This window comes from Patiria miniata, unplaced genomic scaffold (assembly GCF_015706575.1).
Source record: "Patiria miniata isolate m_02_andy unplaced genomic scaffold, ASM1570657v1 HiC_scaffold_20, whole genome shotgun sequence".
NCBI lineage: Eukaryota > Metazoa > Echinodermata > Asteroidea > Valvatida > Asterinidae > Patiria > Patiria miniata.
This window is the reverse complement of record NW_024037059.1, coordinates 37,448,900-37,503,913: the sequence shown is the minus strand read 5'-3', so window position 1 is coordinate 37,503,913 and position 55,014 is coordinate 37,448,900. Positions and strand designations below refer to the sequence as shown.

Genomic DNA, 55,014 nt, shown 5'->3' with positions numbered 1-55,014 from the left:
GGCCATGGCCCCCCCCCCCAAAACGAAACCATTTTTTAATTTTTTTTTATGTGACATCGCAATAAAGGCAGGCAATGAGTACACCACCATCTTTTCCTCAAAAAACATTGGTTAAAGTGGTCAGAAATTGCCTCAGATCGCACCACAGAGCGTCTAGAATCCACTTTTTTGGGGGACCAATTTTTTTTTTGGCCCCCCCCCCCAAAAAAATTGTGTTCTGGATCCGCCCTTGGTAGTGACCTCAACAATATTCGTCTGTATTGAGAGAATATATAGCCTACACAACTTAATTAGTACACATCGCTTTTAGTTCAGTTGTGGTGGGCTGAATTTTGATCAAGTCAAGATTATGCACAATTCTGTTTGTTTGAAACATGGGTACTATACCGATCAGTGACACTATGATTGAGACAAAAACCAACATCATGGCTGAGAAAATGAATAAGTAATGTCCAATTCCCATTTCAAGAGATTTTGAAGGCGAAACCGTTATCCTATAAATATTTCGCCACGGAACAAAAAAAATATTACTACAATTGCACGAACGCCCCTAGAAACTTAGATATAGAGCCACCAGTGAGAGATATGGCTCAAAAAGAAAAGAAAAAGGAGGGAAAATTTACAGGGCAGTTCACGTTAGACCATAGCCTGCTATAGGATTATTTGCAAATAAGACAACAATATTATTATTGAGGGTCTGTCATACATGTACTTTTACTAAAATTAAATAGCGACGGGACCAAGAACTGCGCCGACTCGGATGCGACGAAAGACACTAGACAGTGACTGACGGGACTGAGACACTGATATTGTCTTAATTATTTTAAAGGAATTTTATATGCAATGAGTAATGTGTACAGAAACGGAGTGTATTTTTAGCACTGCCGCACTTGAAAGCGATATAGAAATAGGCATGACTTTTGAAATCGTTGATCTGTGACCATAACAGTACGGCGCATTGCGCCGAACCCGTCCCAACTGGCCGAACAAAGGATCCGGCATTTCAATTGGTTTAGTCACTGAAGAGCAGGTTGTTTGTGTTCATGGTAGCCTTTGTTAGCGAGGCCTGGGAATATGAACCACAAATTTAATCTGAATACGCACGGTATTCAAACCAAAGGCTATTGGATGTTATGAAAAAAACATAATAAAATCTGATCACATGGTGGTTTGGAAGGGAAGATCCAGTCCGAACCGGTTCCATCCACTTTACTATGCAGCGTGCGCGTCTATTTATTTTTCATCGAATCACGTACACGTACGGGCAGCCCCTGGTGATAAGGCTTAGGTCGGGGAAGCCCTCGCCCTGACGTCACGCCAATCCAAAGTCCTGATTGGCCGAGACGCGCTGTCATCGCCGCAACGGGATTCCCGTTGCCAATCAGCTGATTCAAGAAGCCGCTTGCAACTTTGCACAGTGACATGATGCAATAGCGCAAGAGAATATTTGCTCCATATCTGGTAGATTCAGCGATCGCTCGCAATTTTCCGTTAGCTTCGCTACCCATACGATTTAGAGCTCTTGGTGCTTGTATTCTGAGCTGAAATTTGCCGAGAAAAATATCAACAAACATCATGGACACCCAGCAGAGAGTAACTGAAAAGCTGAAGACGCTGATGGGGCTGATCAGCGCGAAGTGGGGGTGTGTGGTGACGCTGGCCGCCGCCTTCATCTTCCTAACCTGCTTCGGGACGCTGTACTCCTTCGGCATCTTGCTAATCGAGCTTCAAGAGGAATTCGGCAGCGGTGCCTCCGAGACATGTAAGTTAAAACATTTAGGCACATTTGCAGAATATCCCGCCTCTCGATCAGTAATAGCTCTTAAATTCACGGATTCCTGATAATTTCAAGTTCTACGAGTAATCGAGGAATAAACCTTTCGGGTAAAAATTTACTATCAGAGCAGATTTTAGACAATACTGGTAATGGAGGTATACTATCATGACTATAGCCTATATTTGCCTCATCTCTACCTGCAATTTTGAGCTTTTTCATCCCCAATTATTTTCTGATCATAATTATCACTGTACACCTGTTTTCGAGAAGTAAAGTAAGACTAGAAGACTAAGATATTTCGCCGTTACTAGCTCAATTCAAATTAAAGCCTATAACTTTACCTCCTGACGTGCATAACTATACATTATAATATCAATGATATCACTTTATAATACTGCATATGTTCCGTCTTGAATTTTTGCCATCCGCCACTGACAATTTTAAATGGGACGAAGACAGATGGAAACTGTTAATTCTGCTGGCATTATGCGTAATATCCTGTGCAAAATTGGGCCTTCCTTCGAGGCAATTTATGCAGTTTACTAAATCATGACGCATATTACGCAACTACCCGCAACATATCACTCGTTACATTTTGTGCGGCTTTGGATAATTTGTAAAGACATGTCCTTGACAAAATATGCCATTAATATTTTCTGTACCATCAACTTGCATCTCTCAAAAGCATTATAAGCGAGTACATGTTAATTTAGTGATGATTCCTCCATGATATTACAACATCCGTGTCCGTACATGCATTGACCAATTCGTTATGAAACTGCTGCTCGCGATAGGTGTGCTGGAAGATCGATACTTTCAGTTTCGCAATACTTTCGTCAGACGAGATCTTGTGATCTGGCCTAACAATAGCCCTAACAATGAGCTATGTTTATACACGGTTTAAAGCATATAGCGGTTTACTGTAATACCGTGGGCTGATCGTTCAGGCGGGGCATATGGTTTTGTACCGTTGCCTGTCTGCGGTTTTTGCGGTTTTGGATCCCGTGACTTTTTTTGGGCCTCACTGCCGCCGCACCCTGCCGCCAGGATCGGCCAAGGTTTGTTGACAGAGCACGGTACCCCCTACCTGTCAGATCACGGTCGTGTCAGACCGCCTCTGGGAATCTCTGTGGTTTTATGTCCAAAAACTCCAGGTTGTAATTACAGAGCATCATTAAAATGTTTTCGGCACAATATTGTTTTGAACATAAATTCATTCCACGGCGGTGAATTTTGATCGAATTCAAAGTCAAAACCCTAAAGAGTAATGTGAGTCTATCATATTGAGTAAGGAAATTTATTCATGTTCTCAACTATACAAAACAAAATTTTGAACTTCAAAAACTTCAGTGCATGTGTGATTTCTAAAAAAAAAACATTCGCTGGGTAAAGGAAAACGACAGAAGGCTAGAACTTATTAACAGGAAATTAAAGATCCATGGATTTTATTGATAGGCCTACACATCTTTTTTACACTCTTGTTGGATGAGAAATGTATATGACGGGCAAACAAATATAGTGGCAAATAATGTTTCTTCAAAGTTTGTTTACAAATGTACCAAAACATCCACGTTTGTAAATACTTAAATATAAATAATCAAAAACCACGGGGATCAAAATGCAAGTCCAAATATAATACTTTTCCGACAACAAAGCACTAAGGCTCCATTTTTATCTTTCACGAGTTGGGTACGTGCCGTCCGCACTCACTCCGCAGTAGTTCGCCCGATAACGCGATTGGACCCCGGCTGATGAATAATTCATGTATATCGCATTGTCGCTGGGGAGGTTAGGATCCTAATTTGCATACAAAGCCTCGTCCGCACAATACATACATTATTCCAAATTCACCATTGTTCGTGTTCCACACCCATAAGGCTGGTTATCCAGGGTACCTTACCTTCACGAACATTAAACCGAAGCAAATCAGCCGTCACAATGTTTAGTCATCTCCTTGTTCCTGATATCCTGGAAAATAATCCTTCACAGATGCTATTTCCTTAAAAAAAAATCCCCCGAAATATTTATGGGCAGCAAGGGGAAAAACCATGTACATTCCTCGGACAATGCGTGTTTAAAAAATATAACAGGGTTTAAAAAAATTCTGCACAAGCTAGAGGTAAACTTGAATACTTTTACACAGAAGTTCGAAAATTGTTATCTATTCAATGTTTTTATAAAACTTTGTGATAATTTTTTCGCAGTTCCTAGCGGAACGGAATTTGTTCAGACTTATGTACCATATTAATGATTTAACTGGCTGAAATCGAATTCGAAGTAGGCCTATACGTTTGAATTTGAATTTGTTGCATTTGAACATTGAATTTGACAATTTAGAGGTAAAGATAAGTTACTTGAATTTATGAAGGCAAAGATTTGCTTAGTTCAGTAAATTATTTTATCGGTGATGAAAATGGATCAAGTACTGAGTGATCGATTACTTCATTTATTGATTGATGTTGCTTAATTCAATAATTGGCTGACTTATACTATAGATCAATCGATCAATTTATTTGCTTCCTTGATTGAATCAATTTGGTATGTATCAAATCTGTTCCAGGATAAATGAAGACTCGGTTTGCTTTATTGATTGATCGATTTCCTTACCTTGATCAACTTACTGATCGATTGGTTAATTCGCTCCAGTGGTTGAAAACTTATTTCATTATACGAGTTTCTTGATCGGTGCTTGCGGGTTGATTGCTTCATTTATTGAAAATTTTACCTTATAGATTAATTGACCAACTGATTGATTTTCTCGTATGATCGATTTGCAGCCTGGATCGGCTCCATCGCCATCGGCCTGCACGCCCTGGGGACGTTCGTGTCGAGCGCCCTCGTGCGGCGCTTCGACAACCGCCCCGTGGCCGTCGCCGGCATCTTCCTGTGCTTCGGCAGCGTCATCGTGACGTCACTCATGCCCCTCCTGGAGGTCCTGTACTTCACCTTCGGGGTCGTCTACGGAGTGGGCATCAACTTCATCGTCATCTCTTCCATCAACCTCATTCTCCGGTACTTCCCGACTAAGAACTGCTCGCGAGCAACTGGGGTCGCCCTCACAGGCTCGACAGTAGGTGGGTTGCACACTTTTCGGATATCTTTCGTGCTTACCTTAAAAAAAAATCCAATCTTAAGGTTTTCTGTGTAAGCGTAGCTTTGGTCTACTTAAATTAAAGGTAACATTAAAATGTATCCGTTCACGTCCCTTGTCATTCAAGTCATTCGCATTAGTTCATGGGGATTCTATACATACGGCCATTTTCACCATTTTCATGCACCGACAGATTTGGTAATGGTGTCATCACAAACCATCGCAAATCAATTTCAAGCCGTCCGTCTCAAGTCAAAAGAGCAGCTTTAAAAAAAAAGAAGTACTTTCGTCATTTCCATTAAAAAAAAATCTAGTTGCGACTTGTGACTCAATTTTTGATTAAACTTTTTAGTGACTTCCGACAGTTGATTCGTGATCGTCTCTTTAACTCGTCTGCGCCTGCACTCTAAAAACTACCCGGAAAAAAATGTGTTCAAAAGTTGTTTGGAAGAAAACTCAGGACTGTTCGGATAAAATAACAAAATCTAAAATGAAATTCCACTGCCTGAGATTAAAGTTAAAGTTCGGCCGACAGACCATGCAACAGATGTGAGGTTACTTTGTGGCAAAAGGAAAGATTTCCCTACGTGAAAAATCTTTCTTTTTCCCACGTCCAACTCACAGAGCTTGCCAAAATCCATTTGCAAAAATCCATTTCCCACAATACCGGTGGCCTACAACACCATGGGCATAAAGTACGAGGTGGCGGTCATTGTTTTGGTCCATTTTGCTTCGAGTGAATAACCAATCAAATACCGAAACAACTTTTTCACAGGCAAGGGACGCAGCCAATCAAATGTTTGGCTCTCGGTCACGTGAACCATACGGCGCACAAATCAACCAATCGGCACTTCCGGAATAATTCCGGAGTATAGAAAAAAATTGTAGTTTGGCACAACGGGTAGCTATATGAACGTCAAAAGTATAGCTGACTAAACTGCAACAGTTATATTTGGATCTTCTTATTTTGTGTTAAAACCTCGAGTTCGAAAATCCCCAATGAAGAAACTCCTGAACGTGGGATATCAAATGCAATTAGTGTTAACCGATAACTATAATGACCTTGTACTTTCGAACCACTGTCTGAGTCGGGTTAAATGTCTGTAGACACAAGGGTAGATTTGCCTTGCAGAAATTTATCATCTGTATTTACTCTTGACCACCCTTTATTTGATCTACGAATAAAATGTGTAGACCTAGTCCTTGGACTGTGATATAACGTAAAAGTACACTCAAAACCCGGGGTTGAAAGACAAACAAAGTTTTAAAAGGGACAGAAAATACGTATTACAAATAGTTTATATTGTCGGGGTCAAAAAGTGACAGAGATGTTGCGATAAAGGTCAAGTCTTTTTTTTGTCCTTTACTATTTTTAAACGTGTCTGGACCTAGTTCAGTTATAAAGGTTTTGAAAACCACGAATTGGGTGTCCGTTTGGAGATAAGTTTACTATTTAGTGCACTCAGTGTAATTAAGTTACAAAAAATATAGAAAATATAGAATATTAATTAGTTCTTGGCAAACTTAGTGATAATCCTCATTTTGATAGCGAGTGAGAAGCCTTAAGTGCGTTATACATGTAGTTAAATAAGTTTCGTTCTGTTTCTGTAAATTTCATTTTATATAAGTTATTCAGTTACCTTGTTTTATGAATTTAATTTCATGACACCTAACTTATCTTTGTGAAAACAACTGAACACGTTTTATGAATGTAATTTCTGTTTGACGTGATAAATAAATAATTCCCCGTGTGTACCCTGTCCCCTTTAAGTTCTTTTCTTTACATTTTCTTCGTTGTACGGTCATTATTCTGAGAGAAACCCAAAGCCTTTGCGACGAGAGTTTGCATGTCAATTCTTAAAATTGCAAAATCTCGGTCGTGTTTCTGGCAAAGGGTTTTCTTTACTACGCAAACCGTACAATACCATGACCTGCCCGCATACCAGTGGATGTTTCAAAGCCAAAACTTTATTAGCCCAATATCTAATCTCTCTCTTTTATATCGTTCAATTTCTGCATTCCTGCTAGAGCCCCATTGCTTCTTTACAGCATGGGTGTCTCCTGCAGCCTAGGTTTCACACCTGGAGACGGAGACTACGACACGGTAAGAAATGCAGGCTACCGCCTGAAGAAGAACGTTTGATGGGTTGTCAAGTCTAGACGCGTGTCCAGCCTGGACCTGCCTCACAATGCAAGTTGACGAAATCTAGAAACTCGCGGAAGAGGAGTGTCTGTCTTCATTCAAAAGAGCCGCAAGACGTCGGGGAACCCGACCTGACGTATGACAGTCGCCGAGTTGACTTGCCTCGTCAAATGGCGCAGCAAAACTTCGAAGAGGTTTTGCGGCTATACCAAAAGGAGTAACCAACAAACTCTGGGCAGATACTGGCTTCAGATCCCGCCAGAAAGTACGCTGAAAGAAAGTCCCGACGCTCAACTCGGAGTTCATCCCATCACTCCACCATCCAAATCCATTTCCATGAATCCCAACTGTAACCTGAGAACTTTTCCCTACTCGACAGGAATAAACCACACACTGAATGACAACACCTGTTTGTTTTAAAAGAGAAGTATAATACACGGTATGTATCAAAGTATAACCGTAGCACCAACATATGTATCTCACTGTGTTGAACTAACCCATTGTTGCCTTTTCCCTCTATCGCAGCTTAGCGGTATCGCCTCGATATCGCACCCAAATGCCGCGTGGTAGTGGCATAACAGGTGCGCTTACACCTGCGCATCCAGCATTGTTCCCGGAGCTACAGGGGACAGAAACAGGCACCAGTTGATCGAAACTCATTTTCTTCTCCTTTCTTTTACCTTTCCGGTATACAGGTATGCTGATCATGAACCAAGTGGTGCACCACTTGATCATCGCCTGGGGTTGGCGCAACATGCTCCGCGTGGTGGGCGGGATTCTTCTGATTGTCTGCGTGCCCTGCGTCAGCACCTACTCACAGCCGTCCTCCAAGAACCTCGTGCTTGCCGACTCGGTAGCTCCCCCGGAAGATGAGGAGGGAGAAAGCACGGAGAAGGCAGACCAGGAGAAAACGATCGTTGATGAGGAGAAGCAGAGATTGAAGGAGAAAGAAGCCGAGGCGGTTGGGGAGGAGGATGGCGTCGCAAAGACCGGGAGGTGCGAGCGGCTCCGTAACATCGCCTACCCCGAGCTTTGGTTTCTGTCTATCGGCATCATGGGATGCTGCATGACACTGACGTTCTACTACGTCAGCATGGTAAGATTTTGGCAGTACATGTATGATTCTGCAACACAGAGCGCAGTTGAAAAATGTAACACTACTATAAGTGAGTGATATCACGCGATTTCGTAAGCACCGAGCCTTAGTGAGGGCATTTTAAACGGTACTGATATGACACGCACGCTTCGATTCCATAAACTTCGGGCCTACCTTATACGTTTTCGCAAAAAAGGTACAGTTTCGATGCAAGATGCCGGAAAATGTTGCGTTTCTTTTTCCATTGACCTTGCATAGGCGTACTAGAAATTCACGGATCGTAGAGTAGGCCTATGCAGCACAAATGACGAACATTTAAAAAGTGCTTTATTCGATTGAGTTTGAAGATGTGCAAGGCATGAAATTCTTTACCAGTTAAAAATCGAACATTTCACGGCTGTGACAAGCATAGAAAATATTTGAAAATTTATGATCTTCAACTCACCTCGGTGGATATTTTTTTGATCCTACCTTTACAGGTCAGCTTCATGACAACTAAAGGATTCGACAGATCGGAATGCAGCCTTTTTATGATGGTGCTGGCCGTATCAGAGGTCGTGGGCAAGGTCATCATCTCGGCCGTGGCCGACAGCCTGCCTTTCCCTAAGATCTACCTGTTTGTCATGGCTAGTCTCCTCGGCGTCGTCGTCATGGTCGTGCTCCTGTTTGCCACAACGCTTGGAATGATGCTCGGGCTTGCAGTCGGTGAGTGAACGATTGGAGTTGGAGTCTGGTGAAAATAAAAATGGCGCTTTAACAGCGCCCTCAAGTGATCAAATATTTAGCCAGCTGTTCTTTGTAACAATGGACTCATTTCCATTTTTTTCCCCTTTTTGTCTTCCTCCTTTTTTTATTTGCAGCTTCTCTTAAAACTAACCCTCTTTTTCCCCACAGTTGCCGGTCTGCTCGTCATGGCAGTCTTTGACACCTTGCCTTACTCCATTTGCGTCGAGATCTTCGGCTCCGCTAGAGGGCTGGACACCAGTTCGGTTGTCATCATCATGAACGGCGTGGGGCTCATCCTGGGCTCGCTGCTCGGTAAGGCCTAATTCCCTGGGGAGGATCTCGTTGGTCCTTGATATTATAGTTAAGACTTAGCTCACACTTGTTCCCATTATTGTATCAAAGAGCAATGGTGGCAGCTAATTTATCTTTGGCCCTCATTGGATGGATCCCACGCCAAAATAAATGTCGTACTAATAATGAGAATTCACAAAATAACGGTTTTGTTTAACGCTTTTTTCCCCTCCCAGGTATGAGCGTGGACCACACGGGTAACTACGACTCCGCCATCTTGGCCAGCATAGGCATTTACTGCCTGTCCGTTCTGCTCTATCTCGCCGTACCGGTCTACCAGCGACTCTTCGCCAAAGACCGGTACGTCATGGTCCGCAACCGGCGCAAGGCGCTGCTGCTCGTGGCCGACGGTCCCGAGCGAACCTTCGCCCCTTCGCCTCTACCTTCACCCGAGTACATCTACTTGGACATTGTCAGTGTCGTATGACACGCCACGGGAAAAAAAGACCAAATTAAATTGAAGGGATATACTTAAACATTGCCAGTTTTATATATTTTGAAAGAATTTTATATACATGTGTATATATAGAATGTGGGATAAAGGAAGTGTTTATTAATAATTGGTGTTCAATCGGTGAAATGGTGTGCGTGGTGGTGTGAGATTTGGAGAAACTGTGCCAATAAAAGTTTGTGAACACGTGGAAATGGGGTGAGAGTTAAACCAAAACAAATCAGATAGAGCCACCCTACAAAAAACCCCACTAAATTCGAATTCGCCGTACCCAAAATAACACTCAGTTTCTAACCAAAATAACGACAAGAGGACTTGAAATAAATGACAAAATGGGGCACACTGAGGCAAAATGTAATGGAAAATGGAATAAGCTACTTAAGACCATTTTTTAAACTACAGCTCATTACGATTTTACCGTTGCTGTAACACCGAAGGATATTAGTTTTTGGGTAAGTTTTACCTCTGTACAACTCAACATAGAAAAGAGTGATATGCCGAGAAGGGGATGTTAAATCACACAGAGTTAAAACTTAAGTTCTACGATGGTATTATGTCTATTGCGTGTACGTCTTATGAGTTTTAATTCTGGGTGGTATTAAAAGGGGCGGGGCTAAAGACAAAAAAATGAGCTGACGTAATAGGCCTATGTCTTTAATGTACAGTTTTGAAAGATAAAACCTGTGAAGTTTTTGGATATTTCTTAATGGAATGCCCCCAAAATAAATTATTTGCAGCTGCAAGAATAATATTTATGATTATATTTATCGTTCGAGTTTAAAATGTTTTGACATAATTTTCAATTCTGAAAGAGTTCTTCAGTTTTGAGAAGTTATCGACAAGTTGTGCCAGATGCGCAGTACAGGCGTGTGGTTCTAGGTGATTTATCTACTTTTGTATTTCACATGAGTTAATGTTTTAGCAGATAACATTTTTCATTACAAGTGTTTGGGGCTGATATAGTATTGTGTTAATGTTAAACTTAAAAACAAATATCACCTTAGTGCGTAAAACTTGGAAAAAATGTTAAATACAACATAGGCATTCAAGTAAACCACTAGCTACGAAGCTTATTTTCAAAATCAGTCCAAAATTTGTTTACATTAAATAAGGACTGTAACCCTAATTCAATTTGTTTTTGAGGTAAAATTTAACAATGCAGGGGCGGATCAAGGATTTTTTTGCAGGGGGGGGGGTCAGGCCCGTCAGATTTTTTTTATGTTCGATTGTTGCGGACAGGCGGACATATAGGTCATTATTATTACAATAATGTCTTAATTTTCGTTTCGTTTTTGGTGTCGGAGCAGGGGGGAGGGGGTTCGACGACTGGATCCGCCCCTGCAATGTAAAACCGAGTTCCACATAACATACCACAGGCAAAAACGGAAACAGAATGCAAAGTTTGTATTATATATTTATTTTTCGCTAAAAATGCATTCTTCAGACGCCAATTCTCCATGCTGTTCTAAGTATATGCAAACCGTTGTTCTCTTGCATCCGATTCGAAGGTACATGTATGTTCAACTGATCTTATTGTATTAAAATGCCATGGGGTATTTTGTGTGGTGCTCGACGAAAGTATTGATGTATTAAGTTGATGTTGCATCAACATGAATGTTTGTAAATAAAAGAAGATATTTATTTAAATTTAGGCGTGTGTATATTTCCGGTTTGTCGCCTTTATCTATCCTTGTAAAAATGAGAGTCAGTAGTATGCAAAGGCCAAAAAGGAAGGACCAGATTTGCGATCCGCGGTGGCTGGCGGTGCCGATAGTAAATAAATTCCCAAAGACACACACACACGAACAAATTCTGCATAAAAATTATGATACCCCCCCCCCCCCTTAAATAAAATCAAGAAAAATATTCTCAAAACGGCCCAAGGTACTCTAGACAAATATCACTTATTAAAGCTTGATTATTCCTCTTTGACTTTCCGTTCATTGGGCTGACCCGTGACTTGGGGTGATTTTTCGATAGAAAGATGACTCCGCCCCTAAAAAGCAGCCTTGAAGTCCATCGCCATTTTGAAAATGATCTAGCAGTGTATTTACCATCCATTGCAAGATAGGGCGACTTTTCAGTCCAAATAATTTCCAATTAAGTGCATGGGCCAAAAAATGTAGACATGTATTCAACGGCGGGTCCGGGGGGGGGGGGGGGAGGGGGCAGATGAAGGGTGCCATCCCCCCTCCCCCCCCCGCACCCACAACGAAGCCAAACATTTTTTAAGTGACGTCGCAAAAAAAGAAGCCACTGCGTACACCACCATCTTTTGCTCAAAAACATTTGGTTGAAGTGGTCAGAAATTGCCTCAGATCGCACCACAGAGCGTCTACAATCCAACAATTTTTAGCGGCCCTTAAGCGGGCCCCGAGCCCCACGCAGTCAATTATTGGCCCCACTTTTTTGGGAACAATTTCTTTCTGGCCCACTCCCCCAAAATATCTGTTCTGGATCCGCCCTTGCATGCATGTATTATAACTTTTTGAAGGTAGCGATCATGGTTGGCGTTGGCAAGTTCTTGCATATTTACTGTGTATTTACCTTAATATGGGAGCAGGGACGGGTTCTTTTGGGGGGGGGGGGGGGGGGCGGGGCAAAAAAAGGGAAATTGACAGAAAAAAATATCGTATTTATGCTAAACACACAGCTATCCCGAGTGAGTCCCACCTGGATCCGTCCCTGGGGAGTTTCCATACTAGGCGATGAGTGCAAGAAAATTGTAAACAAAATATTTTTTTCATCTGGATCCGTCCCTGGGGAGTTTCCATACTAGGCGATGAGTGCAAGAAAATTGTAAACAAAATATTTTTTTCATTAATATTGACTTGTATTTATAGGCCTGCGATTGATTTTTGTTCGCGATTAATACACTGTATTTTCTTTAAATCATATAAAATTGATTCCTCATTAGTTCTCGTCAACTTTTAGACCTCTAATGTTACAAAACACGACCAATCTGTAGACGAGATTTCAAATCCATGCATAATGTTTGTTATGAGTTACGGTCTCCACAAAGAGTATGGCGTGTCAAACGTTGCAATATTCAATATTTTGCAATATATATGTTGGATGTTCAATATGTGTTTGTTATCTTTTACATTTATGTGCGATGTTAAATATAAGTGTGCGATGTTTTTCATTATTTGCGCGATGTTTAATATTTGTGCGATGTTTTACAATATATGGGCGATGTTCAATATATGTGTGCGATGCTTTACATTTATATGCGATTTTCAATTTATATGTGCGATGTTTTTGACGATATATATGTGCGATGTTTTCAATATTATGTTCGATTTTTTGCATTAAATGTGCGATGTTTTTCGATACAATTGTGTGTGTTGTTTTACAATATATTTGCGATATTTTCAAATATGTGAGCAATGTTTTACACATATGTTTGACATTTCGAGCTATTTGTATTCGATGTTTCATCGGTATGTTTGCATTCGATCTTTTGCAATATGCATTTGATGTTTCACTTTTCATTCGATGTTTCGCCTCAGTCCATCAATTGTAATTTGTGCATTTTGTTCGTTTGAAGCAACAAAAGAGTTCAAAATCTAATGAAGGATACTGAGCAACTAACCTGATGAAGTTTCAGCTAAGCTTCAGCTGTACATTCCGAGAAAAACAGCATTCTAAGATCTCAATTTCAAATCAAAAGTTACTGAATCATGTTTTGAATTGTTTTGAATTGCAGCTATACGCGACGTCGCGCACTGATCCGTAGAATTACAACAACCGCGCGCGCGTGTGCGTCGTTCCAATACTTGTGCGCGCTGCGCTGAATAACAAAACGAACTACTAATTTAAATTTTCCAACGGTGCTTCTTAAGAATCACCGTTGGAAATGCCTTCTTTCGTTGATTACTTCAAAATGACAGCTTCCCAGAAAGAATAATTTCACAGGGAGTTTAGTTCCCTTTCTATCTTTCAACCAAGTTTGTTTTTCAACAATAATTACGCCAGTTGCTTTTCGGATGGCTGCAAATGATGGACTATAGCTTTAAGAGTCAAAGTCTGGTTACTAGTCTGGTTACTAGACTATTTTGCCTAAAGTCATTGTATGAGACGTCAGGGGATCGCGTAAAGTGATTAGAGGCAGACCTAAACGGTAAAAACCGGAATTGTGGGTAATTCTTTAAGCATACGCAATGCGTTCATCATTGTTTGGGCAGTACCCCCAGCTGTGCCTGTACTACCCATAGTGTTATGTGCATCATCTATGCATTGAGGAGTGCATGACACATGGTCTGAGCTCCAAGGCCGATGTGCACCTGTCCCGTTTAATGATCCAGTTACCTGATAATTTGTTTGAAAAATTCCAGATGTAAAATTGGGCAAAATTAGATGCTTATGAAAAAAATCAAATTGTAAGGGGTTAACCTTGCATTTTTTTAGCAAAATCGGGAAAAATCAGATGTTTCTGGAAAATTGCAGATTGTATGGAGTTAGATGTTTATGAAACATTTCAAATTGTAAGGGGTGAACATTGCATATTTTAGCGAAATTTGGCAAAATCAGATGTTTCCGAAAAATTTCAGATGTAAGGGATTATCCTTGCTTTTTTATTGAAATTTGGCAAAGTTAGATGTTTATGAAAAATTTCAAATTATTAGGGGTTAATTAACCTTGCATTTTTAAAGCGAAATTGGGAAAAAAATCTGAGGTTTCTGGAAAATTGCAGATTGTAAGGGGTTAACCTTGCCTTTTCAAATACGATTGGGAAAATTAGATGTTCATGAAAAAAATTCAAATTGTAAGGGGTTAACCTTCATTTTTTTTTTAAAGCAAAATAGGACACAATCAGATGATTCTGGAAAATTGCAGATTGTTAGGGCTTAACCCTGTATTTCTAGCAAAATTGGGCAAAAAGAAATTTTTATGAAAATTTTTAAATTGTAAGAGGTGTACCTTGTATATTTAGTAAAATTTGGCAAAATCAGATTTGTATGAAAAATCTAAAATGGTAAGGGGTTAACCTTGCTTTTTTAACAAAATTTGGAGCATATTTAAATAAAATTGGGCAAAATCAGATGCTTCTAAAAAAATCCCGATGTAAAGTTTCCGCAAAAACAGCTGTTGAAAAAGAGCCCAATGTTGAACTTTACTGAGTCTGAGGTCTATCGAGAGGACGATCCTTATTTCAACTCTTGGAGATTCGCTGACAGTCTCTATTTTTCATTTTAAGAAAGTCGAAATAGCTGAAGAGGGAGGTGAGAATCTATATGTGCCCAGATACAAAGAGTAGAAATCTACGCGTCTGCCTTTTGAAAATACACAATTGCGGTGTTCATTGTTGCGTAATGATCCGCCTAGCACACGACTGTTTTGCACATTAGGCTGTGTTATGCAGCTTCCTAACAAACCAAACACACTGGGCTCATTATATCGACTTGTTTTTACCCATTAAGGTAAAGCAAATGGACCCAGTAATCTTCCTGGCGTGTTTGCTTACCTATAAAGATAACTTTTCTCAGTTTAAGGAAAATTCTAAGGTAACGAAATGGCCGAGTGGTTACGATTCGTCGTCCACGGTTAGCGGGGTCCCGGGTTCGAATCCCGCTGGTGTCTTTTTGGTTTTTAACGAATGAGTTCAATTATTCACTATAAGAGATTTAATTTCCCGTCGTAAAGTACCAACAGTACCTTAGCTTAATCGGTAAGCACTGCTGCTGGTACTGTCCGCGAGTTCCAGGTTGGCGCCTTCGTACAGGTTCAGGGCATGTGGTCCACTCGGAGGATCAGGGCTTAGGGGCCGCCCTGTTCCTCCCTTAGCTCTTTGCTTTTACATGGTGCCTGGCCCTCCGGGGTTATATGGATGGATAGGGAAGGAAGTGTGTATTGGTCGGGGACGCCGAGACTCCGGAAGAGAACTAAGGGATCGGCTGGGGCATTGTTATGGCTCAGACCGATCCCTGAAAGCTTGACTAGCACATAACTTTTTGATTTTTTTTTACCCTCTATCTTTTATACTTTGGTTTAGTTTGATATCTACAGCTGCTCGGCAGGTCTACGGGTAGTATCAAAATTGAAACAAAGGTGTATGTCATAAATCAATGAATATTTCATAATTGACTATAATCAAAACGGAGTTTCGTTTGATCAATTTGACTAGAATTATATAGGCCTAATGACGCGATTGCCAATTGACGTAAGAAACGCCATAAATTATACCAGGAAAGAATAAAGATGTACATTGTAATATAAATATTATTCATACATCTTTCAAATAACGTGTCTTTAATTGTGAGCATTCCAAACAATACAGTAATTCGCAATGGTATTAGAATGGTATATGATAGCACGATCAATGCGTCTCTATTAAATTTAAAAATATATAATTTAGGCCCCTATGTGTGAAATATTCTTTGATTGACTATGAGCATTCCAAACGAATGAGTTAATTCGCAAAATATAGCAACAACAAAAGAGAAAGGAAAAAGAGAAAATTCCTTTACCCTAAAAACTGGGAAAATAATTTGTTTTAAAAAAGTCAAATGGGACACTCCATGTATTGATTTAACAGTTTGCAAGGAGTTAGCTTTACATTTTAGCAAAATTGGGAAAAATCAGATGTTTCTGGAAAATTGCAGCTTGTAAGGGGTTAACCTTGCATTTTTAGTAAAATTTAGATGTTTATGAAACATTTCAAATAGTAAGGGGTGAACCTTGCATTTTTTAGCGAAATTGGGCAAAATCAGATCTTTCTGGAAAATTTCAGATTGTAAGGGGTTAACCTTGCTTTTGTAGTAAAATTTGGCAAAATAAGATGTGTATGAAAAATTTCAAATTTTAAGGGGTTAACCTTTCTTTTTTAGTAAAATTGGGAACATTTAAATGTTTATGAAAAATTTCAAATTGTCAGTGGTTAACCTTGCATTTTTTAGCAAAATAGGGCAAAATCAGATCTTTCTGGAAAATTTCAGATTGTAGGGGGTTAACTTTGCATTTTTAGCAAAATTGGGCAAAATCAGATTTGTATGAAAAATAAAAAATTGTAAGAGGTTAACCTTGCCAAATTAGGGCAAAATCAGATGTTTCTGGAAAATTGCAGATTGAAGGGGTTAACCTTGCTCTTTTAAGCGAAATTGGGAAAAATCAGATGTTTCTTGAAAATTGAAGATTGTGAGGGGTTAACTTGGCATTTTTAGCATAACTGGGCAATATAAGATTTATATGAAAAATCTCAAATTGTAAGGGGTGAACCTTGTATTTTTAGCGAAATTGGGCAAAATCAGATCTTTCTGGAAAATTTCAGATTGTAAGGGGTTAACCTTGCTTTTTTAGTGATATTTGGCAAAATAAGATGTGAATGAAAAATTTCAAATTGTAAGGGGTTAACCTTGCTTTTTGTAGTAAAATTGGGCAAATTTAAATGTTTATGAAAAATCTCAAATTTTAAGGGTTGAACCTTGCATTTTTTTGCAAAATAGGGCAAAATCAGGTGTTTATGCAAAATGTTAGATTGTAAGGGGTTAACCTTGCATTTTTAGCAAAATTGGGAAAAATCAGATTTGTATGAAAAATCAAAAATTGTAAGAGGTTAACCTTTGCCCAATTAGGGCAAAATCAGATGTTTCTGGAAAATTGCAGATTGAAAGGGGTTAACCTTGCATATTTAGCAAAACTTACAATTTGAGATTTGTCATAAAAATCTGATATTGCCCAATTTTGCTAAAAATGCAAAGTTAACCCCTTACAATTTGAAATTTTCCATAAACACCTGATTTTGCCCTATTTTGCTAAAAATGCAAGGTTAACTACTGACAATTTGAAACGTTTCATAAACATTTAAATGTTCCCAATTTTACTAAAAAAGCAAGGTTAACACCTTACAATTTGAAATTTTTCATACACATCTTATTTTGCCAAATTTTACTACAAAAGCCCCTTACAATCTGAAATTTTCCAGAAAGATCTGATTTTGCCCAATTTTGCTAATATATGCAAGGTTCCTCCTTACAATTTGAGATTTTTCATAAAAATCTCATTTTGCCCAATTTTGCTTAAAATGCAACGTTAACCCCATTCAATCTGCAATTTTCCAGAAACATCTGATTTTGCCCTAATTTGGCAAAGGTTAACCCCTTACAATTTTGATTTTTCATACAAATCTGATTTTTCCCAATTTTGCTAAAAATGCCAGGTGAACCCTTTTCAATCTGAAATTTTCATGAACACCTGGTTTGCCGTATTTTGCTAAAAAATGCAAGGTTAACCCTTAACAATTTGCAATTTTTCATGTACATTAAAATTTGCCCAATTTTACTAAAAAAGCAAGGTTAACCCCCTTACATCTGAAATTTTTCAGAAACATCTGATTTTGCCCAATTTTGCTAAAAATGCAAGGTTCACCCCTTACAATTTGAGATTTTTCATAAAAATCTGATATTGCCCAGTTTTGCTAAATATGCAAGGTTAACCCCTTTCAATCTGACATTTTTCATAAAAACCTGATTTTGCCTTATTTTGGTAAAAAAATGCAAGGTTCACCCCTTACAATTTGAGATTTTTCATAAACATTTAAATTTGCCCAATTTTACCAAAAAAAAGCAAGGTTAACCCCTTACAATTTGAAATTTTTCATTCACATCTTATTTTGCCAAATATCACTAAAAAAAGCAAGGTTAACCCCTTACAATCTGAAATTTTCCAGAAAGATCTGATTTTGCCCAATTTCGCAAAAAATACAAGGTTCACCCCTTACTATTTGAAATGTTTCATAAACATCTAAATTTTACTAAAAAAGCAAGGTTAACCCCTTACAAGCTGCAATTTTCCAGAAACATCTGATTTTTCCCAATTTTGCTAAAATGTAAAGCTAACTCCTTGTAAACTGTTAAATCAATGCATGGAGTGTCCCATTTGACTTTTTTAAAACAAATTATTTTCCCAGTTTTTAGGGTAAAGGAATTTTCTCTTTCTCCTTTCTCTTTTGTTTTTGCGAATTAACTCATTCGTATGGAATGCTCATAGTCAATCAAAGAATATTTCACACATAGGGGCCTAAATTATATATTTTTAAATTTAATAGAGACGCATTGATCGTGCTATCATATACCATTCTAATACCATTGCGAATTACTGTATTGTTTGGAATGCTCACAATTAAAGACACGTTATTTGAAAGATGTATGAATAATATTTATATTACAATGTACATCTTTATTCTTTCCTGGTATAATTTATGGCGTTTCTTACGTCAATTGGCAATCGCGTCATTAGGCCTATATAATTCTAGTCAAATTGATCAAACGAAACTCCGTTTTGATTATAGTCAATTATGAAATATTCATTGATTTATGACATACACCTTTGTTTCAATTTTGATACTACCCGTAGACCTGCGGAGCAGCTGTAGATATCAAACTAAACCAAAGTATAAAAGATAGAGGGTAAAAAAAAATCAAAAAGTTATGTGCTAGTCAAGCTTTCAGGGATCGGTCTGAGCCATAACAATGCCCCAGCCGATCCCTTAGTTCTCTTCCGGGGTCTCGGCCTCCCCGACCAATACACACTTCCTTCCCTATCCATCCATATAACCCCGGAGGGCCAGGCACCATGTAAAAGCAAAGAGCTAAGGGAGGAACAGGGCGGCCCCTAAGCCCTGATCCTCCGAATGGACCACATGCCCTGAACCTGTACGAAGGCGCCAACCTGGAACTCGCGGACAGTACCAGCAGCAGTGCTTACCGATTAAGCTAAGGTACTGTTGGTACTTTACGACGGGAAATTAAATCTCTTATAGTGAATAATTGAACTCATACGTTAAAAACCAAAAAGACACCAGCGGGATTCGAACCCGGGACCCCGCTAACCGCGGACGACGAATCGTAACCACTCGGCCATTTCGTTACCTTAGAATTTTCCTTAAACTGAGAAAAGTTGTCTTTATAGGTGAGCAAACGCGCCAGGAAGATTACTTGGTCCATTTGCTTTACCTTAATGGGTAAAACAAGTCGATATAATGAGCCCAGTGTGTTTGGTTTGTTAGGAAGCTGCATAACACAGCCTAATGTGCAAAACAGTCGTGTGCTAGGCGGATCATTACGCAACAATGAACACCGCAATTGTGTATTTTCAAAAGGCAGACGCGTAGATTTCTACTCTTTGTATCTGGGCACATATTTCTTAAAAAGAAAAATAGAGACTGTCAGCGAATCTCCGAGAGTTGAAAAAAAGGATCGTCCCCTCGATAGACCTCAGACTCAGTAAAGTTCAACATTGGGCTCTTTTTCAACAGCTGTTTTTGCGGAAACTTTACATCTGGATTTTTTAGAAGCATCTGATTTTGCCCAATTTTATTAAAATATGCTCCAAATTTTGCTAAAAAAGCAAGGTTAACCCCTTACCATTTTAGATTTTTCATACAAATCTGATTTTGCCAAATTTTACTAAATATACAAGGTACACCTCTTACAATTTAAAATTTTTGATAATTTCTTTTTGCCCAATTTTGCTAGAAATACAGGGTTAAGCCCTAACAATCTGCAATTTTCCAGGATCATCTGATTGTGTCCTATTTTGCAAAAAAAATGCAAGGTTAACCCCTTACAATTTGAATTTTCCAGAAACATCAGATTTTTTCCCATTTTCGCTTTAAAAAAATGCGAGGTTAACCCCTTTCAATTTAAATTTTTTCGTAACATCTAACTTTGCAAAATTTCACTAAAAAAGCAAGGTTTTAATAATCCCTTACATCTGAAATTTTTCGGAAACATCTGATATTGCCCAATTTCGCTAAAATATGCAATGTTCCCCCCTTACAATTTGAAATGTTTCATTAACATCTAACCCCAAACAATCTGCAATTTTCCAGAAACATCTGATTTTCCCCGATTTTGCTAAAAAAAAATGCAAGGTTAACCCCTTACAATTTGATTTTTTTTTCATAAGCATCTAATTTTGCCCAATTTTACATCAGCTTATGCTAACAAATTATCAGGTAACTGGATCATTAAACGGGACAGGTGCACATCGGCCTTGGAGCTCAGACCATGTGTCATGCACTCCTCAATGTATAGATGATGCACATAACACTATGGGTAGTACAGGCACAGCTGGGGGTACTGCCCAAACAATGATGAACGCATTGCGTATGCTTATAGAATTACCCACAATTCCGTTTTTACCGTTTAGGTCTGGCTCTAATCACTTTACGCGATCCCCTGACGTCTCATACACTGACTTTAGGCAAAAAAGTCAGACTTTCGCGGTCTAGTAACCAGACTTTGACTCTTAAAGAAACATCGAATGAAAAGTGAAATATAAAATGCATATTGCAAAAGATCGAATGCAAAATACCGATGAAACATCGAATACAAATAGCTCGAAATGTCAAACATATGTGTGAAACATTGCTCACATATTTGAGAATATCGCAAATATATTGTAAAACAACACACACAATTGTATCGAAAAACATCGCACATTTAATGCAAAAAATCGAACATAATATTGAAAACATCGCACATATATATCGTCAAAAACATCGCACATATAAATTGAAAATCGCATATAAATGTAAAACATCGCACACATATATTGAACATCGCACATATATTGTAAAACATCGCACAAATATATTAAAACATCGCACACTTATATTGAACATCGCACATAAATGTAAAAGATAAGAAACACATATTGAACATCCAACATACTATATTGCAAAATATTGAATATTGCAACGTTTGACACGCCATAAAAGAGTGTTTTCTTATTTTTGTTTTCAATTAAAGCCGGCTTCGGCCTGGCAGATCGTGATCCGCGTTGACAGATGGTGACTGGTATTTGTGTAGCGCGCCCTCTTGGCAAAATGAACTAGCGCTAGTGCCAATTATTACACACTGTAGTTTTTAATTATTTTCGTCAACGGTTCCCGTCGTTTTTCGAGAGTGTTGTGGGATATAACACGACTTATTATTGGACGAAATTTCAATTCTATGCAGCTTGTTTTTCTTGAGTTATCGTCTCCACAAAGAGTGTTATGTTTTTGTTCATCTAAAAATTGTGTTAGCATTGATTTCTTTTCGCGATTAATATATTGTATTTACATTAAACTCATATTAATTCTATTCTTAATCAGTTCCCGTCAATTTTTAAACCTGTCGTGTCATAAATCACGATAAGTCTTTAGATGAAATTTCGATTCAAAGCAATATGTTTTTCTTGATTTATCGTCTCCACAAAGAGTGCTGTATTTTTGTTCAGTTGAAGCCGACTTCAGTTTGGCAGATCGTGATCCGGCCGCGTTGACAGATTCTGAATTAGAGACTTTACGGTGGTATATGCAAGCGCCCTCTATTGGCATAAATTATCGCCGCTGAAAATGACAACATTCCGGCTGGCTGACGATCGTTGTAGCGCGAAATTGTGAAAACGGTTGGTATTTGGAGACACATTTCCCATCGAAGTACGCCAAAGGTTTGGATCTGCTCTGCATTTTTACAGCCTGGTATTTATGCCGCTAAAAATTAGTAGATTAAGTAGATATACGCCTTTTTGTTAGATATTTTTCACCAGATATGTGAAAATCTCGTAGAACCCATTTCGTGATAAATTAAATGCAGGTAAATTCAAAAGTGCACAGTTTATATTTTGCCGGCACCGGTTTACTTTTAGTAAACGAGATCGTCTTTGATTCCTCAGCAAATTATCATTTTAATACTAAAAGAAAGCCGGCACAGCCAATTCTCAAATCCAAACATCCGGACGTGCCGGAAGTAGTGAGCTGCTAATCCACTGCCTGGGAGGCTGGGTGAAAAACAGCAGCACGCCGTAGCGCTTTCGAGTTGTCCAAGGTACGAGTTGCCCAAGGTATGAGATGACCTGTTACCGCCGTAGCAACCAGAAAAACTTCAGCATGCACACACAAACAAGAAGTCAAAAGGGCAGCGAGTTTTGTTTTCACCCATCGTAGGTCGTCACTGAGGTCAGTAAAGTACCATCCGTGACGTGACGCAAGATCCGAGAGTAATAATGATGTAATGATGAGCCAATCAGAGAAGGCCTCCATGAATTAACATTTATTAAACTTTAAGAAAACCGACACCGGCACAATATCCACTGGCACTGCCCAGTGCCTATTAAAGCCTGATCATTTGTTTGAACTGTAATGTTTCTTTTTTTTAAAGGGAATATACATCATTTGCTTTTGCTGTAATTTTCAGAAATGGATGGAATTGGGGGGTTGGAAATATATAGCAAATATAGTTACACTGACTTTTTTGAGGTTTTGGGTTCGAAAATGCTATAAAAACCAAGAAAAACGATCATTTTCCTGTAGTCTGGTTCCCTGACTCCATATAAGAAGAAACAGAGCAGTTTACATACATTGGGGAATTGTAAGGTCAGGGAACCAGTCTAGGTGGCTCGTACCCGTTCATAGGTTTGTAATCGATTGCAAACAAGTGCGATGGTCAATTGGGGCCAGTATTTGAAAAAAAGCCAGTTGTTTCCAACGCTGATCGGCCGATCAGCGTTGGAAATTGATACAAAAATACCACTTTTCTTTAAAATGACAGTATACCAGGTGCCATGATTTTACAGGATGCTTTACACTGTCATTCACTAACAGTCCAGCAAGGTAATTCAAAATGATTTGATAGTTTTATTTGTTGATGTTTGCAAATGTTGTATTTTCCCTTTAAAGCAAGACCAAGAATTTTCATGGCAAATTCATCATAGCAGTCCTAGCAGCATGCAGTAGACAGAGCCATTATGTCCACTTCGTAAGTTGTGTTTGTTGCCAAATGAAAGTTTCTATACTTGAACTTCCATTCACTTTCAGGTCTGTATTTTGTTTAGGCCAAGAAATAAAATAGTTCTGCTTCTGGTTTCCCTACCTACCCTATTCTGTCAGCCCCTACCCTAATTTTTTTTTTATGGGAAAACTGAGAAAAAAGCCCACCCAAACCATCAATTTCTTCCTTTTAACCTTGATTACCCACAAGCACCTCCATGTGATCGTACACAAAAAAGTGGCAAAGAAAAATAATTCCCTACCTACCTACCCTATTTTTGAATGCCATGTAATCGGAAGCAGAACTTTTTTGGGGGGGGGGGGCCTTATTTTTAATTTTTTAATTTTTTTTTTTTTTTATGAACGAGATTCATTCAAATCACCCCGCTAGAAGTAAGAAGCTGAGTCCAGTTTGTTTGTTTGTTTGTTTGTTGGGTTGCTTTGTGTAACCCTCAGCTAAAGTAAATTCACTTGACAGAATAATAATAATAATACTAATAGTTTGGTTTGCTTGTCAATAGAACATTACAGCAGCGCATCATGAAGCGCAGGAAGGACCTGCGCGAGTCTATGACTCCCACCATGGACCTAGAGATGACACAGTCTACTAGTAGGAACGGGGTGAGCCAATCAAATCATCCAAATTGAATCACATGAATTTGTCGTCCAATCAGATTGCCCTCCAGCCAAACAATTTTTTCCCACATTTCTTGTGGCATGCCTCCTTCAAAAGTTTAGAGGGGTGTACAATATTTTTCACTTTGATAATAAATGAAACAAAAGTAACAATGCATATGAAACTAAGAACGCACGTGTGATTTTTTTAGTCAAATAAAAGCTGTTAAAATAGTCATAAGTGTCGTTTCTAATCTGTTACGATTTTAAGCACAAAACACCTGTTGTTCCGGTACGAGAAGAGTTTAATTGAAAAATGTTCCCTGAAATTTCCATTTTATTTAGACTGTTGCAATGGAACATGACGGAGTTGAAGAAATGGAGACAATCGTGGATGTAAGTGAAGATGGAAATTCACAAAGCTGTCTTTAAATCTTGGGGATTTTTACATTTTGTTATTTTAACATATTTTAATAATAATAATAATAATGTGGGAGGCTAATCATCCTTACTCGCAGCTGGTATGCTGAATTGCGAAGGATGCGGCTACAACGTGGTCGGGCCGCTGGCACGTAAAGGCGCCTATGGCTGCCGGCCACATCGACCCATATATGACCACGGAGCACAGCCTGAGATCGAAAGTGTTTGATTTTTCTGGAGGGAGAAAAACCCTCGTGGCACAGGAGAGAACCAACGCACAACTCTACTCATTAAGCATTGTTGAAGAAACAAATCTTAAATTATATGTATTTTGCAGGAAATCCCCCTTAGGAAACTGATGTGCCTGATTTGTATTTGTTGAACACAGAAAAATGACTCAAAAGGGATTCAAACCCATCACCGTTTGAATACGTCACTAGTGCTCTACCAACTGAGTTATCCAGATCTGATCTGGCAGCTTCCCAAAATTGTTTATTTTTGTTTTCGTTTTGCTGGTCAGGGATCTTTTATATTACAAACACGCGCACTGGTGTGTTCCAACAATTATAATTTTAGGTGAAATTTTGAGTGAATATTTTTCCTGCTTTTAAAGTTTCATCACTTTGTTTATTTGTTTACATTTTTCTTTCAGCCAATGGAGGAGATCCGGGAAGCCGAAAACCTGGTGGAGAAGCTGACCTCAAATCGCGAAAAGAAACTGAAAGAGGTGAGATGATCGTCACCAGTTGCAAAGCAAAGAGAGGGGGGGGGGGGGGAGTTACCTTCCCACCCCCTGACAAATAATAAAGAAGGAAAAGAAAATGAAATGAAAAAAACCCTGGAGAGGCCAGACACACCAAGCATACCCAGCTAAACCCAACCCAACCCAATCCAACCCAGCCAAACCCAACCCAATCTATCAAGACCCAACCCACCCCAGCCCAATCCAACCCAACCAAACCCAACCATACCATACTCAACCCAACCATTTTCCCAGCTAAACCCAACCCAACCCAACCCAACCCAATCCAACCCAATCCAACCCAATCCAACCCAATCCAACCCAGCCAAACTCAACCCAATCTATCAAGACCCAACCCACCCCAGCCCAATCCAACCCAGCCAAACCCAACCATACCATACCCAACCCAACCATACCCAGCTAAATCCAACCCAAGTGTGTATTTGCCTGCAATTAATCGGGGACCCCCTATTGTCTCTCTTTTGCTTTGTACCCTGACAAAAAAAAAAAAAAAAAAAAAAAATGAAAGGAAAAAAACCTGGAGAGGCCAGACACAGCAACGGTGCTATTCAGTACTAATTATTCATATTTGTACTTTGAACAGCGCCTCCGAGCGTCAATTGATGACTAGCCCCTGTCTCCTATTATTTAAGTTAGCCTGAAGTTTTTGAGTTTTTTTGCTATTGGTCAGTTGTCGTCTGCCTTGGAACCTATTGACGACAGCAAGCAGACGCCTTCCAAAGCCCCAAGAAGGAAAGTCAAGCGTCTGGCACCGGAGAGAGAGATTGAGACCATCCCAGAGCAGTTGGGGAGCAGAGAGGATGATGTTGGGCAACAGGAGGAGGGAGAGATGGGCGACGAGGGCAAGGGCAAGAAGAGAAAAGGCAAGGCCAGGAAAGACAGTAAAGGTGAGTAGGGGAATCGCTTGGATGGGATGTTGGGGGGGGGGGGGGGGGGGGGTCACACACTTTCACCACCTCCATTATGCATTAAAATCATAACCTGTAGACAAAATCGTCCTGCTGATAAAACAGTCCTGCTGTCAAAATCATGCATACGTCGTCATATACATCGCAGCAAATAGTTCCACCTGTTGTCGGATAGTGCCTTGTCAATTTTTAACAGGGCCTGATTGGTCAGATGGTGTCCCCGCCCCCACCCCCAACACCCACCACACCCCCAACCAACCCATGGTCTCATTATAACTTCATTTATCGGTATTTTTCTTCAGAGCCAATGAGTATGGAGGAAGCCGTGATAGCTGCTCAGACAGGTGTGGTCATGCCGGAATCCTCCAAGAACCTGAATGCATCCATTAGGGAACGGATCAAAATGAGGGTCATGAAAGCCAAGGTGAGATTAAGAGACACCCAAAGCCAACTTAACCCAATCCTACCCAAACTTAACCCAGCCCCAACCCAACCCAGCCCCAACCCAACCCAGCCCCAACCCAACCCAGCCCCAACCCAACCCAGCCCCAACCCAACCCAGCCCCAACCCAACCCAGCCCCAACCCAACCCAGCCCCAACCCAACCCAGCCCCAACCCAGCCCAAACTCAACCCAGTCCCAACCCAGCCCAAACTCAACCCAGCCCAAATGCAACCCAGCCCAAACCCAGCCCAAACCCAACCCAGCCCAAACCCAACCCAGCCCAAATGCAACCCAGCCCAAACCCAGCCCCAACCCAACCCAGCCCCAACCCAACCCAGCCCAAACCCAACCCAGCCCAAACCCAACCCAGCCCCAACCCAGCCCAAACCCAACCCAACCCAGCCCCAACCCAACCCAGCCCCAACCCAACCCAGCCCCAACCCAACCCAGCCCAAACCCAACCCAGCCCCAACCCAGCCCAAACTCAACCAGTCCCAACCCAGCCCAAACCCAACCCAACCCAGCCCCAACCCAACCCAGCCCCAACCCAACCCAGCCCCAACCCAACCCAGCCCAAACCCAACCCAGCCCCAACCCAGCCCCAACCCAACCCAGCCCCAACCCAACCCAGCCCCAACCCAACCCAGCCCCAACCCAACCCAGCCCCAACCCAACCAGCCCCAACCCAGCCCAGCCCAAACCCAACCCAGCCCCAACCCAGCCCAAACTCAACCCAGTCCCAACCCAGCCCAAACCCAGCCCAGCCCAAACCCAACCCAGCCCAAACCCAGCCCAAACCCAACCCAATCTATCAAGACCCACCCCCAGCCCAATCCAACCCAGCCAAACCCAACCATACCACACTCAACCCAACCACACCCAGCTAAACCCAACCCAACCCACCCCAACCCAATCCAACCCAATCCAACCCAGCCAAACCCAACCATACCATACCCAACCCAACCACACCCAGCTAAACCCAACCCAACCCACCCCAACCCAACCCACCCCAACCCAATCCAACCCAATCCAACCCAGCCAAACCCAACCATACCATACCCAACCCAACCATACCCAGCTAAACCCAACTCAACCCACACAAGTGTGTATTTGCCTGCAATCGGAGACCCCCTATCTTTTGTTTGTACTTTAACTTTTTAGGAAGACCTCCCATATGTTTTGTACATGAATCCAAATTGGGGACCTCTCGGGAATTAGGGACCCTATTGTCCTCTGTTGTTAAACGTCCCCTATTGAATGCAGAAACAAACCCAACCCAACCCAACCAAACCCAACCCTTCCCAGCCAAACCCAACCCAGCAAAGAATTTCAAGAAATAGAACCTTCAAATTCCCCATTCAATTTTTCTGGAATTTCAGGAGAAGGCGGAAGAAAAAGAACGAGAAGAAGTTGAAAAGGACCCAGAGAAGGACCTGCCGTCTCGCCTTCTGCGAGGTCTTCGGGCCAGAGATATGGCCACCAGATTTGATGATCCTTCATTTGTAAGTCATTAAAACGTGAATGTCTTCCACCCTTCGTTAACAATGTAAAAGCTGGCCAAGGCCCAATTCATGGCACTTCCATGCAGAAACCATTGCTGAGCAGAGTTTGTATGCTAAGCAGATATCAGCTGAGTACCAGTCACTACCATTATACACAACATGATATTTTGGCTGGTAACCCATTTTAGATCAGCATTTTGTGCTAACCAGATTTATGAGCTCAGTTGCTCCTTGAAATTGGCCACTGTGTCTGACCAAAAAGTTTGGATTGATATAAAATAGGTTTTTTATGGGTGATTTTTATGATTTTTGTAGTTGACCAAAGAAGAAGAAGAGGAAGACAAGATACTACAGCAGTCACTGGCAGCCAAGAGCAAATGGAAAGCGGCCTTCAAGGCCATCAAGGCACAGGTAAGGACAGATAAAATGAAAAGTGGCCTTCATTTCTGTCAAGGCATATTGATTATATAAAAAGTGGCAGTTGCCGGCAGCCAAGAGCAAATGGAAAATGGCCTTCAAGGCCATCAAAGTACAGGCAAAGACAAAGACAGTTTGAACCAATGGAAGCCAAGATTAGATGAAAAGTGGCCTTCATTTCTGTCAAGGCATAAGTAAAGATGATATGGAAACTGGCCTGCAAGGCCATCAAGGCACAAATAAGGACAAATTGAACCAATATCAGTCAAGATCAATTGGGGAGTGGCTTTTAAAGCCAATGAAGTACAGATGAAGATGGGATGGAAAAATGGCCTTCAAGGCCATCTAAGAACAGATAAAACGGATAATTTCTGTCAGAAAGAGAACATTGAAAGTGGCCTACAAGGCCAGTATCTAGGTTTACAGGATTTGGCCTTCAAGCCTTTCAATACGCACAAAAATATGAACTTTACCATAAAGTTAAAAAAAGTTATATTTAAAAAAAAATTATGCGGTAATGAAAACAAGACTCCTTTTACTGTTTCCTTTTCAGCAATCTATACTCCCTTCCGAGGACGAAATTTACGATTTCTTCACCCGCAACTTTGACCCCGAGCCCGAGGAGCCGCCTAAACCCACCGAAGAGGACGACGTCCCACCAGAGGACCAACCGGGCCCAAGCACAGCCCCACAGGCAACAGAAGGGCAGGCGGAACCCCCCGCTGGCAAAACAACGGCGGGGTCAAAGGGCAAGAAGGAAGGGGAGGAGAAGCCACTGCTCTCAGAGTTTTTCCTCGATCGGGAAAACTGGAAGGATTTCCCGACGGAGATGAAGGGGCCGGAATTCATTGCTCTTCGAGACCGAGAGGACCTGGAAAAGGGATATTATTTCATTCCGAGTGTTGCTGCAAGTGAGTAATGGAAAAAGTGGTAATGGAAAAAGCACAGGAAATCTTGTCATGGAAAATCTGGGAAAAGGTCATGGAAAAGTGGCAACATGAAGGGATCTTTAAGAAGTATGGTTGCATTGTAGAGCAGGATTCTCTCTATTTTGAGGGTGATTTTGATACATGGCAGTCACGAAAAAAAATCTTGGAAACCCATGGAAAAGCATTGAAAATCATGGAAAAACATCAAAATCTGGGTATGGAAAGTTATGGAAGAGACTAAAAGTTATGGAAAGGGGCACATGACAGAATCTCACAAGGATAAGTATGAACAAGTACAATGCCATACTCTCAAGTCTCATAGAGAAAGTATGGAAAAAAAATCTGTTCTGGAAAATCCTGGAAAATGTCATGCAATGGGTTCATATAGTTCATGGGGGAAAAAAGTTGTTAAATTTCCTCGCAGGAATCCATTCCATGAATTTTTATCTCCGCTCTTTCAATTCTGTAAGTCTCTGTACTTGTTTTGAATTCAAATTTCTGGATGAAGGATTGATTAAAAAAGGTCAAATTGATTGATTTTATTAAATCATTCTTCCTGGACAGTTCCTGCTGAGGAGAAGATTGTCGGGGATGCAGAGCCCCGATTTCTGGAGGACGAGGGATTCTACGTTGGAGTCCGGCCGGAGATATCCACACGGAATCAGAACGTGATGGAGCATCGACTGCTGAATCGACCTGATAAAGTAAGAATACAAGAAGTCTTGAAGTTTCTAGTACATGAGGATTATTATTATTATTATTTCTGGTAATGAAACAAGGATTCCTCAAAAGTGCCCTAGGCACTGTAGCTCGCAAGCCTGAAGAAACCTGCAGAGAGGAGACAATGAGAAGAAATTACAGTTTTAGAGGTGGGAGGAAAATCCCAGAAGAACATTCTGGGGAAAACCCACGGAATCAGGTAGGGACTGAAAACCCAATCCACATATTGGCCACGGCGGGATTTGAACAGCGGTGGATGGCGAGGAAAGTACCGCTATGCCAACCTGACTCCCCGACGATGCAGGTAACACATCTCTAATCCTCTCGGCACAATTCAAACTTACGTCTCTGATATCTGTGATGCAATCAGTGTCCCTGTCCCAAATGGCCATGGGACAACATAGAGCAATCTCGGGCGCGAACTATAGGTAACCAAAGTTTGACTGACTTCACTCCAATAGAGGGTGGTTGGTCAACTCTGCTCTAGTCGACCATTTGGAACCTGACTGAGTTCTATTGCTGGTTACAAATAGCCTCATGCATCATCGGGGAGCCAGGCCCAAGAAGTTTTGTGACGACCCTTTGACCATCATTTGACTAGAGGCGTTCGCATGTTGCTCTTAGTACACAGGCGTAAGTTACGTCAGGAATCATGAATCAACCACTAGTCGACTAATGGTCCTCACCCGAACTTGCTCTTTGCTGTCTGTCTCAGTATCCAAAAACATTACAAGTCTATAATTATCTTCTGTATTTCACACAAAAAATAGGGTAAGGAATGGTTTGGTGATGACGGCCGCATCAAAGTTTTGCCGGACCCGCTGAAAGAGACACCGACCAGACCTAAAATTCTTAGCAACGAAGAACGGGAGCCATTTCTGCAGGTTGTGTACAAAAAGGTGTGTATATTGAACTTTTTTCTGGGTGTCTTATTGAATTGGACTAATTTGGCATTGGGATATAGGCTTAAAGGCATACACAATCATTCGCAATTCATGCATTTTGTTCGTTGCCGATAATAACGCCGCTGAAGTATATTCAGCTCAGTGGATAAAACACTCTTTTCAAGAAAACATGAATAACCATTCCAACTGTTTGATACTGAAACAGGATTTCGTTAATACTCCTCTTTATTCCCTAAAATCAGTCATATGACTGATCAGTGGTAATCCCCTACATTTCTTGATTCTCTAAATGACAGCAAGCCAGACGGAATAATATCACAGGGTGTTTAGTATCAGTGCCATCTTTAATCCAAGCAAGCTTTTTGATAATAATTTGGTAGGTTACTTTGGGGATAAAACACACGATCCTATCTTCCTTCAATGATGATCAGGCCACTGTGAAATTGATTGATGATTTTTTTTTTGTGCCTGATATGTATGTATTATACACTGTTTCCTCTCCAAACATTGCTCCAACCTTTACTTGCCAGGCCGTGACCACAGAATTTGACCACCGTTACATCGACGGTCTCGGCGACAACCTCCGCGCTCAGTACCAGCTAGACATCGACGTCAACATGCTGGTCTTCACCCATCATTCCCTGTTTAGCAAGGAGCACGTCCTGGCCTCCAAGCTGCAGCAGATGTACAACCAGTTCTTGAAGAGCAAGCAGAAGAACACGGCCCAGTACTTGAGTGAAAAGGTACGGAACACTGATATTTGACTTGCTTTTAAAGGTACTATACAATATTTGCAATATAAAATGAACAAGAACTAGGTGCGAATTGGAAGCCGAATCAGACCGAATCAAGCCTAATGATTGCAGAATAAAACCGAATTGTAGTGATTTTGTCAAGAATAGCATAAAAATATCTCAAGAATCATCCAGAATGACCCGAAATTTTGCCGATTAAGTGTATTCATAATTTATTCTTATAATATTCGTACAGTTCTTAAGACATTCATAATGATTCGGCATGATTCTGGACTGTTAACACCAAAAATAACTCTATGAAACTTGTAAGATTTGCTGTAAGAATATCCTGACTTAGTTATGAATACAACAAGAATTAACTGAGAATTGTATTTGATTCCCGAATCACGCCGACAATTTTGAACATATCCAAAATTGTCGGAGTGCTTCCTGATCTTTAACAATCTTTCACCGAAACTAACAGAGTCATCCCGAGGCAGGCAAGAACCATTCCCGATTTACCCAAGAATTGCTATTCGCGGCGATTCGGCTTAAAAATCGGGAATGTGTGAACGTAGCATTAAACAAAGTTGGTAGCTTCGCAGCTGCATGGTATTGGCTTCCAAAATCCTTGTATTGTCTTTTTTGGTGACTACTTTTTTACTTAATTTGTGATTTGTTTGTTTGATTGATTCTTCCCTCCTTAGCTCCAAGCGTTGAAGTTGGCGGTGCATAACCTACAGAGCCAGCTGCAAGACCTGAAGTCTCGCAAGATGGACCCGGAGGCGTCCATCGTAGACCAGAGCTCTCAGAGGATGATGGACTACAAGAACGAAATCAGGTCGGAAAGTACTGCTGATCCATAGAGCTGTATTAAATTACTAGAGTGCTAACTCCTCATTCGTTTGCGCGGAGACGCTTTGAAGCCGTCTTGGGCGCAGACATTTTGAATTCATGTGCGTGTTTGTAGAACATAATGAAATGAGATGGATTGAATTTTGAAAGTGTACTCTAAATACAACGCGCAAGAAGAACGTACGCAAACAACTTAAGCGCGGCACGACAGTTTAAAAAGAAAGTCACGGTATCATCTGCAGCGGATATGCGCACGCGTTGCGCTGTTTGCATAGAGCAAATTGAAACGCTCATTTGCTGATCGTGCGTTTCGGTTTTGGGCGTATCGGCTTCGATAACTCATCTGTATAGAATACAAAAGCAGATATGCAAATAGCCGTACAAAAGCCGTCCAAAATTTCGAGTTTTCCATAGGTTTGTGCACAAACATGGATGCGCCCAGCAGGCATCACTTGGTACATGAGTCAGCGCTCTAGTAATTTAATAGAGCTCTATGTGCTGATCTACCTAGCATGACATCCATACATTTTCTCATGACACACTCATGTAAATAGGGTGAAGGTATGGGCTGAAGGTATGGGCTCCATGCACAGGTCAGACATTCGATTGTTTTTGTTTGATAAAATGCAAAGATTTACTCGGCAATACTTTCTCGAGTAACTCCAGGGGTTGGCCAATATGCGTTTTTTCAAATTTGCATGCGAGTGTGAACAGAATCCTCAAAACCAGGCCCCCAAATACTGAGTTCTTTTCGTGTCTACAGTTAAATAATTTACTCTGAGATAGTCAAGCTCCGTGAAGAATTACAAAGAAAAGTCAATATAAGATATTGTGAGTTTTTTAAAGGGAATATATATCACTTGCTTTTGCTGTAATCTTCTGAAATGGATGGATTTGGGGGGTCGGTAATATGTAGCAAATATTGTTACACTGCTTTTTTGGACGTTTTGGGTTCGTAGATGCTATAAAAACCAAGAAAAACAATCACTTTCCTGTAGTCTGGTTCCCTGACTTTATTTAAGATGAAACGGGGCAATTTATAGACGTTGGGGAATTGTAAGGTCAGGGAATCAGTCTAGCTGGCTTGTACCCGTTCCTAGGTGTGTAATCGATTGCAAAAAAAATGCGGACTAACTAAATATGGTCAATTAGGGCTAGTATTTGAAAAAAGCCAGTTTTTTCCAAAGCTTGTCGGCCAACCAGCGTTGGAAATTGATACGAAAATACATGTATCAAATGTTGTATTTTCCCTTTAAAATCATGCTTACAGAGATGTTAGGAGATTGCGAGATAACCAGCTACTCCACGATCGTCAGTTGCTGCGGAACATCCTGAAGGTCTGGAAGGACGTGAAGGCGCTGCGTGAGGAACAAGGCTGCACCAACACTCCCGTCAAACTCAGCATCCACAAGTAAGCTGATTTCATGGAACTGCAAAGCAAAAAAGAAATGCTAAGCACAAAAACATTCGGCCTAGCCAAAGAAGGTTACCGGCTAAAATACCATGTGATGTTTATCCCGCTGGTTGGTACTCATGTGGTTTTTCGTTCAGCACATCAAACTACTCGCCAATATTTTGCCCTGCTGCTCAAAAATGCCAAAAACCCGCAAGGAAAAACCAGCAGCATGATAACGTGCCGACTAATATTTAACCCTTTATCAAAAATTCAATCCACTTGTTTTTGCAATTTTTATACAGCTACTCACCAACAGTCATATCACATTTCTGATTAGCACTGTGACTTATGGAATTCCATCAATATAGAAAAAACAGATAACTCGTAGGTACAGCTAGCTTATCAATCACCTACAGTCAAAGCATAGCTGTACCAAGTTTAAGACGGACACAGCCTGTGAAACCAGCTCCATGTAGGAATGGATTCCTAACTGTTGGAAACAGTCACTTGGTCAATTTTGACAACTGACAGCAAGTTAGGGCGCGGACTACAGTTAACCATAGTTCGACTAACTTCGCTTGAACGCAGGAAAGATGGACCACTCTAGCCGACTTATGGAACCAGACATAGGGGCACAGTTGCATCACTGGTTACCAATAGCCGCGTACATCATAAAGCACCACGGGGAACCAGGACCAATCAACCCCTAGTCGACTAACGCTCCTCGCCCGAACTTGCTTTAATACGGCTTGTTCAGTTTGTCAGATGAGGAGAATTAATGTACGATCTTTGTCTCCTTGCAGAGAGGAAAGCAACAAGGTCTTGGACCAGGCGGAGTGGAAGGCAGCCCTGGAGGAAGACGTTGAGGAGATGAGGCTGGAGTATGAGGAAGACCACCAGGGGGAGATGGAGCGATACCGGACCCAGCTAGCTGCCTGGAAAGAACAGAACAAACTCAAGGTCAGTATAAAGGCATATAGGATCATTTGCGTTTATCCCAAAAGTAGCCTGCCGAATTATTATCAAAAACCTCACTTAGATTAAAGTGGTACTACTGGTACTAAACACCCCGTGAAATTATTCCGTCTGGCTTGCTGTCATTTAGAAGATATCAATAAAAGTAGGTGATTTCCAACTATCAGTCAATTGACTGATTTTTGGAAATGGAGAGTGTTATTGACGAATCGTGTTTCGTGATCAAAAGGTTCTGCGTGGATTTTCACAGTCTTCCTGAAAATTGTAATATCTACTGAGCTGAAACTTCAACAGGTTAGGTTTTGAACATTCTTCTTTGGATTTTGAGCGGTGCTGTTATTGGAAACAAATAAAAGGCAGGAAAAGCAAATGATCCTATATGCCTTAATAACTTGTGACTTGAATTGAGACTGGTCGACTTGTGATGGACCTTTTGCGTGGATTTTCACTGTCTTCCCGAAAATTGTAATATCTACTGAGCTGAAACTTCAACGGGATAGGTTTTGAACATTCTTCTTTGGATTTTGAGCGGTGCTGTTATTGGAAACAAATAAAAGGCAGGAAAGCAAATGATCCTATATGCCTTAATAACTTGTGACTTGAATTGAGACTGGTCGACTTGTGATGGACCTTTTAGGACTTGTAGGGACTTGTGATGGACTAGGCAACAACATTACACCAGTGTATAAACAAATTCCTATAGAACACCGACCTTATCTTTTCATTCTTACAGAAAGCCAAGAAGAAGAAGAAACGTCAGGGTTCGCAAGAAAATCTTGCAGAGCAGGATGAGGCAGAGGAAGATGCAAATGAAGCAGCTCAGATCCCTAAACCAGTTAAACCTGATTATGAATTCAACGAGGAAGAAGCAAGTGCCAAGGTGACAGAGAAGATGTACAAGTGTAGACGCCGCCCTGGTAAGTGTTCCCTTTAAACCGGGTCACATTCCTTAATACCCGGTTAACTAACCCTGGTTAACGGCAGTTTATGTTGTTAGTTTCTTAAAAACAAGAACCACCGATAAACTTAAAACCTAGTTTATGCCTGACCTTTTTAAATCATTCAAAGTTCTGCAGACTGTTTTGTCGGTGTGGTACTTTCCTTGCCTTCCATCGCTGTGACCGGGTTCGAATCAGTGGCGCACGCAGGATTTGGCTTGGGGGGGGGGGGGCTCACAATTTTTTTTTTCAAATTTGTTAGAAGGTAACATTTTTTCAAAAAATATTGCCCAAAATTTTTGGCCGCAGAAAAAAATCCCATTGGAAGTAAGGGAAGAATGCAAATTTAAAACTTGGGGCAACTCAGGGTTGAACCTCGAAGTACCACTATTGTAAACCCTGTAAAACCTCATAAAACCTTGAGGTAAAAAACCTCAGGTTACCCCCTGTTAAAGTTTGCATTCTCCCCGAAGTTTAAAACTATTGTGGACTTCTCCGGCCAATTGCCGAATTGTAATAAATAACATAATTGAATTCAATCCATGCCGTTCTGGTTTCTTAAGGCGAGCCAATCATAACGCCGGAGCTGAACAACACCGCCGTCATCACGCCGACCCACGAGTGCCCCAAGACGGAGCAGTCCCGCCGCTCCGACGTCCAGCGGTGTAAATGCTTCGTCAAGGTCCTCTTCAACCACAAGGAGGTGTCCAGAACGGCAACCAAGTAAAAACGCCATTTCAAATATTTACATCCTTGATGTCTCAGATTGACGAAAGAGATTTAGGGCCTGCATCTTTTAAACATTTTCTGAGACAAAGTAGGCTGTTGCAAAATACTTGTACTTTTGTAGTCCTTCCAATGTCATAGACATTTTCTAATTTCTGATATCTAAAAAAAAAGATAAATGCCCCCCAAAAATCTTCCCAGTGGTCTACTACAAAAAAGGAGTACCAAAACTTGCTCATTCCTCATGAGTCAGCATTTTTCGACAAAATAAAATTCCTTTTTTAGGGGAGTGGGCCAAAACGTTTTATATGAACGGCTTGTGTTTTCTGTAAAAAATGGAAGGGGAAAAAATATTGCAGGAACTTTAATAAAAGCTATTAACAGCTTGGATTTCCTTCTTTTTTTTTCTTTTTCTTTTTGAAATTTAGTGGTACAGATTTATACTGTTTGTTTTGTCATCTTCAGATCATTGACGGCAGAGTTCACGATCCATTTTGGAGAGATTTTCAACATTCAGATCGTCCAGTGGCCCGAGAGTGTTATTCTTCAGGTGAGTCATGGTTTTGACAGAAGAAACTAATGAGAGTTAAGCATTGAACTTCAGAAAATGAGTTGTCAAAAAGCTTTTTTTTGGGTGGGGGATTCCAGAAGGTTCTTAGCAGAAAGGTCCAGGGAGTTGATTTTTAAGCATGCCTGTATGACTTGGTTAAGTGGGAATTCAAACAGAGCAATTGACAAAAATTATGACAAGAAATGTGAAGAACAAATAGTCGGGTTTGTTCATAGTAAGTTCAAGAATGACACTATATGTCGCTGTACCCGCTGCCATATGAGATTCAACCAGCCAGCCAAGGTCGATGGTCGATGGTCAAGCGGTATTAAGACATCCGCACTGGAGCGCCGTGGCCTCGTGGTCTGGAGCATTGAATTCGTGGTCTGCGGGTAATTCTGCAGGTTGTGGGTTCGAGTCCAGCCCGGGGTAATGGTGCGTGTGCCCTTGGGCAAGGCACTTTGTCACTCATTGCTTCTCTCCGCCCAGGAGTAAATGGGTACCTGTGAGGGCAGAGATGGTTATTGTGATTGAATAAGCTTGCTTGCGCCTAACAGGCAGCATCCAGCTGTATACTCCCCAGGGAGCTGAGATGGTATTTGGAATGTTTCATTGGCCCAATGAGCAGGGTAATAATGGTGTGGCGCCTTGAGCACCAATAATGGTGGATAAGTGCGCTTTATAAATACCCATTATTATTATTATTATTTTTGTAATATTATTAGTAAGCAGGAGGTCATGGGTTCAAGTCTCGCCAAAGTAAGCTTGTGAATTTTTTTCTTGCAAGAAGTTGGACAACACCAAGTATACAAGTGTGTATGGAATTCATTGGTGAAGGGAAAACCACAATATCGAACTGGCACTATACTTAGTCTGATAATTCAGGGTTACTTGATTCGTCAAGATTTTTTCATTGAAAGTTTTTTCATTGAACATGTTTCCCCTTGTATTTAGGTTTATGAGACAGGAGTGTTGAGTAACACCCTGTTAGCTGAGATCTACTCGGCCGTTCCCGAGACCCAGGTCACCGCCGACAAGATTCACCTGGAGGAGTTTGAATTCAGCAGTGACCAGCATATAGCCTATGATCACAGCGCTGTGGGCAGTGGTAAGAAAACATGAGGTTTTTTGTTTAAAGGGAAAATACAACATTTGCAAACATCAAAAAATAAAACTACCAAATCATTTTGAAAAACCTTGCTGGACTGTTAGTGAATGACAGTGTAAAGCATCCTGTAAAATCATGGCACCTGGTATACTGTCATTTTCAAGAAAAGTTTTATTTTTGTATCAATTTCCAACGCTGGTCGGCCGACCAGCGTTGGAAAAAACTGGCTTTTTTTCAAATACTGGCCCCAATTGACCATTGCACTTGTTTGCAATCGATTACACACCTATGAACGGGTACAAGCCAGCTAGACTGGTTCCCTGACCTTACAATTCCCCAATGTATGTAAACTGCTCTGTTTCTTCTGATATGGAGTCAGGGAACCAGACTACAGGAAAATGATTGTTTTTCTTGGTTTTTATAGCATTTTCGAACCCAAAACCTCAAAAAAGTCATTGAACCAAAACGTGAGACCATGATTCAGTAAATTTAAAATTTTGAATATGGAGCTTCCTGCTCTGAAGAACAACCAAAATTTGATATTGTGTTTTGCCCTGCCCCAACATTTTTTTGGGTATTATTTTCGTTTTTATAAACTCTATATACTCAAACCCATGAAAAATTCCATCTTGTGAAACAGGAGTAATGTATTTCCACATTTGTGACCTGTTCTGTCAAAAGCAGACGCTTCTGGGCAGAGGTTAAAATTGAGATATGGCCAAAACACGCTGTGGGGGTGATTTTTTTCGATTTTCAAATTTTTACATCCTTGTAATCCTGAACATGTCTAAAATATGCTATATAGTTTGAAACCCTAATTTGAACTCTAAATATAGTATTTTTGATGATTTGTAAAGGTATTTCAGTTAAAGAAATGTCTGTTTTGTGACATTCGTGGCCATTTTCTCTGTTTTCTACTTTTCAACACAATGAACTTCAAAATAGCATAACTCTGCCCCGGAATGACCGGTTTCAAAAATTAAACCACCTATTAAAAGGAAAAAGAACATTTTTTAACAATATGCAAAAATCTCATTTTTGACCTTATGCCCAGAAAAGTCTGATTTTGACAGAACAGGTCACATTTGGATATAATCACTAGGAAATACAGAGTGTAATAAGGGCCTTTTCCCTCAAAAATGTTTTTCATAATTTGTATGCTAGGAGAATCGAACTGTCCAGCAGAGAGTTTCCAAATTCTCATCGAAAGTTTGTAATAAAAAATTACGATTAGGCCAAAAAAAATAAATAAGCGGTCTCTGGTCAGACCAAAGTTCCGGAATTGATGCGGCGATGCGTTTTTTTTTTTTTTTTTTTTTTTTTCAAGCTTGGATTGTACAGACAAGGTGGGTACTATTTTGCTTTTGTTGTGTCCTCATTTACATTGGGGTCCTTCATAATTTGCCTTGGTGCCCTCCATCATTTGCCTTGGTGCAATTTCCCCATTCCTTGGTACAAAAATTTGAGGAGGTACGGCAATAGAGGGCGCTGTTGTAGCTTCCGTGTTAATTTGAAGAAAACAAAAAGGTTGACGCGCATGATTAAAATCGACGCTCGCGCTGACCAGAGACCGAGTATTTTTTTTTTTTTGGCCTTAGTACAAAACTTAAAAAAATAAAAAACAGTGATTAATCTTCGCCTTGTCTGCCTCCAAACAAAGGTGTGTCCTTCCAGCTTGGTGGAGGGGATTCGGCGCAGGAGTTGACACTGCTCACGTCGGGGGTTCTGATGTCCAGTGTGGCGTGGGGGCTGGGGGATGATGAAACACCCCTAGTGCCACCTGCCAATCAGAACACAAACGCTCTGAGGTATGCACAGGTTGACTCCTGTACTAGGGTTTTGTTTTTGTGTGTTTTGTGTGCGTTTGTTTATGGTGTAAATCGAGGACACACACGTGCAACATCATCGGTGAATTGAGGACAGGAACCAATGATTAGAAAAACTTGTACAAAACCAATGAGAGCTGTTGCGAAAAAGTACAAACGAAGGAAAAGGGAACAGGAACAAAAGAAAATGCCCGATTTACACCATTAACAAACGTGTGAGGTTGTCTCGCAGTCACTATGTGGCCATGTGAACAAGAGATGTCCACATTATGCAGGTTGTGTTGACATTATGTGGACTAAGCTGTGTCCACATAACGTTTCGCCCTCTCTGGAAAACAGGTTTAGAGGCATTTTCGGGTTAGGGTTATCCATCGCAGAATGAAGAAAAACATGCAAGTAAATCAAAAAACAAATTTGGGGTTGAAAAAGTTTTCACAGTTTAAGTAAAGTTATTTTTTGTACCGAGTTTTCTTAACTACACGAAAACAAAGGAATGTCCACATAGCATATGTAAAAAAAACATGTGTGTGTGTGTTTTTTTGTTGTCTGCATACAGATGTTCCTTTTTAGCACTCATGTTATCACTGCTATTTTATAAAGGGTGTGTGCGTTCAGGAGTTGTTCCTGAGTTGATTGGCCGCTTCGCAGGGGACAGGCGGCACTGCTGCCTCCTCCGCGAATCAGGATTTTGCTGAATTGCACGAAGTTTTTAGCAAAAAGGAAGGGTACGACTCTGCATTCATTTCAAATTTTGTCTGATTTATTGCAGTGCCGTTAAGCATCTAGATGCTGTGGCAGCCATCGGAGCTACCGGGATGATCGACCCAGAGAGACTGGCCAAGTGGGTGGCAGAAGCACGACTGGATCCTAACGACCCGGCTAATGCTAACCTGCTCTATCTCATGAAGGTATCGAAACTGTCGGTGACAAGTCAGTCACATGTCAATCACAAGCCACTTGCAAGTCAGCCACAAGTCATTCAAAAGTCAGTCACAATTCAAAACACAAGTCAATCACAAGTCAGTCACAAGTCAATCACAAGCCAGTCATAAGTCAGTCACAATGCGGTCACAAGTTAGTCACAGGTCATTCAAAAGTCAGTCACAAGTCAAATCATAAGTCAATCACAAGTCAATCACAAGCCAGTCACAAGTCAGTCACAATTCGGTCACAAGTTAGTCACAGGTCATTCAAAAGTCAGTCACAAGTCAAATTATAAGTCAATCACAAGTCAATCACAATTCAAAACACAAGTCAATCACAAGTCAGTCACCAGTCAATCACAAGTCAATCAAAATCAGTCAATTCGAATCACTAGAGCTTATGTGCTTCACGAAGCCTAAATAGCCTTTTGAAACGTTTCTGCACATCTGTTCCTTACTCTATAGTCTGAACTGACTCGCGCACACTGTGAGAACACTTGGTCTAAATAAGTAACTAACAACATTTGATATTAAACCGGCCGAAACATTACATAAAATAGCCGCCGAGACAATACATGAAACAGTACTAGTAGTTAATGCCTGTATATGAATCCGCATTAAACATCAAAAATTAATCGCAGCAATTGTGTTGTTTATTGGCCACCGTACTTTTGAATACGCGGGGGAGTATCTGGCCGAATACACGGCTGATATAATAAGTCAATCACAAGTCAATCACAAGTCAATTACAAGTCAATCACAATTCAAATCACAAGTCAATCTTAAGTCAATCACAAGTCAGTCACAAGTCAGTCACAAGTCAATCACAACTCAATCACAAGTCAGTCACAAGTTAATCACAAGTCAACCATAAGTCAATCACAAGTCAATTACAAGTCAATCACAATTCAAATCACAAGTCAATCATAAGTTAATCACAAGTCAGTCACAAGTCAATCACAAGTCAATCGCAAGTCAATCACAAGTCAATCACAAGTCAATCACAAGTCAATCACAAGTCAATCGCAAGTCAATCACAAGTCAATCTTAAGTCAATCACAAGTCAGTCACAAGTCAATCACAAGTCAATCGCAAGTCAATCACAAGTCAATCACAAGTCAATCACAAATCAATCGCAAGTCAATCACAATTCAGTCACAAGTCAATTACAAGTTAATCACAAGTCAATCACAAGTCAATCACAAGTTAATCACAAGTCCAATCACAATTCAGTCACAAGTCAGTCACAAGTCAGTCACAAATCAGTCAAGTGAAGGTTCTAGACTAACTTTTTATATTACCATCCCCATCCAGGATGCTAGGGCAGAGGATGGCCAGGGGTACAGGGTGCCAGACTTCTTCCGTCTGGAACAGCTTCAGGAGGAGTTCAACTTCATGACGGATGCTGAGCTCGCTGCCCTCAAACGTCTGCGACTGATCGAGCTGCGACAGAAGGAAGCGCCCGAGTTCCGCAACTACAAGATGATCCCCGTCCTGGAGAAAGAAATTCCGGACACTCTTATCACAGTGAGGGTTTGCTCCTGTTTTTGGACTCTTTCATTTTACTATGTAGAGATCACAGGGTGGATCCAAGGGGAGCTGTCGGAGTTAGCTGACCCCCTCCCTAATCCTCCTCAGACTGACCCGTGTTGGTTTTTTTATATTAATGGAAAATAAATCACAAATGTCCTTAAGTTCCCTGAATAATATTATCACTCACTAGAGCAAATCGCGATTCATTGCTGCACGCCTTTGGTCTTTTTATACATTGACTGTCATGCCTCATCCATCCCAATCCCCTCGCCCCCCCCCCCCCCCCCCCCCGGGATTTCAACAACCTAAGCCACCCCTTTTTGAAAGTTTGCCCCTGCCTTTCTCACTGCACAGTTCATTATGTCCGGAGCATTTTCCGAGTAAAGAAATATCTTTGATGTTATTTCTAGTGGCATGCAAGATAAATCTTTACAAGAGCTATCATTTGAAGTATTTGAATAGAATTTAAACCCGTTAATTTTCTCTTGTGTTTCTGTGTGGAAACGGACAGAGAGTTGGAAATAAAACATCCAATAAAATTGTACTTTTTTAACTGTTTTTTTTTCATGTAGGAATATGAAAAACGTAAGAAAAAGGAAGAAGAAGGAATTGTTGAGGAGGACATGGACCCACACAGAGTAGCTGTCGCCAAATTCCTTGGCAAGGTAAACTTTCTGTTCAATAAGTCGATGAACTTCTCAATGAGATTTAAAATAATTTAAAATAAGTCTCTAATAACAATTGCTGCTGAGGTGAAATATCCTAAGAAATACACCAGGTAAATGAGACAGTATTGTGGAATGGTTTTCATATAGTTTGGAAATGGCCTCCTTGATGGGGTATGTTATTGTGAACTGCCTATGCTGAGACTGAACCATATTTCGGATTGTGATCTAGGTTCGAGAGCGAGTGATTGCCCGATTCCGAGCAGCCCAGCACCAGTATTCACTGCAAGACGTCGTCAATGAAGAACAGGTGCCAGACATCAGGTGAATCAAACACAGAATCTCTAAAAAAAAAACAAAGATTGTGTCAAGTTTTGTGTCGTTTGTTTTCTTTCCTGAAACTCCAGAGCCACTTTCCATAAAATTCCTCACAAGTCCTCACAAGGCAATCGCAAGTCCTCACAAGTTCTCACAAGTCCTCACAAGTCTTCACAAGTCTGCACAAATCTTACAAGTCCTCACAAGTCCTCACATGTCCATCACAAGTCCATCACATGTCCTCACAAGTTCTCACAAGTCCTCACAAGTCTTCACAAGTCTGCACAAATCTTACAAGTCCTCACAAGTCCTCAAAAGTCCTCACAAGATCTCAAAAGTCCTTACGGGTCCTCACAAGTCCATCATAAGTCCTCACAAGTCCATCACAAAAGTCCTTATAAGTCGTCACAAGTCTATCACAAGTCCTCACAAGTCCATCACAAAAGTTCCTAGGAGTCCTCACAAGTCCATCACAAGTGAATTTTTTTTTACCAGACCCGTGATTGGCTTAACTAAAAATGTCCATAGTCATGTTCAAGATAACCTGTTTATAGTCCCTATACTACCCCAAACCGCTCTGCTTATTTCTCCCCGTCACGCCCCAAAACCACCCAAGCACTCAATGGTTATTATGGATTCTTCAGGGAATGAATACAATGTTATACAATGCAGTAAAAGTGCTAATGGGATAAACTGATATACTTTTTTGTTTCCATTACAGCATGCTTGGGGGGACACTGGTCAAGCTGTTCGAGCCCCGGCGTCCGCTCCGGCCACAGCGTAAGGAGAGGAAGACAGTGACCGCTCAGAATCTCTCCGGACTGGACGTCCGACTCCTAGTCAACATCGAGCGGGCAGTGGACATCCCTATTAGAAGGGGCACGGCAAGGTACCATCACACCGTAATATCTTTGGATAAACATTAAAAGCAAAATTGAAAATCTCGTATTTCCGTGTGGTGAAGGTGGGGTCCTGACAATTTCTCTCGTTTGAGTTCATTATTTGAATTAAAAGAAAATAAAGCTTATTACTTTTTGCGCCTGAGAGAATATTTTGTTAATCCAGATCGGGATAGTTGCCCTAATCATAACCCATAAGAATTTGTCCATGTAGGTTACTGCAAAGTCATGAAGGTTTGTTGCTAAAATGACCAGGGACTAAACATGGACTAGACTAGCATAAGGACAACTAAAAAAAGCTGAGTGAATGCTGTATTTTCCCGAGAAAACATCACGATTTCAATTCAAAAGTTGCCGAGTCATGTTTGGAATGGTGCCCGTAATGAGCATCCAGGACACGTTTTCATTCAGCCGATTGCAGCTATGCAATATGTCAGACACTGAAATATTGCAAGTGCGCGTGTGTTGTGCCAATGCTTGTGCGCACCCATTCACGGCTTTGCGAAATGAAAAACGAACTACTGACGGAAATTTCCAAAAATGGGTCTTAAGACGCATCTTTGGAATGACCTTCTTTCATTGTTTTCTTCAAAATGACAGCATGCCAGAAAAAAAAATTCACAGGGAGTCTAGTGCCATTACTATCTTTAAACCAAGTAAGATTTTCAACAATAACTTTGTCAGTTACTTTTTGGATAGCTGCAAATGATATACTCTACCTTTAAAATGTTGGTCTTGAAAATATTTAAAACAAATTTTTTTGTTCATTATTAGGCAAGCTGGAACAGGACAGACTCAATCTGCAGTAAGTATAGAAGCCTGTTGGAACTCTGAATGCTCTGAACTTTTTACCTGGTCACTTATTGTTGCATGCAGAAGTGATTTAATGCATCTTTGTCACCGGACATGTATTTTTGATAAGTGATCAGTTCGCGCAAGGATTTTTCGTGCACCTTCAGATCTTGCGTGTGAATGTATTAACAAATTTTATGGTACCTAAAGAGCAACAGTGACTTAAGTATGCGATCCCATCTGGAAAATTGTGGCCTAAGGTCACAAAAGTTGGTGAGATAGAAACATGCTAGGAAAATCTCTTCTTGGAAACCTTTTCTTTCGTAATCGTATTTTAAAGGAATCCTTCTAAGAGTTTCTCGAAAAATGATGTGTTATTGTTTGAACTATCAAATAAAACTGCATAATTCTTTTAAAATTTTCCAGCCTCAAGTGCGACCGTTTGTGGAAATTACGTTCCAGCAGACCGTTCAAAGAACCAGCGTGACCGAGGGACCCAACCCCAACTGGAACGAAGAACTCAAACTTCCATTCATGTAAGTCGGAGAAAATGGCAAACAAGTGTTCAAAAATATACTGTAAAATCACCCATTTTTGTCAATTTAAAGTTAAAAGTTTAAATTTCATTGGAGACTATTATCTGGAACAGTCGAATTTTTGATCCGATCTTTTTTGCCAGTTTTCTGGTTTCTATTTTTTTCATTCTTTCTGAATTCCTATTTGGTTTGTATATAAATTTATCACACTGGACATTTCTTGATCTCTGATCAGTTTTGTAAAATTCCTTATTTGGGTGCCCACAAACAAAGACATCGACAGACTACGAAACTGCAAAATAGGGCTGGATGGCTCAGTTGGTTGAGCACAGGTACAGTTTTCTGAAGGTCGCTGGTTCGAACCCTTCCTCAGTCAATATTCAATGGAATATTGATATATTTCATTACATTATTAGAGAGGCATGGGTGGCTAATGTGTAAAGTGCTTGCCTCTGGCCACTGTGGCCCGGGTTCGATTCCTGGCTCGGACCATATGTGAGTAGAGTTGTTGTGCGTTGGTTCTCTCCTATGCCACGAGGGTTTTTCTCCGGGCTCTCCGGTTTTCCTCTCTGGTCATACATGGATCATATGGCGGTTGCCAAAGGCGCCTTGACTTGCCAACAGCTGGACCACGTTGTAGCTGCATCCCTCGCAATTCAGCTTCTCAGCTGCGAGTAAGGATGATTAGCCTCCCAACTTGTGATTATGATTATCATTATTATGTTATGCCACAGAGCACCCAACGATGACTACTCCTCGGCCAACCTTCAGACCGTCAAGGACACGATCTACATCCACCTGTTTGACGAAGTGGTGACGGACTTGTTGGAGGATGACCGAGACCGGGGTACCAATATCCACCAGCGAATGGAACGCAGATGGCTGGGCAGTATCTCAATGCCCTTCACTACAGTCTACTTCCAGGGAAGGGTAGGTTTCCCCCTTGACGGAAAAAAAACCCAAAGAAAGAAACGTTAGCCTAATTAAAACCTTTTCAGTATCATATGTTGATCTAAGTCATTCTTTTTCATTTTTCATTCTTTATTATTTTTACCACATCTCATTTCATTATGTGACAAGGCATAAATACATACATGTAGTTTTGGGTAATATAAAGTTCGAGCTTGTTTTACAAAATATATTTATACACTTTGGACGCATTATTTTCTAATTAGAGATGGTGGAAGGGGATCCCCAAAAAGCGGAGCTTGTCGAGTAGGGATCCCCTTTAACATGGATTAATACAAACATTTAATGAAAAACAAATGAAAAACAATTGAACGTATAAATTTTAAATTGTACATAACACACGGAAAAACATAATATTGCTGATCAGAAAAAAAGAAATACAGAGTAGTCATTTTTCATTTGTCCCCTCTCCACCAACACCTTTCAATTTTCCGTCCCGTCGTCTCCCCCTTCCCCCTGCCGTACGTCTTTGGTCACATATTTCAAGCCCCAGGGTGGGGATTTTGGTCACTTACAAACATTTTGACCATTGCCACACTAGATGGAAAGGCAATCGGTTAAGTATGCCCCACCCATGTATGTGGGGGATAGTCACTTCAATTTTTCCCCAGGGGTGGGGATTTTGTCACTTCAAAAGTGACAATCCCCACATCTTGGTTGGGGCAGCTGGGGGGGGGGGGGGGGGGAGGGGGGTTATCAATTAAAAGGGGCATTATATTTACCTGTCGGACAATAAGAATCCATGAATCAAATGGTGTTTGCCATTTACCAATCCTGGTTTGAACTACAACTTCGGCTTGGGCTGCCGCATTATTTGAGGTTAATGATGTGGAGACCCAGGCTCAATATTGGACTGCATGCTATATCAAGAATATCACATTCTACGATATGAGGACAAAATTTTGATTATTTCCATTTGGGTTGAACAACGAAGGTATCTTAATAATTTAAATGCAAGGTCAATGAAGCCGAACCTGGAAATTAAGCCAAGATTTCGTAAACACGTTGTTAAACTAAACAGGCTGAACCATAGGTTTTATTTATAATAAGCAAACCATGACTTGTTCACATACCCAAGGTTAGTGGGACGTTCCGCATGGAAGCCCCCATGGTCCTGCTGGGATACGATCGCAGCTCGGAGAACGTCAATCCAGGCTCCGCCAACGCTACGTACCTGACCCTGTTCATTACCATTGAGCCGCCGTTAACATCACCCGAGAAGCTGAAAGAGAAGGTGAGATAGCTCGCTGCTTAGCAAGAAAAAAATAACAGCTAAATGAAAGCTGCTTAATGCTTACAGTTTGGTTTGGACTGAAATAATTATAGAAATCCAATAGGTAAGAAAGCCTAACAGTTCTTGCTTAGCATTTATAAAAATTAACGCTTAGCAAATTCATTTGCTGAGAAACAAAATAGGCTAACTGCAAACCACACATTGTTGACATTTTGTAAATCGCTTAACATGTTGGAAAGGTATTTGTTTTTGCTTAGTTTGATTTAGCAGTTCTATTTCTATGATTCAAACATCAATATGGAGTTTGCCATTCGCTGACATAATTTTTCATAAGCACTGCATACTCAGTACTCTCCGAGGGCTTGCAAGCAAAACATTCACAAGCTTGCTCGGTTGGGAACTGAACCCACGACCTCCTGCTTACAAGTGCAGATGTCTTGCCACTCAACCACCAAGCATGGCCAAAAGTACAGCCACGGCTCCCCAAGCGCATAAAACACACACGCGGAAAACCATGACAACGACGATGCAGCATACCAGGGCAGGCTCAAATCTGATCAATTATTATTTTATTTTTTAAATAAATATTTTATTAAAATATGCAAATATTGATTCAAACAATTGCATCTCTATTCACAGTTTGATTCCAACGAGGATGACAAACTCCTTGCCTACGCCGAGAGCTACCAGACCGAGTCGCTGGCCAAATTCCCCAAGCGGGAGCTGGTGACCACCGTCATGGACATCAATGGCAAAGCGGTCTTCATCACGCGCTACTTCCGGCCGATCAAGCCGCCCGACGAAGTGCTCGGCGACAACGTCGGCGTCAAAGCAGCCGTGAGTTCATCACAAGACCTATTTTTGAAATCTCGATTGTTTCTCAAACATGGGAAATTTCAGACTTTCATTTCAGAAGACATACCTTGACTTGGGTGGCTAGCGATCGCCTCTTACCCCTATGGCCCTGGTTCGTTCCCCCCTAGGGAATCATATGTGAGTGGAGTTGTGCGTTGGTTCTCTCCTGCGCCACAAGGGTTTTTTTCCAGGCCCTCCGGTTTTCCTCCAAACGAAAAATATCAAACACTTCTGGCTGTGCTCCACGGTCATATATGGGTCGATGTGGCCGGCAGCCATAGGCGCCTTTACGTGCCAGCGGCTCGACCACGTTGTAGCCGCGTCCTTCGCATTTCAGCTTTTCAGCTGCGAGTAAGGATGATTAACCTCCCAAATTATTATTTGAGTATGAAAACTTTGTATGAACTTTGCAAAGAAAAATTGTGAGGAGAGGAAGTATTAACACAGAAGCGTTTGTACCTTTTGCAATTTTCAGACTTGCTTTGCCACTCACTTCCCTGGTTTGGCTTTTGAAAACTCCCCCTTCGTGGTTTTTGGGCCAGCCTTGTCTCATTCTTGACTAGTATTAGACTACATCCGAATCAGCTGTCTAGAGCTAGGTCTAGGTCTGCACCCGTTGAAAATATGCGGGGACGCGCTGACAACAGACGCAGCTGTAGCTCTGGAAGCCCGTTTCGGACACGGCCTTACAGTCAATTCGGGCTATAGGCATAGATTGCATGGATCATGCAAGGCGAGTGCCATTTTTTTGCACAGTATTTCAGTTGTGATACAAGAAATTTCCTGAGTCAAATGCATTAAGGAAGTTCCTGTTGATATCCTTCTTTTGACATTTAAGTTGATATCATTGTATGGGCCTTATGCACAAGTTGGCCATTGTTGTCGTGTTCCCTGAATGTATTTCATAAACTGTGCACTGTTGAATGGGATGGTGCCAGACTATTTATTCACTATAGCCTCATTTTTTTTTTAAAATGTGGCTTAAAACATTAGAGTATGTTTAATCACAAATTTTAAATTATTCATCAGAGCAGACTGGTATTAATTTGTAATGTCTTTGCTTTCATTTCTCTACACAACTTCCAAAAATGAAGATTTTACCTCACTCTCAATCCAATATGGCCGACTCGTGAATAAGGCCCATTAATGATTGAAGTTTAACTTTGTCTTTGTTACAGGAGAGAGTGGCTCGCTTCGTATCCTTGATTCCCTTTGTCTCGGACAGCGTTGTCTACCCAGGCCTCTGTGATATCTGGAGCACCTGCGATGTGAGTATCACATTATATAATAATAACTAATAATTGTGCATATAAATCGCTTCCATTGTATCAACAATCTCAAAGCGCTTTACAATTATTACCCCGTTCATGGGACCACACGGTAGCCGATATATACAGTGTTCAATTGGTCCTCGACCCTCACAGGTACCCATTTATACACCTGGGTGGAGAGAGGAAATTGCAGGGTTCAAACTCACGCACCTTCACACATGAGTGAAACACCGTAGCCACTGGACCATGGCGTTCTACGGACCATGGCGTTCTACGTGAAGCCTGGATGGGAATTTTTGGGATCTATCTGCTTCCTTCCCCCCCCCCCCCCGAACCCCTTCCCTCCTCCAGTAAAGGAAAAACTTGGTCTAGCCCTCAAAATTGTAGTGGACATTAGATGCAGGTTTTCATTTCACAAGAGAGTAGTTTTTGGGGGGATTGGGGGCTTGGTAGTATGCTGCTTTTTGCACCTCACAGAAATGACCAGTCACCTGTGAAGGCAACAGTTATCAGAAACTGTTTCTTTGTTCATCTGTACAAGTGTACAATTTTACATCATCGTTCTGCAGAAGTGTGGTGGTATTAGCTACTTGCAGATCCTGGTTCTGGTCAACCATGGAATTGTGGTCGCCATTCTGTGCCAGCCCTTACAGCACCAAGTCTTTTGTGAATCGCATGTCAACATTTGCGCAGTCCAAAAGTCCTCACTATGGACCTCATTCATGAGAAAGCCATTTTGGTCGGGTTCCCTGACTGTATTTCATTAATTGTGAACCGTTGAATGGGATTAAATATGGCCGACTCGTGAATAAGGCCCATTGGTGAAAAATACTAACTGGTGCCGAATTTTCAGTCAGCAAAAATTCTTCACCGGTGGAAAGCAGATCCATGAAGTTGGGTCCCTTTCTTGTCAACCTTAACATCCCAATTAATGTCTCATTTCCCCCTTCCTCCCACCGTTCCGCACCCATCCAGCAATTCCTCCAAATGCTCCAAGGCGACGAGGAGGAGCACGCCGTCCTCCTCTGCAACTACTTCCTGCACCTCAACAAGAAGGCCTGGCTGATCAGCGGGGCGGCCATCCCCGAGGGTCCCACCACCTACGTCCTGACCCGCGAAGACGGTGTCAGCGGCAGCGGGGGTTACTGGGTCTGGAACCCATCAACAGGGGAGCACTACTCGCAGTTTGACAGCTTCTGTCCGCTGAAGTCGGTGGGATGCCTGGTGAACCACGAAAACGTGAGTCATTTTTGAAAGTGCCGTTTCAATTTTTAGCTTTGGCTTTTAGAGATGATAGGCTTCTGATGTAACTTGATCATCCAGCATCCCTCAGTCAACTTGCATCCGTCTCAGCTTCACCGGTTTCGAGCTTCACCAGTTTGCATCCTTCTCACGCCTCACCGCACCCATCCTTATAACATCGCATCACTGTTGGAATCCCTCATTCTCCTGACGACGGGCAGAGCATACAGTTGGAAACGTTGAGTCCCTCCGGTCCTTTTCAGAACCACACATACTCAAAAAAGCTTTATTCACATGGTGCTACCGCAAACTTATCTTGTCTTAGTAACTTGATAATTCAAAGATCATTTGCTCTTGATTCCTTGGCTGCAGATCTGGTTCAATATTCAGCTTCACGAGGAGCCCATCCGTATTGACTTGGACGTCACTAAAGCCAAGATGTGGAAGCCGTTCTTTGGTCGGAGCTACCCGAACCCAGGCCTATCCAGTGTACAGGTATTATTGATTGATTCGGAAACAGTATCCGCTAGTCCGAAATTTGGGACGCTCAATACTGTGTATGAGAGTCCCAGAACTTAAGGAATTGAAAACATGCAAAACAAGAAAAGAGACTGGCACATGAAAAAAAACAGTCCAGCACCCCTGTAGTACTGCATCAGCCCATTGTGTCAAAAGAAATGTCTGGTATCCAGCTCTGTTTCTACACATTCTCTATAGTCGTGCCACCAGACTACTGAAGGTCAATCTTTCCAAAAAGTTGGACATTTACCAGTCTAGTCTTAGGCTTCAAATTGAAATCACTTGGCTTCACTCTCAGGTGCAAAATGTTGAAGAAAAGTCTCCTTTTAAAATTGATTTGAGACCTCAAACTTGGCTCAAACTATGAAAAAAAGTCTGGTTCCTTTTTACACAAAAACATTATCATTCAGTACTGTTATTGGATACAGGGAACATGACTGAAATGGTGGCAGCAAGGTCTATAATGAAATTACCAACCATTGACAACTAGTGGTAGTTGCTTAAGTTGAAAATTGACATCTAGCTTTGATATGTTTTATTTCTGTGCGACTTTAATTTTATTTTTATAAAATAGATTTGATTGTTAAATTGGATCATAAAGCACCATCTGTTTATAAATGTTTATTTATTGTGTATCTTCATGCATACAGCCAACTGAGCTGAATTATTATCAGACAGACAGAGAATATGTCGCAGACCTACAGGACAAGTAAGTAGATTTGAAGTATTTGATTTGATTAGATTAGATCAGATTTTGATTCTGATATCGATGAGGTAAATTATTTGATTTTATTGACGTGTGATTAATTGATGTTTATTGATGCGTGATTAATTGATGTTTATTGATGTGTTGGTTAGTTAGTTGGACTAGGTTTGGTTGGATGCTTTGGGCTGGGTTGGTTTGGGTTGGGTTGGATTAGGTTAGGTCGGTTTGGTGGGTTGGGTCGGTTTGGTGGGTTCGGTCGATTTGGTGGGTTGGGTTGGTTGGGCTGGGTTGGGTTGGGCTGGGTAGGGTTGGGTTGGGTTGGGCTGGGTAAGGTTGGGTTGGGTTGGGTTGGGTTGGGGTTTGTTTGGTTGGGCTGAGTAGGGTTGGATTGGATTGGGTTGAGTTGGATTGGTTGGGTTGGGTTGGGTTGGAATGGGGGGGGTGGGTTGGGTTGGGTTGGGTTTGGCTGGGCTGGGTTGGGCTGGGTAGGGTTGGGTTGGGCTGGGTTGGGGTGGGTTGGGCTGGGCTGGGTTGGGCTGGGCTGGGTTGGGGTGGGGTGAGTTGGGCTGGGTAGGGTTTGGTTGGATTTGGCTGGGTTGGGTTGGGCTGGGGTGGGGTGGGGTGGGTTGGGTTGGGTTGGGTTTGGCTGGGTTGGGCTGGGTTGGGTTGGGCTGGGTTGGGTTGGGTTGGGCTGGGTTGGGGTGGGGTGGGTTGGATTTGGCTGCGTTGGATTGGGTTTGGTTTGAATGGGTTGGGCTGGGTTGGGTTAGACAGTTTGAATGGGTTTGGCTGGAATTGGCTGGGATAGGTTGGGTTGGATTTGATTGTGTTGGGCTGGGTGGGATCTGTTAGAATGAGTTGGGTTTGGTTGGGTTGGACTCGATTGTGTTGGGCTGGTTGGGGTTGGGGTCTGGTAGGATGGGTTGGGTTGGGTTATACAAATCAAGTAATGTAACATAACGAATCACACTTCTTGCAAGGATTGAGAAGAAGCTTCGAGACTGCATCATGGCCTGGCGGCCGCGCCACATCACCCGCTGGAACCGCTACTGCACCACGGTCTTCCGAAAAATCCTACGCAAGCTGGAGTTCAGTCACGCAGGCACCGACGAACACCAGGGAGAGCTGCAACAAATATTGGACTCATACAATGTGAGTTCAAGAAAAAAAGGGTTTGAGCTAGTCTTTGCCGGAAAATCCATCGAAAAGATTGGTATGAATTGTGGAAAAAAACTGTTGTTTTTTTATAAAAAATCGCTCACTACCCCCAGGACTCTATTGGAAGAATTTTTTTTTTTTCAGTATGCATTCTGCAAGAAGATTATGATACATTAATCCTGTTGGAATTGGAATCAGGATGCTTGTATTTTAAAATTTGAATTTTTAAAAAAAATTCCACCTTCAATGGGTCTTGTTTTTTACTGCAATTTTTTTAATTGGAAAGTTTATGAACTTATGAAATGCTTATGAAAATAACTTATTTTTCAGGGTGTCGGAAAGAATGGGCGTACAACTGTTGGTAGTTTAACGTTGTTTAGGTAGTCATACACAGCGGAATGCTACAGAAACGAGTCATGAAGCGTTCAACTGAACTAAACTTCTCATTTTTCAAACTTGCTGACATGTTGATATTTATGGAAGTCGTTTTTGTTTTTCACTGGTTCCCAACCACAGCTCTGCGGTTTCCCACTGCAGATGTCCTACACCGAGATGCGCACGGTGGTGGAGAAAGTGCGGAGCACCAACGTGCACGCCAACGAGTCGTCCGACGTTGAGTTTGGTCTGGCCGTGCACATACACGCCTACCCTAACAGTGTACTGTCTGTCTGGGTCTATCTGGCATCTATGACAAGGAAGAGATAGCACTCCTCGAGAGGTCAAAAATAGAACATGTGATTGTCCTTTGACCAACAGACTTTGTTTAATAAAAATGGGTATTTATATTTAAGGTACAGTAGATCATTTATCATTTTTGTGCATTTTTTTTTTCGTTTGAAGCAACAAAAAGTGCTCAAAATCTAAAGACGGGTGCCCAACAACTAACCTGATGAAGTTTTAGCTCTGTGAATGCTGTGTATTCTGAGAAAACAATATTCTAGGATCTTGGTTTTCAATTGAAAAGTTGCAGAGTCATGTTTTGAATTGCGCCTGAAATCAGCATCCGCCACAGGGAAAAAAAACATTCCTTAGATTCAAAACTCTCTATTTATTAAATTGTTGTTCAGTTTTGAAATTTTGCAGGTCACTTTTATTATTTTACAATAGTTCCACTAGCTGACACATCCTGCCTAAACTGTATTTTGTTTCTGGTTCAGAGCATTTTTCTGTGGCTCCTTTGTTGACCTAGTCTGTGGTGCATAACTTGTTTTAGAGAGAAAAGTATAAACAGTTTTAGTAGTTGCGGTCCGGGGGGGGGGGGGGGGGATCGAG

At 41.2% G+C, this 55,014-nt stretch overlaps 2 protein-coding genes across 9 annotated transcripts; both read left to right on the top strand.

Annotated features, from left to right (window-relative positions):
* The first annotated feature begins 1,393 nt into the window (after window positions 1-1,393).
* LOC119728979 (monocarboxylate transporter 13-like) lies at window positions 1,394-11,286 on the top strand. Its single transcript, XM_038201455.1, has 6 exons — window positions 1,394-1,762; window positions 4,555-4,851; window positions 7,707-8,107; window positions 8,587-8,812; window positions 9,002-9,145; window positions 9,361-11,286. Exons 1-6 carry the CDS (start codon window positions 1,576-1,578, stop codon window positions 9,609-9,611), a joined length of 1,506 nt encoding a protein of 501 aa, XP_038057383.1. The 5' UTR covers window positions 1,394-1,575; the 3' UTR covers window positions 9,612-11,286.
* Window positions 11,287-21,967: 10,681 nt separating this feature from the next.
* On the top strand, window positions 21,968-54,632 carry LOC119728977 (coiled-coil and C2 domain-containing protein 2A-like). 8 transcript variants are annotated; one of them, XM_038201452.1, is made up of 37 exons: window positions 21,968-22,031; window positions 23,306-23,380; window positions 23,913-24,012; window positions 24,352-24,402; window positions 25,079-25,153; window positions 25,860-26,076; window positions 26,400-26,521; window positions 27,921-28,043; window positions 28,359-28,454; window positions 29,014-29,371; window positions 29,954-30,093; window positions 30,880-31,008; window positions 31,545-31,757; window positions 32,456-32,589; window positions 33,874-34,014; window positions 34,803-34,959; window positions 35,708-35,891; window positions 36,476-36,635; window positions 37,104-37,188; window positions 38,143-38,296; window positions 39,957-40,104; window positions 40,892-41,030; window positions 42,360-42,572; window positions 43,151-43,243; window positions 43,476-43,567; window positions 44,283-44,450; window positions 45,235-45,265; window positions 45,679-45,788; window positions 46,523-46,718; window positions 47,836-47,991; window positions 48,631-48,828; window positions 50,025-50,114; window positions 51,093-51,356; window positions 51,732-51,854; window positions 52,529-52,587; window positions 53,565-53,736; window positions 54,259-54,632. In XM_038201452.1, exons 2-37 carry the CDS (start codon window positions 23,370-23,372, stop codon window positions 54,445-54,447), a joined length of 5,091 nt encoding a protein of 1,696 aa, XP_038057380.1. In that variant the 5' UTR covers window positions 21,968-22,031; window positions 23,306-23,369; the 3' UTR covers window positions 54,448-54,632. The 8 variants fall into 8 exon arrangements, with proteins under 8 accessions (XP_038057380.1, XP_038057379.1, XP_038057378.1 ...); XM_038201451.1 differs by having other exon boundaries at window positions 23,302-23,380; XM_038201450.1 differs by having other exon boundaries at window positions 21,968-22,073.
* Window positions 54,633-55,014: the final 382 nt, after the last annotated feature.

Excerpts from the sequence above, each read along its gene's own strand:
- LOC119728979 (XM_038201455.1), top strand. The coding sequence starts at position 1,576 with ATGGACACCCAGCAGAGAGTAACTGAAAAGCTGAAGACGCTGATGGGG. Across the intron at positions 4,852-7,706 it reads CCTCACAGGCTCGACAGTAG|GTATGCTGATCATGAACCAA; the intron begins GTGGGTTGCACA and ends TCCGGTATACAG. Across the intron at positions 9,146-9,360 it reads CATCCTGGGCTCGCTGCTCG|GTATGAGCGTGGACCACACG; the intron begins GTAAGGCCTAAT and ends TTCCCCTCCCAG.
- LOC119728977 (XM_038201452.1), top strand. Across the intron at positions 30,094-30,879 it reads TGCTGAATCGACCTGATAAA|GGTAAGGAATGGTTTGGTGA; the intron begins GTAAGAATACAA and ends CACAAAAAATAG. Across the intron at positions 45,789-46,522 it reads GAACTCAAACTTCCATTCAT|AGCACCCAACGATGACTACT; the intron begins GTAAGTCGGAGA and ends GTTATGCCACAG.